Genomic DNA, 72,089 nt, shown 5'->3' on the forward strand with positions numbered 1-72,089 from the left:
ACCAAACTAGGCCTTAGTTTTTTTATTTTACTTACTCGTAGTTTTCCAATTCACTGATTTATCAGCCAATGTATTGCTTATCAGTGGGTGATCATGCTAAGATTACCTTATCTTTGCTACTTATCATTTGGGTCAATTTATTGTTGTGACAAGTGATTAATCGGGTCAGGCCCCTCTGATTCATTTTCGAAAAACAATAGTACTCCACCATGACCCAGTGAAAAGATCATCAGTAATTGGCCCCTGAAAATTAAATAAATAAGAATAACGTATGAGCAAGATTTTGCCATCTCTAGTTGGGATCATTCTAGATTTTCAAACTGCATGAGCAAGATTATACCATCAACAACTGAGTGAAGCTAAGGTTGGTCTTGTAACCTTCAGGCTCCTTGGCATTATCCCTATAAACTCTATCATTTGCAACTTCTGCACCACCACCACCTGCCACTCCCCCCGTCTCTTGTTTGTATACCTTTTCCTAACCTCAAAGCCTTTCTGCCCACCGTAGCTAAGCCAATATGACCAAGCCTCGTCTGAGCTTCTAAATTCCATGCCAACATAAGGTACCAAACTAGGCAATACAACTCTGCAAAGTAGAACGTGGTGCAGTTGTAAAAAACTTGGACTATATGTTAATAGAGAGAGAGATACGTTAGAGATATTATTTTTTGAGATAGAGATACGTGAGGGATGCGTAACTGACAAAAACGGATATGTGAGAGATTGAATTGGAAATATCTGGTATTTCCATAGTATAAAAATAACATAATATATATTGCAAACTTCATATTATATAGAGTAATCTACACCGTAAAGATATGGACATTCAGAGTTTTAGAAAAATGCATTTAAATGATAGAAGTTAGTATTAGTTAGCTTAATTACCGCGAGTGCGTATTTGTGTTGATTGAGTGCATTTAAATGTGCAGTAGCTTCTCCGCGAGGGATTGGTTTTCGACGACCTCCCCTGCATTCGAAAGTGAGCACATTTGTTAACTCCTCCTCCACCCCCTTTATTTTGCTCTGTTCCGGCCTTCGTGCTGATGACACTATCTAGCTAGGTATTTTTAGTATTAAAATGCAAAGGTGTTGCGTATCCAATATGCGTCTCCCGTTCGAAAGGGTTCCCGTCATAAATATGCATGCATTTGCATATTTATAACGGTGATTCTTTCGAATTGTCCAACGTTATCCATGGACAGCCCGGGTATGTGTAGATTGGGTCGTTTCCCACGCTTTGCTCCGGATCCCATGCAGAGTTTCGACAGCTCCTCCTTGTTGTTCTCCGGGTACACATCCTCTCGGTTAGTTGCCGAGATGTGTATCAGGAGAACAGCGGGGAGGTGCTGCCGAAATTTTGCGTTGGGTCGGGAGCAGAGTAGTGGGAAATGACCCAATCTACACATACTCGGGTGGGATTGGGACCCATTCATTCTTCATTAACTTACATTCATAGGTGCCCCCGAGATGGTTGGCCGATAAGATGGATTGTTGGGAGATGATAGCGGACAGGTGGTGCACAGAAGCTTGGTTGAGCACCCACACTATGGCCAAGGACCGTCATGCCCAACGGGTTGGTGTGCCACACCACCAAGGCAATGCCAACATCAAGCAATACGCCAAAAAATGGGTATGTGTGCCTTGTTTTGTTTCATCTATAATTCGTTCGTTCATGATTTTTGTTGTACTAGTTCTGTCTTTTCGTGTAGGCCAAACACAATAACCAGCCCGAGCTTGAGGGATACGCCGCGTTTAGCATGGCCCATAAGGGCTCGTACAAGACGGCGAAGGCATATTCTGAGGGGGACGGGCCGTCGGCGTACACAAGCCTGTCCGCCTACAGCAAGATGACGTCTTATTCTGAGGTGGTCAAACAGCTGCGCGGGACTGACTTTGACCCGAGCCAGAATCCTATCGATCCAGAGGCGTTAATGATCTCTGGTGGCGGTAAGAGTCATGGCACGCTGGCCATGTGTGATGGCTTTGTCCCTATCACTGAGACTCTATCTCAGATCAAGTCGAGGCAAACGAGCTCGGCTCCTGCAATACGGCAACGCGCGAGGCCAGTTGATCTTGCCATCGAGGTTAGTTTTCTTCATTAGTTCTTTCGTTCTTTTGTCCCTGGCTGGATGATGAAAATTCCTTTTGAGGAGTGGTTGCAGGCCGCACTTATGAAGGAGAGGGAGGCCACCAGGCTCTTGTTGGAGGAGAGGGACCGGAATACGCAGAGGTTGCTTGACGAGGAGAGGGCACGCAATAATGCCCATGCGAAGGCCATACACGACTTCGTTGCGGTAAGTCAGTTGTGTGAGAAGCAAGGCCATGTGTGAGACGCAACAAGGCTATTTCTTTGACTCCTCAAAAACTAATTTGCAGGCTATGTGTGAGAAGCAAGGTTTGCCGCCCCCTCCGCCGATGCCTTCTCCGGTGGGAACGGTGAGTTCCCTTTCAATGACCGACCTTGCACGGTCTTATACCATTGTCTGTTGCCGTGCTAACCACATATTTTAACTCTTGCCTTGTTGCAGCATCATTCAAGAGTTGAATCCCACGATCCTTTTGCTTCTCCTGGTGAGAGCCCTAGCAATCCAGCGACCAACGGAGATGCAGCTTCTCCTTCGTTTCCTGGCATTTGGTAAGTTATTCCTCTCCTTCTTATTCTTCTTATTGTTTATATCAACTTAGATTATGCCAGGCTTTAATTAGCTTAGTAAATTCTAGTTGATATTAGCCATGGTTTAGTTAGCTTAGTAAATTCTAGTTGATATTAGAGCTCAAAAATGACATAATTAGTTTAGAAAGTTTTAAAAGAAACCAGAAGAGAAGAACAAACAAGACATGAAGAAATAAGAGAAGAAGAAAGAGGAGAAAAAGATAACTTCTCTTCTTTCTTTTTCTCTATCTTCTTCTTCTTCTTCTTCCACTTCTTCCACTTCTTCTTCTTGTTCTTCTTCTTCTTCTTCCCCTTCTTCTTCTAATTGCTTAGCTTAATTTAGGTAACTTCTTTCTTATTGTATTCTTCTTCTAAATTCTTTCTCATTATGCAGATTTTGATAAAGCAGTATGGCATATGGATGGATGCTCGAGACTTTTTAATGCACTTGTGTAGTCCTAGATGAACTTTGTAATGCAATTGTATTTTTGGATGCACTTGTGATGCTTTGTAATACTTTGTGATCTTGTTTGCACTTTAATGACATATATTCGTGTTGTTTGCACTTGTGTTGTGCTGTCCGTACTTTGTGATGCACTTGTGGTGCTGTTTAGGGGCAGATTCAATATATATATGTTGTTGTTTGTATCTATGTTTTAGAAATGCAGGGAATTAACAGAAAACAAATAAGGAAAAAAAGCAAAGAGGGTCTTTGCCGACAGCTCACTGACGGCAACGCCTTTGCCATCGGTGGGCTGTCGGCAAAGAGGACACGTGGCGGCAGCCTGTGCATTCTGGCAACTCTGGGCATCACAATTTTTCGGCTTTGCCGTCAGCTGGGGCAAAGCTGTCGGCAAAGAGGCGGCCAAGGGGACTCAGGGGTAGGCTTTGCCGTCACCTTGGACAAAGCTGTCGGCAAAGAGGCGGCCAAGGGGACTCAGTGGTAGGCTTTGCCGTTAGCTGGGCTCTAGCTGTCGGCAAAGAGGCGGCCAAGGGGACCCAGGTGTTTGGGCTTTGCCGTCAGCTCTGCTGCGGCTGTGGGCAAAGAGGGGAGGCTTTGCCGTCAGCTTTGCTACGGCTGTGGGCAAATACTACCGTTAACCTTCTAACGGAGCTTGGCCTGCGCCGTTGCCGCCACTTCTCTTTGCCGTCAGCCCGTGCCACAAGGCTGATGGCAAAGTCTTTGCCGTCGGTGGAGCTCCGGCTGTCGGCAAAGAAGGTGATTGCCGATAAAATCTTGGCCGACACCTTTGCCGATAGCTCACTGACGGCAAAGCCTTTGCCATCAGTTAAACTGTCCTTTGCCGTCAGCTCTGGCTGTCGGCAAACCAGCAGATTCCAGTAGTGAAGGGATCGTCAAGAACGAGCGGCTGCTGCGCTGGCCTTGCTCCTGCTTTGGATCTGCTCTGCCCCGAGATTAAGGAGGCCCACGCCATCGATCCTACCCGCGTCCGACCATGTCATCGTGTCCAAGAGGGAATAGTTTGAGAATCACCTAAATCCCTGCCTTTTCCCCGTCGTTTAGCTCCATGTAGTCGTCGGCGTTGTCGTGTTGTAGCCGTTCCCTCCATGCTCGAGGACGTTTCACAAGCATAGTTTGCGACCGTAGCTCGCCGTAGGCCTTGCAGTGCGCTCATTTGTGCGCCCACCTTCCCGATTTGTCGTGTCGCGACATGGATCGATCCGAGCTTCTGCTCATGCTCAAGATCCACTCTGCTCGCTGCTTCGCCGCGTTCTAACCCCGGAAATGGAGATCTCCGCTCATTCTGCAATCCCGCTGCCGTTCGCATTCTCCGATGGTTGCCGGAGCGGCCGCCGGTGCCGTATAGGACTTCTTTACCTCAAGGTGGATGAAGTCACGCCTTGCATATTCATTAGCTATGAGCGCGTCTCCTGTCACATGTCGCAATGTAGCGCAGTGGTAGCGCGCCTGGTGCTCCACCAGGGACACCTGGGTTCGATCCGCCCGGGCACTGTTGGAGATATGCCCTAAAGGCAATCATGTATGATGATATTTCCTATGAAGATAGTCCTTAGACATTGTCAATGATGTGTATCAACAAGTACATGACTTGATTGTGAGACTATGGATTATATGATGATTGTCCTAAATGGTCACTCATCGAAAGGGTTGTGTGGACGTGCAACCATTCAGATTAGCGTATAACACGGTAGATGGTTCGAACTCACTAACCATGTAGCATTGGATGCTATTCAGATAATATGGACTCAGAAAGATCTAGTTGGATTCGACATAGTCAGATCTTAGTCGAGATAAGGTGTGAGTTGGACATACCCAACTATGAGACGCGGTGATAGATCATTTGTGAGTCTCTAGTACAACATACGTTCTATGTCCAAAGACCCGAGCTGGCGCATGTACTCGGGATGGTGACAGACTTGCTTTGGGCCAACCAAATGCTACTCCGTGACTGGGTAGTTATAGAGGTAGGTTTGAGGCTTGTTAAGACCCATGTTGCGAGACATGGTCGAGCAAGATGGGATTTGCCCCTCTGACCAGGAGAGATATACTCTGGCCCCCTTGGGTGATCTGACCTGGATAAGCATGGCCATGCAATGAGGATTATGATATAATCAGAATGTTGGTCGAATTCACCAGAACAAGAAAGAGGTCATGCTACAGCAAGGATGACATGTCGCCGTGTGCACGACAACATATATCTTGTGGCAAAGGGAACAAAAGTATGAAGTACAGGTTCGCCTAACCAGCCTCATCAATCACTTGGAGTCGGCATGCTTTGCTAGAGGCCGCTACCAACTAGCCGATTCGGATGTGATCTGACTCATGACCAAGTGAACGAGAACCAAAGGAGGCGCACGCTTAAGGGGAGGAACACCTGGGCTTTAGGATCCATGCATGGCCCAAGAATTGAGCCTGCGCCGGATGCCTATATATAGTGGAGGTGCGCCACACCTAATGAGTTGATCGCTTCGGTGCCGTCATTAGGGATTTGCATGTGTTGCATGTGATTGGACCTAGCAATCTGCCGGACGGTGTTACTCCTGGACGTGTACTTGCGCCGCTTTGGTGAACCTGTACGTGGGATCCGGCGACCGGCAGTTCGAGGGACAGGATTCGGAGACCGACTTTTCAAGGGAGATCGCACGAGGATGAGATGGAGCACGCGGACGCGCTACCCCAACTCTACTTCCGGTTCACAACACTACACGTCTAGTGGTAATGATTTCTGATCCATCCCTCTAGCATGTTCTTGGATGTTCTACGCATCGGAATTTGTTAATCGGCATGCGATGCACTTACAATACAACCCAACAATGGTATCAGAGCTTCTTCTATAGGTTTTGGTTTCAGATCGGATGCACATTTGATATGTGGAGGCGGCGGATGAGATTTATTGTCCTTCTTGAGATCGTCTATGTGCACCGTTGATGAGATCAACTACACATCAGGATCGTTGAGGCCATGTTCTCTGTCAATCGGAATCGATGAGGTGACACAACCTACCCCTATCAGTCTGTTTCCACGATCGGTGCTAGCAGGACCGCTGTGTGCGTAGTGTCGCGTATTTCATACATGATCACACAAACCGGTAGATTGCGATTCTATGCATAAGTTTGTTTTTCAGGTTTGATGTGAATAATATGGCTCATATGTATGTGATGCATGTGTGTAATTTAACATGACCTGCAAAAGCTAAAGTGCTATCATTATATTGTATAACCACATGCGCGTCGACTTGCGATTCTCTTTAAATTCATTACTAGTTGTAATAGTTGGAGAATAGAGGTCAATATCGAGGCTTTGGCATCCTAGCAAGACGACAAGATGGAGTTCCACCCTAGCCATCAGAGTTGGAGCCGACCTGGAAGGACGTCCATGAAGGAGCCATACTATTTCACATATTTATGTTTGTATGTGATTGATATTGCTTCTTGTTTCTATGCATGTGATAATGATAGAAAGATGCCTCGTTAATATCAAGCACATTGTCATTTCGGATGTTGCACCTTCGCACGTCAAGTACTTCTAGTAGTGGCCTCATAAAATTGAGTTGCTACTAGGTGTCCTTGAACTAGAGGATTCGTGTCGGACACGGACATGCACTGCATCAATTTAACTTAACAAGGCTATCAAAACGGTTTTGGGACTTGTGGTAAAAGAAGGTTGGGAGCAGGGGTATAAGATACCTACCCGACCAAAAGGAGTCGTATAGAGATACGACTAGCAAGGATTAGTTTACCTGTCAGGCGAGTTGACTAGGAGTGATGCTAAAGTTCACTAGTCGCTTGCGCTAGTCGGGTCTAGAATCACTGAGAGATTGTAGAGGGATGCCGACTTCAGTGGGACTAGTTCTATTTAAGGCTTGAATTACTCTACATAAACACATTGCTTAGTAATTGCATATTTTCTATTGTAGATCAATGGCACCACCTGCTCAAAACTTTGCACTGAAATCAATTCTGGAAAAAGGATAAACTGAATGGAACAAACTTTACCACCTCATATAGAAATTTAAGAATTGTTATGAAGCATGATAAAAAGGAACATGTTCCAGAGGATCTACTTCCAAAGGTACGTGCCGATAATGCTAATTCCACAACCAAAGATGCATACCACAAACTTGTTGATGAATCGAACGAGATCAGCTGCCCCATGTTGGCTTGTATGGAACCCGATTTGCAACCGTATTTTGAAGATATTGTGGCTTTCGGTATGATCGAGAGTCTCAAGAGCATGTTTCAGGTGTAGGCTAGGACTGAAAGGTTCAACGTCTGGCGATACTTGATGGATTGTAAGCTAAAGGAAGGTTATTCACTAAGCCCGCGTGTGATCAAGATGATCAGATACATGCAAGCTTTGGACCGGTTGGGCTTTTCGCTCTTGGATGAGTTGGATACTGATGCAATTTTGTGTTTTGTTCCACCTAGCTATGGAACATTCATCTCGAACTATCATATCCACGACATGGATAAGAAGCTCACTAAATTGCATGGGATGCTTAAGGTGGCACAGAAGGATATTAAGAAAGGAACGCGTCAAGTGTTTATGGTGCAGAACTCGGCAAAGTTCAAGAAGAGTTGGTCCAAGAAAATGGGTAAGGCAAAGGGCCTAGAGAAGGTTGTCCCCACCGCTGAGCCAAAGTCCGGACCGAACTCAAATACCATTTGTTTTCATTGCAAGTAAGCTGGTCACTCGAAGAGGAACAATATCAAGTGGCTTGTTGAACATGGCAAGAAGACCAGAGATGCTTCTTCAGGCAAAGGTACACTTGTAACATTTTTTATTGACATTTACCTTGCAGACATACCAAGTAGCTCTTGGGTATTTGATACCGGATTGGTTGTTCATATTTGCAACTCGATGTAGGGGTTAGTAAGAACTAGGCCTGTGGCACAAGGGGAGATTGACATCAAGGTCGACAACAAAGCGAGAGTTGCTACATTGTAGGTCAGCACGATGCAGCTCCAACTTCCTTCTAGATTTATTTTGGAATTGAATATTTGTTATTATATTCCCGCATTTAGTTGGCACATTATTTCCGCCTCATGCTTGATGAGTTAGGGTTATGAATTCAATTTAAAGGGAAATGGTTGTTCATGTTATTTGAATGGAATGTTCCACTTCTATGCACCCATTGTAGATGGGCTGTTTATTTTGAATCTAGAAACATAACCAGTCTATAACATGAATGTCAAGAGGCCTAATCCTAATGCGATAATTCTGACGTACTTCTCGCATTGCCAGCTTGGACACATCAGTCTAAAACACATGAAGAAGCACCATGATGATGGACTCCTAACTTCGCACGATTTCAGGTCTTTCGAGACATGTGAATCATGCTTGCTAGGCAAGATGACTAAGTCTCCTTTTGGAAAGAGTTGCTAGAGGGCGTCCGAGCTATTGGAGCTAATACAAAGTGATGTGTGTGGTCCAATGAGCACAACGGCCAGAGTTTCATGATATGGATATAACTATTTGATGAGGCACAAGTCGAAACCTTTGGAAAGTTCAAAGAGTTTCAAAATAAGGTTGGAAATCACTTGGCAAGACGATAAAGCTTCTGTGATTAGATCGTGGAGGTGAGTACATGAGCCATGAGTTTGATGATCATCTAAAAAGTCGAGGTATAGTACCTCAGCTCACACCTCCGGGTACGTCATAGAGAAGTAGTGTGTCAGAACGGAGAAATCGAACCTTGTTGGACATGGTATGATCGATGATGGGCAAATCGGATTTACCCTTGTCATTCTGGAAATACGCTCTTGAAACTGCAACTTTCACACTTAATAGGGTACCATCAAAATATGTAGACAAGACACCACATGAGATGTGGACTGGGAAGAGTCCTAGTTTGCCTTTTATACATATTTGGGGTTGTGAGGCATTTGTCTAGCGACTCATGTAGGACAAGCTTACACCAAAGTCGAATAAATGCATATTCGTGGGATATCCAAAGGAGTTATTGGGATACCGATTCTACAAATGAGAAGAAAACAAAGTATTTGTTGCTCGGAATGGGGTTTCCCTAGAGAAAGAGTTTCTCAGTCGTGAAGCCAGTGAATAATGGTGCGACTCAAAGAAATTCGAGAGCCACTCGGGGACGACTCGGCTAGTGATGAGATCATACCGGAGTCGGTCAGAGAACCCTTAGTGGAGACGACACTGGAGCCATGGAGGTCAGATAGATTGCGCAGAGTGCCTGATGTGTTGTTTCTTGAAAACGACGAGCCGACCATATATGCGGAAGCGATGGTGAGCCCATATGGCGAGGCATGGCTGGAGGCCATGAGATGCGAGTTAAAGTCCATCGATGAAAATCAAGTTTAGGACTTGGTTGATCCGCCCCTAGCGTTGGAGCCTTTGGTTGGAAATGGGTCTTCTAGAAGAAAACTGGTATGGATGGAAATGTTCAGATCCACAAAGCTTAGCTTGTTGCTAAAGGATATGGACAAGTTCAAGGAATTGACTACGACGAGACCTACTCGCCGGTAGCAATGCTAAAGTAGGTAATTATCATACTAGCTATAGCTGCATATTTCGATTATGAGATATGGCAGATGGATGTCAAAACGGCTTTCCTTCATGGAAATATAAAGGAGATGTATACATGATACAAGCCGAATGTTTTGTCGATCCAACTAACGCTGCTGAAATATGCAAGCTCAACAGATCCATTTATGGAATGAGGCAAGCCGCTCGGAGTTGGAATATTCATTTTGATTAAGTCATTGTTGACCTTGGTTTCATTAAGAACGAATAGGACTATCATTTATACAACAAGTCTAGTGGGAGCTCGGTAGTATTTTTGATCTTGTATGTGGATGACACACTGCTGATCGAAAATGACGTTTCGATGCTGAACTCAGTCAAGGAATCATTGAATGACAAGTTTTCGAGGAAAGACCACGGAGAGGAAGTGTACATTTTAGGCATCAAGATCGAGGAGGCTGCTTGGCTTAAGCGAGAGCACGTACATAGACAAAGTCTTGAAGCGGTTCAACATGAGTGAGGCCAAGAAAGGGTTCTTGCCCATCTCACATGGTATAAGTCTAAGCTAGACTCAAAGTCCTACGATTCCTCATGAGCAAAATCGGATGAGTAGGATTTCATATACCTCGGCAAAAGGATCCATCATGTATGCCATGCTATGTACATGGTGTGAAGTTTCCTATGCAATAATCTTGACAAGCAAATACTAGGATAACGCATGTGACAGTCACTTGAGAGCAGTGAAAGCTATCTTGAAGTATATGAAAAGGACTAAAGATATGTTCCTATTTATGGAGGTGAGGAGGATCTCTGCGTAAAGGGTTAAATTGATGCAAGTTTCCAAACCGACAGGGATGATTGTTGATCGCAAACTAGATTCGTGCATGTCATGAATGGAGGAGCAGTAAGCTCGACGAATTCCAAGCAAGATACGGTGACCGACTCCACGATAGAGGCAAAATACATTACGGCTTGTGAAGCCGCAAAGGAAGATGTTTGGATTTGAAAGTTCCTGGCGGAGTCAAGTGTGTTCCCAGGCTGATCAAAACCGTTGGACCTTTATTGCTATAATTGAGGTGCCATCGCAAAGGCTAAGGAGCTGAGACAACACCTAAAGACCAAGCACATAGAGAGAAAATATCACTTGATATGAAAGCGCATGAAGAATAGTGATACTAATTTATGCATTATTCACACGGATGCAAATGTTGTAGATCTCTTGACTAAGCCGCTTCCGAAACCGAAGAATGAGGGGCACATTAGAGCTATGGGCCTTCAGTGTCTATTTGATTAACTCTAGTGGAAGTGAGAGACTGTTGGAGATATGCCTAATAGTCAATCATGTATGGTCATATTTCCTATTTGTTTATGAGTAAAGATAGTCCTTGGACATTGTCAATGATGTGTATCAACAAGTATGTGACATGTTTGTGAGACTATGCATTGTATGATGACTTTCTAAATGGTCCCTAATCGAAAGGGCTGTGTGGACGCAAAACCATTCGGATTAGCATATGACACGCCAGATGGTTCGGTCTTACTAACCATGTAGCATTGGATGCTATCCAGATATTATGGACTCATAAAGATCTGGTCGGATGCGACGTAGTCGGATCCGAGTCGAGATAAGGTTTGAGTTGGACAGACCCAACTATGAGACGCACTAATCGGTCAGTTGTGAGTCTCTAGTATAACATACATTCTATATCCTAACACTTGAGCTTGCGCATGTACTCGGGATGCTGACATACTTGCTTTGGGCCGACCAAATACTACTCCATGACTCGGTAGTTACAAAGGTAGGTTTGAGGCTAGTTCAAACCCATGTTGTGAGACATGGACAAGCAAGTTGGGATTTCTCCCTCCGACTAGGAGATTTATACTCTCGGCCCCTCGGGTGATCTACCTTGGATAAGGATGGCCATGTGATGAGGATTATGAGATAATCCGAATGTTGGCCGGATTCACCAGAACGAGAACGAGGTCCTGCTGCAACAAGGATGACCATGTCGCCTTGTGCATGACAAAATATATCGTGTGGCAAAGGGAACAGAAGTATGAAGTACATGTTTGCATAACCAGCCTCATCGAAGACATGGAGTCGACACGCTTTGCCAGAGGACGCTACCAACTAGTCGATTTGGATGCGATCTGAGTCACGGCCAAGTGAACGAGAACCTAATGGGTCGTGCACTTAAGGGAAGGAATACATTGGCTTGAGGATCCGTGCGAGGCCCAAGAGTTCAGCCTGCACCGGATGCCTATATATAGTGGAGGTGCGGCACAGCTAATCAGTTGATCGCTTCGACACCGTCACTAGGGCTTTGCATGTGTTGCAACTAGCCAACTCCACCCACCGCCGACTGTGTGATTGGACCTAGCAGTCCGCCTCACGGTGTTCCTCCTGCACACGCGGATAATGTTAGAGGTGGTGCACTTGAGCTACTTTAGTTAACCTATACGTGGGATCTAGTGACCCGTTGTTCGAGTGAGATCGGACAAGGAGGAGACGGACCACGCGGATGTGCCACCCAAACTCTACTTCCGATGTACAGCACTGCACGTCTAGTGGTAACGATCTTTGATCCATCTCCGTATCATGTTCTTGGATGTTCTGCATGTAGAATTTTTTTAATTCGCATGCGATGCACCTATGGTAGAACCCAGCACACATCCTTTTGTTTCATTTGTCGCCTCAGCCTATGATAGTGGGCCTGAGGGACCTACTGCACATGCTCTCAGGGCCGTGGTGTGACTGCTAGTGGACCCATATTTGTTTTATTTCTCTGTTTGTTCTTATATTACCATCTGGGTAATTCCGAGTTTGGGTAATGTCCAGATCAGTCTATTTCCATAGAGGGATGGTTCAAATTCTGGACAATTCCATTTTGGAACATGCCATTTTTAGCAGCTCCGAGATTAGGCACGTTTTATCTTAAGTTGTTCTGTTTATATTTCTCATGGCAGTATATGCATATTATATATGTTTTTGGGGTAGACAAATCCATAGAATCCATCATTGCACTTAGTTTTGTCATTTGAGCAAGTTGATTTGCATGATATTTTAGCTATGGTACTCTTTTGTTATTTTTACATGATTTTATCCTTGCACCCTCGGGTAAACTTGTCAATATGAAAATTTCCCTTTGATATGTGTAACAACCCCTGGTAATTTCGCTTGCCATGTAGCACCATGTTTCGTTGTCGCTTTCTTGCTATCAACATGCTATGATGATCTTGCTGTTTAGTGGTCAAATTAATTCTAAGTCTGGAATCTATGTTACTTTGTTACTATGTTTCCATGTAAATTGCCATGATTCTACAACCCCTTTGGGGTTGGTACAATCGAAGGATTTGTAGACCATGTTATCCTTTCTTAGAATGTGCCAATAGGTTTCAAGTATTGGTTTTGCATCCTAGTTAGTTTTTCTGTAGAACATGTCAATCTCATAAAACTGCTCTACCTTGCACCTTATTAATTTTTCTAAGTTTGAAGATCTGCTTAGTTCAATATGCCATGTTGGGTGGATGCTAGCCACGAATATATACATATTTTGATATTGTTGTAATGGAGTTATTTGAAGTGCATCTTGTCCTCCATCATGCTCTTAAATTTCATGCCATGAAAGTTCCTGTAGCATATAGTTTCATTGTTGTCAATATGCCATCATGATAACTCTGGTTGTGGAAAACTGGTATTCTCACTAAGTCCTTAACTATTATAACAATATGTCATCCCGTGAGACCATTAGCTATTGATCCATGCTTCCATTCATATTGCTGTTGTGAGATGAGTTGTTGTGCATCATCTAGAATTCATCTTCATGTCCTTGTTGTGCATGATAGCTTGCTGTAGCTAATAGTTTTGATGTCTGCAATGTGACATGTTGTTGTTTTTGGACAGATGGCTTGCATAATTGTTTTTACTTTGTGGGAGTTGTACCAACTTGCTTTGCATGATATTTAGGTCCAATTCACCTAGAAATTCATGTCCAATCCAGTGGCATATTTGGTGTACCAAGAAATTGCCCATGGCCTATCTCAAATTCTGTTTTTTCCTTCGTTCCATTCGATACGTTGTCGTGAGTGCCCCGAGAGATCCGTAACTCCGTTTGCAACATTCTTCATATGCATTTGCATCATTTCTCGTGAAGCATTCATTTTTTCCATGTACATGAATTTCCAAATAATTAACCTTAAGGTTGTGTCCAGAATGATAATAACTAAATAATCGCATGAGAAAGATGACTACTGTAGTATTTCCATGTTCCATTCATACCATGATCATGCATCATATTTGCTGGAGCATTGTGCCTTGGCTGTGTATTCACTGGATGTTGTATTTTATTCTCAATAGTGTCGGGTGACGAGTATGAGTATGAGGATCCTGTACAGAACGTTCCTAAAGAGCAAGAGTTCTATCCCCGAGAAGAATTTCAAGGCAAGATAATCACCAACCTCGATATCATTTATAATTTTGTTATGCTTAGCTGTCTCGATTTTATCGCTATGGTATGCTCCCTACCACCTGAATGTCAAGCCTCGCACAATGCCATTATAAGCCACTAACCCCTCAACTTTCTAGCAAAACAATGATTAGCTAAGTTAGGACTTGCTCAACCCTTCTTATAGCGTTATTAGTTGCAGGTGCAGGGTGATTCATGTGTTGACATGGATATTTGGGATCTAATCTTATTATTGCTTTTTAATTTAGTGTACTTATATACCTGGTAAAAGGTGGAAGGCCTAGTATTTTGCTCAGTGTTTTGTTCTGCCTTTGTCGCCCTAGTTTCCATTTACCGATGTTATATTCCATATTGAGTGCTCCTAACATGCTTGGGGGTTGTTATGGGGACCCCTTGAATTTTTTTGGTTTAAAACTCTTCTAGCAAGACCCAACATCGATACCCCATTTGCTAAACCACTTAACAAAAGTGCATAGGGAATAGCTACCCCATGGATAGTTAATCAACCCCCGGGCCAGTGCTCCTCACGAGTGTTGGTCCAAACTAGAGCACTATGTGGGGACACCCCTGGGAATCGTATGCGTCGCTTATCCATCGTGTCCTAAGAATGAGATACATGGCTCTTATCGGGTGCGTCGACGCGTCAGGCGGTCTTGCTGGATTTGTTTTACCCTTAACGATATATCTTGTGCACCGGAATTCCGATGATACTTTGGGCTATCTCGACGTTGAGGTCTTCCACCGGGATTTTCTGGACACTACGGGTTTTTTTGTGTGTGAGTTTTCCCACTCATCCTGGGGTTAGTTTGCGATGGATGAGTTTGAGCACCCCTGCAGGGTTAAATCTTTCGGAAAGTTGTGCCCATGGTTATGTGGCAACTTGGAAATTGCTTAACATCCGGTTATAGCAAAGTTGAGGTAAACTTATTCAAAATACACCAGCTGTGTGGGTAACCGTGACCGTCTCTTTTTGAGGGAATTTAGAAGGAGAACACAGTGGGGTTATGTTTGATGTAAGCAGGTGTACAGGATCACTTCTTAATCATGTTTAGTATTCTACCATATTGAGTACATTCTACTCTTGTACTCCTAAGTTAGCCACCAAATAAACTCTTAGAGTCGCTGCAACCTCACCACTTAACCATGCCTCACCTAATAACTTGACTAGTAAGCTTGTACATGCAATGCATGTCTTGAATAATACATTTTTTGTTATATTTTCATAATAATATAACAATACATTAACCATTTGAAATATACATATTGGCACGTTTAATAATAACTACACCAAATATGCTCCTTCCTAAAATTTTGAGTTATATATACTCTAAGTCTCTTACCACATCAAATATGAACATGATACATTTCTAAACATCTGAAAAGTGCAACAACGCAAATATGTGTTATTGGGTGAAGTGTAACAATAACTTATTGAAAAGGAAACGAGTTAATTAGAGCATGAAAAGCATTTCTAGTTGTTCTTGTGTGAGTGCCACCAAATCTGCACATTCCATGTATAAATTATCTAGGTACCAGAGACCAAATGTCCGCCTCCCAAAGTCTAACCAAAGACCAATCAAATGCACACAGAGGATCCCGGAGTTAATAAAGTTCCAACATATAATCTTGTCCATCATTTTTTGCATTATATGTTAGTACAAAAGTTACAAAGTTATGCATTACGAAATTATTTTTTTATAAAAGTGATGATAATTTTTTACCTGACAAATTTTATATACTCTCTTTTCTGAGGAAAACAATCTGAAGCTCCTTTGTTTGTCATGAGGCAAATTTGGACTAAGCTATTAATATGCCATCTATTTAATAATGGGTGTAATAGTTCATAACCAATCAATGCGCAATACGTGATAACGTCACACTACAACATTGATGCATGCACGAGCATGGGAACGACAAGGACAGTGAAGAAAGAGATAGCAGTGCCAAGAATAGCCATGTTTGGAACTACCCTTATCCTAAAGATCCCCCAAATATACAACCTGTTAGCCGAATCGCCTCTTGATCCTCTAGTAGAGATTTCTTTCCCTTGTACATTTCCCCATCTCATCCCTGCATCACAAATAATTGCCTCCCTGAGAGGGCCGTTCCTCAAAAACTTGAAGGGTATCAAAACAAACGGGTCCTGAGGACGGTTTACTTATTGGGAAGATTTGGTAGTCAACGTCTTCTTTTGTCAATTATCTTAACATGAGCTTCAACAACATGACAGATGTTATCTCTAAATGTTCGAGAAAAAGGATTTATGTTCCGAAAATTTGGAAAACCAAGATAAACATAAATATCAATATGCAAGATAAAAACTAATTATTATAACGAAATAAATTTGTTACTTATTATGAATGGTTTCAGTGACATGATAGCAGATTGTACAACCATCTTTGTCCCTTGCCACAGTTACAAGAATCTCCTAAAAGAAAGAACGATAAATAACAGAAATGCATAAGCAAAACAACATAAATTTTAATCCCTTTATCCCACAATATAAGTTGTTTGCAAGCTATCTTAGCTTATAAAAAAGTCTTATATTGTGGGACAGAGGGAGTAATAATCAACTATTAACCATGATAGTATGATAGGTACTCAAGCAATCTGTCGTGTTATATTACTTCAATCCTGGTATTCTGTAATAAATTATACAGAAGACCAAAAAATATCTTGCTATAAACTTGCAGAACTTATTATATATTCATCCCGTGCTTGCACATATGACACTGCTAGATGCACAAGCCCAATGAAAAGATATGATAGGCTCCTAGAAAATGTAAGCATATCTCAACACCTCCTTCGACGCACATGTCCACACCCTCAATTTTAGCACGATATCCCACCCTTGTCACCGCTTATCCTTCTTCCCTTTCTAGGCCCCATTTATCATCCTTTCCGTTGTAAGCCATGCTGTGAGGCACCTAATCACAGTGACCTATGCATAGTCAATTACAAAGCAAGCTCGGTGTGAGGCAGGCAACGACCATCCATACACTCCTAGGCCTGGCTTCGACTGAAACAATCGTGTATCACAAGGCCGCTGCAAGGCCAATCTAGGTGCCCATGCGACAAGATTTCTTCGACTGACTATTAAGGAGTTTCCATGAACCACTTTCCATTAACGAGGTGACAATGCGGCAAACGAATCAAACATATGATTAAGTGATACACAGTATACATAGGTTAGGAATATGATATTTTTCATTCATGGTTTCTACAGGTTTAATTGCTTCCTGTCTTGAATAGTATGGCAAGCCATGATCTAATAGATGTTTTTCTCTCACTGTTTTATGAGATTTGGCTATCTTTTATACATGATCAAATAGATAGACCATATGATTATACATACCATATGTGCATGTTGTTGCATGTATATGCAGGTACAGATTAGTAATGCTCTCTTCTCTCCGTCCCCTGCATGTAATCTTGTGATCCTCATAAACAAACTTGTGGTTTCAGTACGTATCTTTATGAAAAAATTGAACTGCATACAAAGCCAATGGTGTTCCATAAAGTAGGATAACTCAAAACTTTCTTGATGCCCAAATAGACACGCTATCCATTCTAAACTTAAGATAACTCATATGGCTCGGTGTAAGGATTTAATATGAAGCGCTAAACAAGCCAAAAACAACTTTGTTTTAGTACTTCTTGGAACACAACATATATAACAGACATCGAATCTTTTAGCAAAAATCTAGATACCTTCATGCTAGTTGTAGAGATCAAGCTAGCTGAGTCTTCACCTCTAGCCTCCAAGGCCGCAACCCGTATTATACAGATGTTTGTCTCCGGGGCTGTAATTAAAAATAATAGAAAACAGTAATGCACTTCTACACCTATTATTCTTTTCTTTTTGCAACTATTATTCGTTGGAAATGCTTTCGAGACATACACTCTAAAATACGTCCATATACATATGTATGTAATCCCTATTGAACATGGAGGCTAAACGGGAAAACATTTGAACATCAAGGGACTATTTTTGTACAAACTGTTCGACATAAACTTATTACTATCACAATCAAATAATGTACACCGTATCACCTCAAATGCCAAATGCCAAGCGCAGGGCTAGCAAACTGAAACAAGAGTCCATGTCGCTGCACCAGTATAATTTTGGTCAAAAACATTGCAGGGGTCTTGCTTAAAAGTTTGTCTTTGACTTCAACATCAGGCACATGCGCCTGGCTAAGGTACGCATCATCACAAACTCCTCCACGGAAAAAGGGTGAATCTCAAGTTGCAAAGCCAGCCAACGTGGTACCTCTGGTAGAACCTGAAAAGGCACTGAGATTTGAAGATCTCGTTGTCGTGTGAAGGCAAATGTCTTTCGACTTACGGTGCCATAGAAAGTCATCTTGGTAGCTCCAGCCTTGAGTGCAACAACAATTCCCTACATTTTTGTTGTTTACAAGCTTAGGTAAAGAATACATCAAACATACAACCGAAAAAATATCATCTTAAAAGAGGAACACAAGAATTCCCCGAATGCTTATACCTGCATAAGTTCAGCTGCATCTCGTCCACACATGGTTGCACCGAGTACCTTATCAGTCTCAGCATCAACCGCCGGTTTCATGATAGACTCCTCTTGAAGTCTTTAACACAAAAACAAAAAAATCAGAAACCTTCCCCAGGATAACAAGCAACTCAATATGGAACAGAATGTTGATAGGGTGTAGTGGTTCACAAACCACTGGAAACACTGATCTATCTCTTAATGAGCACACAAGGTGAAAGGTGAAACTACTGCATCACAAAAAATCTCATGATACATAAGATACTTACTTCGATACACTCTTCTTCATTGGGTTGGAACATGATGTGTAAACAAAGCGTCTTCTTCGCTAAGACCCACGACAGATAGCGGTGAAATACTGATGTGACCAAAAATAATATCATATTATAACACTGAGGGGATGAAAATGCAATAAGGTAGCACATTTGAAAAAACACAGAAGCTAGTGGTAATTTAGCACCGAGTTTTTGGGGTAAATGACAACATGTTTCATTGACACAAAAGGAGCTATCCCGTCATTCTACTCCCTAACTATAGCAACACGAACAAAGTTGAGAACCTGTTTCTCAAAGAAAATCTTCAAACTAATTGCTAAATCTATGTAATTAAATAAGCAATTTTAAATAAATTATTACTTATCACAAAACATCACAAGGTATATCTTTATAATCAGGCTTAATTGTTTGGCCACCAAACACAGTTTTGGGCAACGAAAAGATAGGGAAGAATAAATAGTGCTGATTTTAAACACAAAGAAAGACAAAAAGAAGAACGACAAGAACCAGTTAATATGAAGGGATTACGAACAACAGCTATCACTTATAGAAAAGCAAGTAGCCTCCATTAGAGCAACAAGTATTAGGTTCATCCGATTCACTACATCACCAACAACCCATATATTTGGAACTGATGTACGGGAGTATTCATCAACCTAATCATACATGAAGCCAAAATTAACAACTGTATTATTCACAATGCCAAAAGTATACTATCCAGAAATTAATAGCAAATCGAGTGCACAATATGGACACGGATCCAATCAACCTAAATAGACATGAAGTCAAAATTAACAAATCGTATTATTCAGAATGCCTAAAGTACACAATGCATAAATTATACTTCCTGCTCTTTCGGTCATCTCCATACCAGATTTACCAAGGATTCTCTTGTACACTCTGTTTAATCTGACAATTTCTTGAGTCTGCAGGACAAAGAATTACCTAGGGCGTGATGTGGGAGGCCACCACTGGACGCATCCCTCGTGGCGCCATCCCCGTCGTGGATGTTCGTCGCATCCGACGCTCCTCGTTGGCACAGCCATGGGGCACCTCCCGTGGGATTCTCCAGAGTCGAGAAGATGCATGGGGAGGCGGGTGAGGGGTGCAAGCGCAGTTGAGGAGATGCGTCGACGACGTCCGGTGGCGGACTGCAACGGCGAACGATGGTGGCGGCATGGTACGGAGGCAGGGGGGTTGGCAGCCGGGCTGCGTTGGGTGGGGGGCGCAAGCGGTGCGGGGCGAGCGGGCCAAGCAGAGTGGCGACAGCTGTGCGGGGCGCGCACGGCATGCGGCGAGCGGAGTGAGCAGACGGGCAACGGCCATGCGGTGTTGTCGTTTTCTGATGACAGATGCCATGGGTAGTCTTATCGAGAGTACTCGGGACCGAAAGAACACCGATGGGCTGCGGGAACAGGATTGGTAACTAGCGATGCAAGACGCACGATGTACCCATGTTCGGGGCCCTCCGTCGGAGGTAACGCCCCTAGTCCTGTTGAAGTGGTTGATGAACCAATGGAACTACAATGTGATCCTTTAGCTGTTCAACAGAGGAGGGAGATGGAGAAGACGGCTCGCAGTCTACCTCTTCCGTGTGAGTGTATGTGTGCGTAAGAATGGCCGACCCTCTGCATGGAGGAGGGCCAGGGGTTTTATAGATGACCCCACCGGCCTACAACATGGATGTAAGGTACTATAATGGGACCGAACTGGCAGTCTCTCCGGCTAGTCAAAGGGCCCGACACTGATCAGTCTTGTCGCCGGCCTATGGGATTAGTCATGCTCCTCATGTGCGGCACGAGGGGTACGGTGGTCGTCGCCTTGCAGGATCCGGCGCCGGTTAGCGGTACAGCCGCCTCCACTATAGCAACACCGGGCCATGTAATGGAGTGGGTTGTGGCGTGCGGGCACTATACACGGTTGACAGGTCGCAGCCGGCACCGGCCAGCAGTACGGTCGCCACCACTATAGCCACACGTATTCCACTCCATCATACTCGAGCTAATGTACTTTCGCCTTTAATCGAAGGCCTGTGTCACATCATAGGAGCTGATGCGACAGGTGCTCCCCAGCCGGCTGCTGGCTAGCCATCCGGCCAGAGAGTAGACGACAACTCTCCTAGCCGGCGCAGGCTGCCAGGCGGCCGGGAGGAGCCGACATGTGAGGAGGATTTCATCCCACTCGATGCCGAAACAAGAAGGAGTAGGCTTAGTGAGCTTACCCTGGGGTTATCCCCTGGTTAGTAGTCCCCGAAGTAGGGGAGGCCCGCCGGCTTAGGGTGGAGGGCTTTGCTGGCTTGGAGGTCATGCCCGCGGGCTGTGGGAGCCCGTGGCGGGTAAACCGATGGATTGGAGAGGGCTAGGCGGTTAGCCGGCCATCTTCCGCGAGACGCCTCGGCTTCTGTGTTTAATGTGGCGCTGTGCCACGCGTCGGGCGTCTGGGGTTGCGCCCTGACAGACCACACGAGCGATAGGACCAGCCTGCATGATGGGCCCCGCCATGCTGTAGCCTCGGCCTGCGCGTAAGGATCTTCTGCAGATACGGGGCGATGGTTTGCGTCCCAGGGCGCATTCACGTATCCGCGTAGTGCGGTGGCAATGGGGATCGTGTGCACTGGATCCCCTTCCCCAATACCCTGTTCGGGGTTTTAATGGGGACGCGGTGAGGCCAAGAGGCGATTCGCCCCCATCTCCGTTTTGTTCCTACGCCCATGCCCTCCCGAAGCGAGAGAGAGGGAGAGGCGTCGGTCGCAATCTCGTCGCCGCTCGCCATCGGCACCCGATGCAGCCTCAACGCCTTGCACCGCGCCCCCGTCATGTCTCGAGCCACCACTAGAGCAGCAAGGACCCGAGGCACCTGGGAAGGCAGCAACATTGGTGAAGGGCACATCAAATACCTCCGCCACGGCCGCATGGGGAGAGGGCTCTCTGAGGCCGCATGCCAACGAGGTGGTGGTGTTTACTGAACACTTCGCTCACGGGTTCAGGCTACTAGCGAGCAACTTCTTCTCCGACTTCTTGGAGCATTTCGTCCTGCAGCCGCACCATTTTGCGGCGAATGCCATACTTCAGCTCACCGCCTATGTCACCCTCTGTGAGGGTTTCCTAAAGATCGAACCACCCGTGGATCTATGGTGTCGGCTGTTTTTCTTCAAGCAGCAGTCGGTGCCGGACGGAACCGTCGGCAGCAAGTGGATGACCGACTAAGGTGCGGCCCTCGTACATCATCGGACCACATCCGGCTTCCTGAAGCTTTCTCTACAGGACTAGGTATAGAAGTGGCAGAAGGGGTTCTTCTACGTGAAGAACATGGACCCCAAGAACGACTACATCAACCTGCTGCCCTTCGCCATCGCGTTGCCAACGACAAAGCTAAACTGGAAGAGCACCCTACCGAAGCTGGCTTGGGAGGTGAAGCTCATCTGTGCCCACCATGAGCTTCTCAAGGTGGAAGGCCTGACGGCCAAGGATCTTGTCGCCACCATGGTGGCGCATCGGATTCTGCCGTTGCAACACCGACCACATCTGATCTGTCAAATGAGCGGCTGGCGTGACCCATGCCTGCTCTTGGTAAAGGAGCTTCGTGCCGGCAAGGTGGCGGAGCGAGTGAATCTGATCTCCTCCGCCTCCATGGACGAGGGCGGCGCATGGGCATGGGGCAAGGTCCCCTATGATTGGGATCATTTGGCCCCGAAGGTAAGCCGCACCACGATAGCATTCTTTCCTTTTTCTTTGGGATGCAGCCCGGCTCGTGATGCCGGATGCCGTCTACTCTGCCAGTTATTCGACCGTCTGCAGGTCTACCGCCAGCTGGCCGCCGACCTAGATGCGCCGAACCCCGAAGAGATCGAGGATGTGGATGAGGTGGAGCCACGGCTGGCAGGATCCGAGGAAGTCGAGGATGTGGTGGAGTCGGAGCGGACCGAGTCGGCCGGTGAGTTTCTTGCATCTATATTGCTTGACTGGACCGATGATGACGGGGAGTCAACCCCATTGCACGGTGCAGTCACCACAGAAGATCTGGGGAGCTGGAGGATGTGTCGACCCCACCGGGGAGAAGGCCATGCTGAGCCGATCCCAAGCCAACTGAGGATGTTGAAGGAGCGCGAAGGAAGGGCAAGCAGGCATTGCCGCTAACCCAACTCCCAACCGCGCGGCGGGAGGACCCCGGATTGGGGGTCGCGGCGGCGTCTCGAAGAAGTAGCGGCTCGGCCCGGCCGGCCATAGCCCGTGGCCGGCTCCCATCGTCATTGGGTGAGAAGTTGCACCTTTCTTTTTCTCTACTTCTTATTATATCTCTTGTGGGGGGTCCTCATCCATCACAACACGAAGAGTTGGGTCACCCGGCCGGCGAGGGGGAGGAAGTCTCCGACAAGATCAAGACGCATGGGCCGAGGCAGCTGTGGAGCGGAAAGCGCTGATCGAGGAAGAGCACCGCTCGTGGGAGGAGGCGGCTCGGAAGGTGGCTGCGGGTGGGGACCGCACCGAGAAGCGAGCGACCAACTCTGATCGGAAGCCGTTGTATGAGGAGAGGCGGTCCAAGACGAAGCACGACCCCGCGCCACGGTGGGACGTGGATGCACAGGCTGATGAGCAGTAGCGCACCGGCACGAGTGCGACACAAGTCGCCAAGGATGGCGAGCCGGAGCTTGGCGCTATGCTGGGGGCACCTTAAGCACCGCCCGAAGTTCCCGAGATCGGGCTGGACGTCGCGCCCGAAGCATCGATGGACGCACCAGGGACCGAGAGCCCGTCACTGAAGATGGAGACCCCCGGTGACGGAGAGTAAGTCGCGGGCGTGTCAGCCCCCACAGCGAGAGATGGAGCCCTGGGGACCGAGGCTCCACCGCACAGGTTCCCTACTGGCTTGACGTGTTGAAGGAGCCGACCCGGAGCGCACCTCCAGGGGACGACACCTTGGTTGTGTCTGATCGCACCCCGTCCGCCTCCGGAACCGGCTCCATCTCCGGGAGCCGGCCCATGGAGTCTTGGAGCGCGGCCATGGCGAGCAGTATGAGTATACCTCCTAGCACCACGCTGAGCGGAGTTCCCGCGCTCATCGCGGCGTTTGCTCGAAGCCGCGAGAATGTGGTGCAGGAAGCCCAGGTGGCACGGTAGGATATGAGCCGCCTTGAGCGGTGGGTTGGGGTAAGTTTTCCATCTCCTCGTGCCTTCTTTGAGAATTTTCTTATTCCCTCTTTGTTTTTGTGGGGGCGCGCCAGCGCACCCACTAGTTATAGCCCCCGAGAGGTGGGCCGGCTGAAAGTTAGCCGTCTCGTGTCTCACTCATGGCTAGGTGTTTTCCTTTTTCTTTCAGTGGGGGCGCGCAAGCGCACCCACAGGATGTAGCCCCCAAGATTCGGGTCGGTTGGAGGTCCACCGGGTCGAGTCTTACTCGCGGCTCACCATTTAAATTTTTGTGTCGCACGAACACCACGACGACCTGCGCATGCTCATAATGTGCTGCTAAACCAGCTCCAAGAGGCACAAGGTCAACTGGTCTCCCTTCGGGGTCGGCTGGAACGAACCGGCCCGGAGCGAGACGTCTTGCGCGATGAGGGTACCCGGCTGTGCCACGAGGTAGAACTTCTCCAGGCGGAGAAGAAGGACCGTGAGGCGGCCCATCATACGGAGTTGGAGAAGCTACGCACCACCCATCGCGAAGCCCTAATGCAGATGGAAGTATCCCACCGCGATACTCTATCGCAAAAGGAGACGTCCCACGCCGCCGAGATGAAGCGGTGGGAGGAAGGGCCCCGCAACGAGAAGGCACAACAGGACGCGTCCCTGTAGCACAAGGTCGCCCAATTGACGAAGGAGGTCGAGGCGGCGCAGTCCGCATGGGACGAGCTTGCCTGCCAGACCCAAGAGTATGTGGCCTGAGACCACGAGCTTGAAGAAGAAGCGGGTGAAGTCGACATCCTTCTCACTAGTAAGTCATCTTGTCTTTTTGTCCTTGGTTCTGCCTCTTTTTTCATTTTCCTCACGTCGTGCACCCGCCATTGCCCCCATACCTCTTTCCAAGGACGCGGGCGACGACGGTTGCTGCCGTGGAGGCTCATTGTGAAGAACGACGAGCTGCAGGCGCCGAAGTGAGATCCGACGCCGGCTGGGTCATATATGAGGTGGCGATCGCCGCCAAGGCTCGCTTGCAGGAGTTGGCACAATCCATGACCCGGCTCCAGGAGGCCGGCTTTGCGATGGTTGACGCCCTCTGGTCGGATGCAGTGAAGCCGGTGTCGATGAGCCGGCTTTCTCGGTGGCTCGAAGCGGGGACGGCCTGGTTGGACGCGTGGCGCGCGTCGGCGGCACTGGCCGGAGCGTACATGGCGCTTCGGCTTGCCAAGTCATGATACTACGACCTTGACTTGGGCCTGCTCAGGGCGCAGCGCGCCAACACGAACGCGGAGTTGGCCGCTGTCGAGGACGAGCTGCAGGTGCGGGCTAGTGACATCGCATCATTCGCCGCGTGGAACGAGTACATCATTGAACGGAGGGCCGATGGAGGTCCCATCCCAGCAGATCGCTACCGGCTAGCCCTCAACAATCCCGATGGTAGATCTGGCGAGACACCTTTCGAGGAAGCCGACTCTAGTGATGAAGCCTACGCTGAGTCCACCGCGGGTGGTGGCTCGGCCGCGAAGGCCGGTACAGATGACACATGAGCGGATGACGGAGCGTCTACCTCAACTGCCACGAGTAATGCCACAGCTAAGGGTGGAGCCACCACCGGTTGAAGCTTTTCCTACTTCCTGCACTTCTTGTTAATTCTGTAGTTCCACCCACTGGGGGTGTAATGTAATGCACCTTGGCTATGGGCCTTTGCATGTTTTATGTAATATACGATTAGTTGTTAAAATTGTGCATGCGAAGGTTGTGCTTGTCGACTCGCTTTTCTGTCCTTCGTTACCCTTGGCTTCCATCTATCCAAAAGCCTGCCCCTTCAAGCTTCCACCCCGCGAGTCCGACACCCGGGAGCCGGTCTGCGAATAGGATGGGGCTTCTGCCTTTTGGTGTATAGGCAGAGGCCGGCTTAAAAAATGGGGATCGGGAACGATCAGACCAGCTCGAGCGGGTGACCCCTTCATAGTCGGACATTGTGTGCAGCTAGCCTTCGCTCCCAGAGACCCGCTAACCGGACAGCCGGAAGCTGGTCTGTAGCTTTTGTGGGGTGGTAAGAGTTTTGGCTTGACATCCCCATGTGTCCGACTAAGGCTAGGAGGTTAGCTCGGGCCGGTTAGCGGGCCCCCGAGTCCGAGCAGTTAGACCGAGGAGCTTGTTCTTAAAGCGGCATATCTTTAGGAAATCGAAAAGGTATGCCCCAAGTGCTGGCTTGAGGCACCCGCTGCATTCATATAAGCCCGAAAAGGGTAAAGGATACATACGTACACATTTTTTTTCTCTTGGTCTAGCAGTAGAACGGGCGAAGCAGTGTCGTGTTCCTAGGACGCTCCGTTTCTTTGCTGCACGCGCCTCTCTTGCGCTTCCGCGACTACTGGGCATCTATTATATAGTATGCGTTGTTTTGTAGCGCCTTGATGATGATGAGGGGTCCCTCCCATGTGGAAGAGAACTTGATCTGGCCGACCGTTCGCTGGATTCTTCTAAGTATCAGGTCCCCCTCGCGAAAAGAGAGGGGCCTATTCCTTTTGTTGTGGTAGCGCCGCAGCTTCTCTGGTAGATGGTCGATCGGCTCAGGGCCAGCTCCCTTGGCTCCTTGAGTAAATCGACGTCGTTTTCTCTTGCCTCTCTTGCATCTGCCTCCGTGTACAGGGTTACACGAGGCGAGTCGAACTCGACATCCGAAGGGATGACTTCCTCAGACCTGTAGATGAGGAAGAACGGCATAAAGCCAGTTGACCGATTTAGCATGCTGCGAAGGCTCCACGGCACAGCCGGCAACTCATCGATCCAGAAGTCAGTTGACCTGATGAGCGGTGCTAGGAGTCTTGGCTTTATGCAGCCCAAGATCAGACCATTTGCCCTCTCCGCCTGGCCGTTTTACTGCGGGTGCGCGACCAACGCTAGGTCGAGCCGGATGCCCTCCTTGGCACAGAAGAGTGCCATTGCACCTTTGGTGAAGTTGGTGTCGTTGTCGGTGATGATGCTTTGGGGGGCGCCATAGCGGACGGTGATGTCCTTGATGAACGTGACGGTTGTGGGGACGTCAAGCTTCTTGATAAGCCCGGCACTCGGTCCATTTGTTGAACTTGTAGACGGCTATGAGGAGATGCGTCATGCCGCCTCGGGTAGTCTTGAATGGCCCTATCATGTAGAGCCCCCATACAACGAAGGGGCATGAGATGGGGATGGCTTTAAGCACCATAGACGACATGTGGTTTTGTGTGCTGAAGCGTTGGCATGCATCGCACTTGTCGACCAAAGTTGTGGCCTCCTCCAAGGCCGTGGGCTAGTAGAATCCATGGCGGAACGCCTTGGCCACCAGGGTTATGGAGGCGGCATGATGCCCACACTCACCCTGATGTATGTCCTTCAGAATTTATTGCCCTTTCTGTGATTCAACGCAGCATTGAAATACGCAAGTTGCACTGTGTCGAACCAGCTCGCGGTTGATGATGACGTAAGCGGGAGACCGGCGTTGAATTTGTCATGCCTCTACCGCGTCGTGCATAAGCTTGCCGCAAAGGAGGAAAGCCAGGATAGGATGGGCCCATGTTGGCGCCGACACGGGAGCTGGTTCCGGCTCGACATGAAGGCTAGGGGCACCCGCAGCACCCGGGTCTGTCATTGTAGCCCCCGATACGAGACCACTTGTCTCTGGAACTGATGCAACAGCCAGCGTGCCATCAACCTCCATGACGGACACCGGCTCGGAGTTCGACAGACTTAGCTCGAGGTTCATCGTAGACGGCGGTGTTGGCAGGGCTCGCAAGGTGGCAAGATCCGGCAAAGCGGGCGGAGCCGGTGGAGTTGATGAAACCGGTAGAGCCTCCGGACCCAAAGTTGTTCGGCCGGATAGGTCCGTGGGTACGAAGATCAACGTCGACTCCGGAGACGGCTTGATGGGAGGCTCGTGCAGATGCTCGAGGGAAACGCCGGATGGGATTGCTTATTTGGTGGAGCCGATTTTTTCCAACGCATGTGCCGCCTCGTTGTCCGCTCGGGAGACATGGTGGAATTTGCAACACTCGAAAGGGCCGCTGAGCTGCTGGATGAATAAGCTGTAGATGGCCATGTTGGCATCCCTGGCTTCCATCCGCCAGAGACCAACTGCACCACGAGGTCGGAGTCGCCAAAGCAAAGAATCTTCCGAATGCCGGTATCTCTCGCGAGCCGGAGGCCGTGTGCAAGAGCCTCGTACTCGGCCACGTTGTTGGAGGCGGCGAAGTGGATTTGGAGAGCATATTTCAGCTAGTCCCCTTTCGGGGACGACACCACGATGATGGCTCCCAAACCGGTCCGCATCTGGGAGTCGTCGAAGTGCATCCGCCAGTGTGTGGAGTCAGGAGGCGGCCGGAGGAAATGGGTTTTGGCCCAGTCGACGAGGAAATTAACCACCACCTCAGACTTGATGGCGGTGCGCAGCTCGATATGGATGTTGTGGTCAGCCATGGCGATGGACCACTTGGCGATCCGGCCAGTGGCATCATGGTTGCCCATGATCTCTGAAAGTGGTGCCGTGCTCACCACCATAATGGTGTGCTCGTGGAAGTATTGCTTCAGCTTCTTAGCTGCAAAGTACATGCCATAGCCCATCTTCTTGTAATGGGGGTAGTTTTGCTTGGAGGCAGATTGGAGTTCGCTTAGATAATATACAGGGCGCTTAACCGGCAGCATCGTGCCCTACTCCTTTCGCTCCAGCAGCAAGACGACACTGACCACATGTGTGGTTGTCGTAATGTAGACGAGTATGGGTTACCTCTCAGTAGGTGCGGCCAAGACGGGTGTGCTGGACATCATACGCTTGAGGTCACAAAAGTCTTAGTCCGCCTGATCGTTCCACTCAAATTTGGTGGTCTTCTTCATTAGCTGGTAGAGTGGTAGCGCTTTCTTGCCCAGCCGGCTGACGAACCGGCTGAGGGAAGTTAGGCAGCCGGCAAAATTCTAGACGTCGAGGAGTCGAGCCGAGTTGCCCATGCGCTCGATGGTTCTAATCTTCTCAGGTTTGGCTTTGATGGCGTGCACCGACACAAAGTAACCCAAGAGCTTGCCGGCTGGGACTCCGAACATGCACTTCACCGGATTGAGCAAGATCTTGTACTCGTGCACGTTGGAGAAAGTCTCCCGTAGAACATCAAGGAGGATGAAGTGCTTCTTGGTCTTGACAACGATGTCGTCGATGTAAACGTCTATGTTCCTGTCGATTTTTGGAAGGAGGCACTGCTGCATGTAGCGCTGGAAGGTTGCGCCTGCATTCTTTAGGTTGAATGTCATCGTCGTGTAGCAGTAGGCTACAAAGGGTTCATGAAGGAGGTCTTGAGCTGATCTACCGGGTCCGGCTTGATCTGGTGGTAGCCGGAATAGGCGTCCAAAAAGGAGAGAAAATCATAGCCGGCCGTGGAGTCAATCACTTGATCTATCCATGGCAGGGTGAAAGGGTCCTTTGTACATGCCTTATTGAGGCTTGTGTAGTCGATGCACATGCGCCGTGTTTTGTTCTTGTTCAGTACCACGATTGGGTTGGCCAGCCAATTAGGGTGGAAATCGTCCATGATGAATCCGGCTACGAGCAGCCAGGCGATGTCTTCTATGATTGTGTGCCGCTTCTCCTCAGCGAAGCGGCACAAAGGTTGTTTGACCAGCTTTGCATCCGGCCGCACATGAAGTTTTTGCTCGGCGTACTTCCTCGGGACTCCCGACATGTCCTTGGGGGACCATACAAAGATATCTCGATTGTCATGGAGGAAGTCGATGAGCTCTCCTTCCTATTTGGGGCTGAGGTTGGCGCCGATGGTGACACACTACTTGGGGTTGGCTAGATCGAGTTGCACCAGCTTGGTTTCCTTACACGGCTCGAATGTGTCCTTGCTAGCCGGCTGGAACAGGGGTGTCAGCACGGCTGGCTACTCGGTGGCTTGAGCCATGAGCCGGTCGAGTTGCCTCTTCTCCTCTGCAATCACTAGCGCCTCGGCCAACCGGCTGTTGTCGCGTGCGCACTCGACTGACTTCTTGTAGTCACTGAAAATGGTGATAATACCCTTGGGCCTAGGCATCTTCATCTCGAGGTAGCCGCAATGAGGGACCGCCATGAACTTGGCAAGCGTCAAACTGCCCAGCAATGCGCGGTAGGGGATGTTGAGATTCACCACCTCGAACCAGATTGGCTCACGACAGAAATGAACCTTATCGCCAAAGAGGACGTCCATCTGGATCTTGTCGATGGGCGAACAAGACTTTCGCGGCACGATGCCGTGGAAGATAGTCCTGGTCGGTTGGAGGTCCATCTCCTTGAGCCCTAGTTTGAGCAAAGTGTCGCAGTAGAAGATGTTCATGCTTCTACCACCGTCGACCACCACCCGCGAAAACCTGCAGGTGACCCTCTTGCAGGCGATGGTGGGGTCGAGGACGAGCGCGTAGGTGCCGGGGTTTGGCATCACCATTGGATGGTCATCCCGGCTCCATGTAACTGGCTTTTCAGACTAGTGCATGTATTGTAGGGGAACGTCGCATGGGAAACAAAAATTTTCCTACGCGCACGAAGACCTGTCATGGTGATGTCCATCTACGAGAGGGGATGAATGATCTACGTACCCTTGTAGATCGTACAGCAGAAGCGTTAGAGAATGCGGTTGATGTAGTGGAACGTCCTCACGTCCCTCGATCCGCCCCGCGAACAATCCCGCGATCAGTCCCACGATCTAGTACCGAACGGACGGCACCTCCGCGTTCAGCACACGTACAGCTCGACGATGATCTCGGCCTTCTTGATCCAGCAAGAGGGACGGAGAGGTAGAAGAGTTCTCCGGCAGCGTGACGGCGCTCCGGAGGTTGGTGATGACCTTGTCTCAGCAGGGCTCCCCCCGAGCTCCGCAGAAACGCGATCTAGAGGAAAAACCGTGGAGGTATGTGGTCGGGCTGCCGTGGAAAAGTCGTCTCAAATCAGCCCTAAAACCTCCGTATATATAGGTGGGAGGGAGGGGGCCTTGCCTTGGGGTCCAAGGACCCTCAAGGGGGTCGGCCGAGCCAAGGGGGAGGACTCTCCCCCCCCCAAACCGAGTTGGACTAGGTTTGGTGGGAGGGAGTCCTCCTCCCTTCCCACCTCCTCCTTTTTTTTTCCTTTCCTCTTGATTTTTCTTCTCTTGGCGCATAGACCACTTGTGGGCTGTCCCACCAGCCCACTAAGGGCTGGTGTGTCTCCCCAAGGCCTATGGGCTTCCCCGGGGTGGGTTGCCCCCCCCGGTGAACTCCCGGAACCCATTCGTCATTCCCGGTACATTCCCGGTAACTCTGAAAACCTTTCGGTGATCAAATGAGGTCATCCTATATATCAATCTTTGTTTCTGAAACCCTCGTGATGTCCGTGGTCTCATCCGGGACTCCGAACAACATTCGGTAACCAACCATATAACTCAAATACGCATAAAACAACGTCGAACCTTAAGTGTGCAGACCCTGCGGGTTCGAGAACTATGTAGACATGACCCGAGAGACTCCTCGGTCAATATCCAATAGCGGGACCTGGATGCCCATATTGGATCCTACATATTCTACGAAGATCTTATCGTTTGAACCTCAGTGCCAAGGATTCGTATAATCCCGTATGTCATTCCCTTTGTCCTTCGGTATGTTACTTGCTCGAGATTCGATCGTCAGTATCCGCATACCTATTTCAATCTCGTTTACCGGCAAGTCTCTTTACTCGTTCCGTAATACAAGATCCCGCAACTTACACTAAGTTACATTGCTTGCAAGGCTTGTGTGTGATGTTGTATTACCGAGTGGGCCCCGAGATACCTCTCCGTCACACGGAGTGACAAATCCCAGTGTTGATCCATACTAACTCAACTAACACCTTCGGAGATCCCAGGCTTGTGTGTGATGTTGTATTACCGAATGTAGTCACCCAGTTACGTTGCGACGTTTGATACACACAAAGCATTCCTCCGGTGTCAGTGAGTTATATGATCTCATGGTCATAGGAATAAATACTTGACACGCAGAAAACAGTAGCAACAAAATGACACGATCAACATGCTACGTCTATTAGTTTGGGTCTAGTCCATCACGTGATTCTCCCAATGACGTGATCCAGTTATCAAGCAACAACACCTTGTTCATAATCAGAAGACACTGACTATCATCGATCAACTGGCTAGCCAACTAGAGGCATGCTAGGGACGGTGTTTTGTCTATGTATCCACACATGTAAATGAGTCTTCATTCAATACAATTATAGCATGGATAATAAACTATTATCTTGATACAGGAATTATAATAATAACTATATATTTATTATTGCCTCTAGGGCATAATTACAACAGTCTCCCACTTGCACTAGAGTCAATAATCTAGCCCTCACATCACCATGTGAATTACATTGTAATAAATCTAACACCCATACAGTTCTGGTGTCGATCATGTTTTGGCCGTGGAAGAGGTTCAGTCAGCGGGTCTGCAACATTCAGATCCGTGTGCACTTTGCATATATTTACGTCCTCTTCCTCGACGTAGTCGCGGATGAGGTTGAAGCGTCGTTTGATGTGTCTGGTCTTCTTGTGAAACCGTGGTTCCTTTGCTAAGGCAATGGCTCCCGTGTTGTCACAGAACAAGGTTATTGGATCCAGTGCACTTGGCACCACTCCAAGATCCGTCATGAACTGCTTCATCCAGACACCCTCCTTAGCCGCCTCCGAGGCAGCCATGTACTCCGCTTCACATGTAGAATCTGCTAGACACTTTGCTTGGAACTGCACTAGCTTACTGCACCCCCATTAAGAATAAATACGTATCCGGTTTGCGACTTAGAGTCGTCCGGATCTGTGTCAAAGCTTGCATCGACGTAACCTTTTACGGCGAGCTCTTCGTCACCTCCATATACGAGAAACATCTCCTTAGTCCTTTTCACGTACTTCAGGATATTCTTGACCGCTGTCCAGTGATCCACTCCTGGATTACTCTGGAACCTACCTGCCATACTTATGGCCAGGCTAACATCCGGTCTAGTGCACAGCATCGCATACATGATAGAACCTATGGCTGAAGCATAGGGGACGGAGCGCATATGCTCTCTATCTTCATTAGTTGCTGGGCACTGAGTCTTACTCAATCTTGTACCTTGTAAAACTGGCAAGAACCCTTTCTTGGACTGTTCCATTTTGAACCTCTTCAAAACTTTATCAAGGTATGTGCTTTGTGAAAGTCCTATCAGGCGTTTTGATCTATCCCTATAGATCTTAATGCCTAAAATGTAAGCAGCTTCTCCTAAGTCCTTCATAGAGAAACTTTTATTCAAGTAACCTTTTATGCTCTCCAAAAGCTCTACGTTGTTTCCAATCAGTAATATGTCATCCACATATAATATTAGAAACGCCACAGAGCTCCCACTCACTTTCTTGTAAATACAAGATTCTCCAACCACTTGTATAAACCCAAATGCTTTGATCACTCATCAAAGCGTTTGTTCCAACTCCGAGATGCTTGCACCAGTCCATAAATGGATCGCTGGAGCTTGCACACCTTGTCAGCATTTCTAGGATCGACAAAACCTTCGGGTTGTATCATATACAACTCTTCCTTAAGGAAACCGTTAAGGAACGCCGTTTTGACATCCATCTGCCAGATTTCATAATCGAAAAATGCAGCTATTGCTAACATGATTCTGACGGACTTAAGCATCGCTACGGGTGAGAAAGTCTCATCGTAGTCAACTCCTGGAACCTGTGAAAAACCCTTTGCCACAAGTCGAGCTTTATATACGGTCACATTACCGTCAGCGTCCGTCTTCTTCTTAAAGATCCATTTGTTCTGAATAGTCTTGCGGCCCTCAGGTAGTATCTCCAAAGTCCACACTTTGTTCTCATACATGGATCCTATCTCGGATTTCATGGCTTCTAGCCATTTGTTGGAATCTGGGCCCACCATTGCTTCTTCATAATTTGCAGTTTCATTGTTGTCTAACAACATGATTGATAAGACGGGATTACCGTACCACTCTGGAGCAGCGCGTGATCTCGTCGACCTGCGTGGTTCAACAGAAACTTGAACTGGAGTTTCATGATCATCATCATTAACTTCCTCCTCAACCGGTGTCGCAACGACAGAGGTTTCCCCTTGCCCTGCGCCACCATCTAGAGGGATGAGAGGTTCGACAACCTCGTCAAGTTCTATCTTCCTCCCACTCAATTCTCTCGAGAGAAACTCCTTCTCGAGAAAAGCTCCGTTTTTAGCAACAAACACATTGCCCTCGGATTTGAGATAGAAGGTGTACCCAACTGTCTCTTTTGGGTAACCTACAAAGACGCACTTTTCCGCTTTGGGTTCCAGCTTTTCAGGCTGATGCTTTTTGACATAAGCATCACATCCCCAAACTTTAAGAAACGACAACTTTGGCCTCTTGCCATACCACAGTTCGTATGGTGTCATCTCAACGGATTTTGATGCTGCCATATTTAAAGTGAATGCAGCTGTTTCTAATGCATAACCCCAAAATGATAACGGCAAATCAGAAAGAGACATCATAGATCGCACCATCTCTAACAAAGTACGATTACGACGTTCGGACACACCATTACGCTGTGGTGTTCCAGGCGGTGTTAACTGTGAAACAATTCCACATTGTCTTAAGTGAGCACCAAACTCGAAAATCAGATATTCACCCCCACGATCAGAACGTAGGAACTTGATCTTCTTGTTACGATGATTTTCCACTTCACTCTGAAATTGCTTGAACTTTTCAAATGTTTCAGACTTGTGCTTCATCAAGTAGACATAACCATATCTACTTAAATCGTCAATGAAGGTGAGAAAATAACGATATCCGCCGCGTGCCTCCACACTCATTGGACCACACACATCGGTATGTATGATTTCCAATAAGTCACTTGCACGCTCCATTGTTCCGGAGAACGGAGTCTTAGTCATCTTTCCCATGAGGCATGGTTCGCACGTGTCAAGTGAATCAAAGTCAAGTGACTCCAAAAGTCCATCAGCATGGAGTTTCTTCATGCGCTTTACACCAATATGACCCAAGCGGCAGTGCCACAAAAATATGGCGCTATCATTGTTTACTCAAACTCTTTTGGTCTCAGTGTTATGTATATGCGTATCGCTATCAAGATTCAATATGAACAATCCTCTCACATTCAGTGCATGACCATAAAAGATGTTACTCATAGAAATAGAACAACCATTATTCTCAGACTTAAAAGAGTAATCGTCTCGCAATAAACAAGATCCAGATATAATGTTCATGCTCAACGTAGGCACTAAATTACAATGATTTAAGTTCATCACTAATCCCGTTGGTAGCTGAAGTGACAATGTGCCGACGGCGATTGCATCAACCTGGGAACCATTTCCTACGCGCATCGTCACTTCGTCTTTCGCCAGCCTTCGTCTATTCCGCAGTTCCTGCTTCGAGTTGCAAATATGAGCGACAGAACCGGTATCGAATACCCAGGCACTACTACGAGAGCCAGTTAAGTACACATCAATAACATGTATATCAAATATACCTGATTTTTCTTTGCCCGCCTTCTTATCTGCCAGATACTTGGGGCAATTGCGCTTCCAGTGACCCATACCCTTGCAATAGAAGCACTCAGTTTCAGGCTTAGGTCCAGCCTTGGGTTTCTTCGGCGGATTGGCAACAGGCTTGCCGCTCTTCTTCGAATTGCCCTTCTTGCCTTTGCCGTTTCTCTTGAAACTAGTGGTCTTGCTCACCATCAACACTTGATGCTCTTTACGGAGTTCAGACTCTGCGACTTTCAGCATCGCAAACAACTCGCCGGGAGACTTGTTCATCCCTTGCATATTGTAGTTCAACACAAAGCCTTTATAGCTTGGCAGGAGTGATTGAAGGATTCTGTCAGTGATAGCTTCTTGCGGGAGTTCAATCCCCAGCTCAGCTAGACGGTTTGAGTACCCAGACATTTTGAGCACATGGTCACTGACAGACGAGTTTTCCTCCATCTTGCAAGCATAGAATTTATCGGAGGTCTCATACCTCTCGATCCGGGCGTTCTTCTGAAAGATAAACTCCAACTCCTAGAACATCTCAAATGCTCCATGACGCTCAAAGCGACGTTGAAGTCCCGGTTCTAAGCCATACAAGACTGCACATTGAACTATTGAGTAGTCCTCCTTACGTGCTAACCAAGCGTTCTTAACATCCTGATCAGCCGTAGCGGGTGGTTCATCTCCTAGCGCAGCATTAAGGACATAATCCTTCTTCCCAGCTTGTAAGATTAGCTTAAGATTACGAGCCCAGTTACAAAGTTGCTTCCATCATCTTTCAACTTAGCTTTCTCTAGGAACGTATTAAAATTCAGGATGACTGTCGCGTGAGCCATGATCTACAACACAAATATATTCAAAGTGGACTAAGACTATGTTCAAGATAATTAGAGTTCAACTTAATCAAATTATATGCTAAACTCCCACTCAAAAAGTACATCTCTCTAGTCATTTGAGTGGTTCATGATCCACTTACACTATCCCAAGTCCGATCATCACGTGAGTTGAGTATAGTTTCGGTGGTAAGCATCCCTATGCTAATCATATCAACTATATGATTCATGATCGACCTTTCGGTCTCATGTGTTCCGAGGCCATGTCTGCACATGCTAGGCTCGTCAAGCTTAACCCGAGTGTTCCGCGTGCGCAACTGTTTTGCACCCGTTGTATGTGAACGTTGAGTCTATCACACCCGATCATCACGTGGTGTCTCGAAAAGACGAACTGTAGCAACGGTGCACAGTCGGGGAGAACACAATTTCATCTTGAAATTTTAGTGAGAGATCACCTCATAATGCTACCGTCGTTCTAAGCAAAATAAGGTGCATAAAAGGATTAACATCACATGCAATTCATAAGTGACATGATATGGCCATCATCACGTGCTTCTTGATCTCCATCACCAAAGCACCGACACGATCTTCTTGTCACCGGCGCCACACCATGATCATCCATCAACGTGTTGCCATCGGGGTTGTCGTGCTACTTATGCTATTACTACTAAAGCTACATCCTAGCAAAATAGTAAACGCATTTGCAAGCACAAACGTTAGTATAAAGACAACCCTATGGCTCCTGCCGGTTGCCGTACCATCCACGTGCAAGTCGATATTTCTATTACAACATGATCATCTCATACATGCAATATATCACATCACATTGTTGGCCATATCACATCACAATCATACCCTGCTAAAACAAGTTAGACGTCCTCTAATTTTGTTGTTGCATGTTTTACGTGGTGACCAAGGGTATCTAGTAGGATCGCATCTTACTTACGCAAACACCACAACGGAGATATATGAGTTGCTATTTAACCTCATCCAAGGACCTCCTCGGTCAAATCCGATTCCACTAAAGTTGGAGAAACCGTCACTTGCCAGTCATCTTTGAGCAAAGGGGGTTACTCGTAACGATGAAACCAGTCTCTCGTAAGCGTACGAGTAATGTCGGTCCAAGCCGCTTCAATCCAACAATACCGCGGAATCAAGAAAAGACTAAGGAGGGCAGCAAAACGCACATCACCGCCCACAAAAAACTTTTGTGTTCTACTCGAGAAGACATCTACGCATGAACCTAGCTCTGATACCACTGTTGGGGAACGTCGCATGGGAAACAAAAATTTTCCTACGCGCACGAAGACCTATCATGGTGATGTCCATCTACGAGAGTGGATGAATGATCTACGTACCCTTGTAGATCGTACAGCAGAAGCGTTATAGAACGCGGTTGATGTAGTGGAACGTCCTCACGTCCCTCTATCCGCCCCGCGAACAATCCTGCGATCAGTCCCACGATCTAGTACCGAACGGACGGCACCTCCGCGTTCAGCACACGTACAGCTCGACGATGATCTCGGCCTTCTTCATCCAGCAAGAGGGAAGGAGAGGTAGAAGAGTTCTCCGGCAGCGTGACGGCGCTCCGGAGGTTGGTGATGACCTTGTCTCAGCAGGGCTCCGCCCGAGCTCCGCAGAAACGCGATCTAGAGGAAAAACCGTGGAGGTATGTGGTCGGGCTGCCGTGGAAAAGTCGTCTCAAATCAGCCCTAAAACCTCCGTATATATAGGTGGGAGGGAGGGGGCCTTGCCTTGGGGTCCATGGACCCTCAAGGGGGTCGGCCGAGCCAAGGGGGAGGACTCTCCCCCCCCCCCAAACCGAGATGGACTAGGTTTGGTGGGAGGGAGTCCTCCTCCCTTCCCACCTCCTCCTTTTTTTTTCCTCTTGATTTTTCTTCTCTTGGCGCATAGACCACTTGTGGGCTGTCCCTCCAGCCCACTAAGGGCTGGTGTGTCTCCCCCAAGGCCTATGGGCTTCCCCGGGGTGGGTTGCCCCCCCCCCCCCCGGTGAACTCCCGGAACCCATTCGTCATTCCCGGTACATTCCCGGTAACTCCGAAAACCTTCCGGTAATCAAATGAGGTCATCCTATATATCAATCTTCGTTTCCGGACCATTCCGGAAACCCTCGTGACATCCGTGATCTCATCCGGGACTCCGAACAAAATTCCGTAACCAACCATATAACTCAAATACGCATAAAACAATGTCGAATCTTAAGTGTGCAGACCCTTCGGGTTCGAGAACTATGTAGACATGACCCGAGAGACTCCTCGGTCAATATCCAATAGCGGGACCTGGATGCCCATATTGGATCCTACATATTCTACGAAGATCTTATCGTTTGAACCTCAGTGCCAAGGATTCGTATAATCCCGTATGTCATTCCCTTTGTCCTTCGGTATGTTACTTGCTCGAGATTCGATCGTCAGTATCCGCATACCTATTTCAATCTCGTTTACCGGCAAGTCTCTTTACTCGTTCTGTAATACAAGATCCCGCAACTTACACTAAGTTACATTACTTGCAAGGCTTGTGTGTGATGTTGTATTACCGAGTGGGCCCCGAGATACCTCTCCGTCATACGGAGTGACAAATCCCAGTCTTGATCCATACTAACTCAACTAACACCTTCGGAGATACCTGTAGAGAATCTTTATAGTCACCTAGTTACGTTGCGACGTTTGATACAAACAAAGCATTCCTCCGGTGTCTGTGAGTTATATGATCTCATGGTCATAGGAATAAATACTTGACACGCAGAAAACAGTAGCAACAAAATGACACGATCAACATGCTACGTCTATTAGTTTGGGTCTAGTCCATCACGTGATTCTCCCAATGACGTGATCCAGTTATCAAGAAACAACACCTTGTTCATAATCAGAAGACACTGACTATCATCGGTCAACTAGCTAGTCAACTAGAGGCATGCTAGGGACGGTGTTTTGTCTATGTATCCACACATGTAAATGAGTCTTCATTCAATACAATTATAGCATGGATAATAAACTATTATCTTGATACAGGAATTATAATAATAACTATATATTTATTATTGCCTCTAGGGCATAATTCCAACTTGTATTGGGGAACCGAGTGGACAGTGGCATTCACTTCAAGCCGGCGCTGGCATTGGTTGTGCTTGTCGTTGCCCCTGCTGGTGAAAACGACATGGGCCCCGTCCTGGTCGGGGTATTGATTATGGAGACAACGGTCATTAGGGGGAGGTGGAGAACCGGCCCAGTAGCCGAAGTTCGAGGAGCCGGCAGGCCCTCGCCCTGAGCCACACACTGCAGGAAGCTACACTGCCAGATCGTATGGGTAGCCCGCTTTGCACCGGTGTGCATTTTGCAGGGTGCGTCGAGCATCTACTCGAAGGTGAGCTTGGGCTGCCAGGCGGCCTTGCCGTCTCTCTGGCATGGAGCGTCGGCTTGTGCAACCGGTTGCTCCTCCTCGATGGTTGCAACCTGCTTCCTCCTAAGCCGCGGGTCTAGCTGATCAGCCTTGCGCTTGTTGTTCTACCCGCCACTGTTGTCACCATCCAGTCGCGTTGTAGCCGGTGGTAGGACGACCTTGTCTGTTGTGCTGACCTTGATCCGCATCGCAGAGTCGGCGGTGGCATACTTGTCCACCTTGGCCATGAGTGCTGCCGAAGAGGTGGGCTCGGGGAATATGAGCTTGTGCTTGAGTAGGGTGCCGTCTCGGTAGCCTTCGATGAAGTACTCGATGGCCTGCACCGTATGCACTCCTTTGCAGGAGTTGCGCAGCTCGGTCCAGCGCGTGACGTAGTCATGAAGGGGCTCATCGGGCTTCTGGACACACATGGCCAGCTCGCGGCGGCGGCCATGGTGTTCGTAGGCGCCGGTGAAGTTGCAAAGGAAAGCCTCTTCAAAGTCGACCCAGGTTTTGACGGTGCTGGCTGGCTGGTTGTTAAGCGAGGTGTGGGCCGGGCCGGTCAGCATGAGCGGCACATAGCGGACAACTATGTGTTTGTTGCCCTTGGCAATGCCGACTGCGATGGTGTAGTCAATCAGCCAGTCCTCCGCCTTGGCGGAGCCGTTGTACTTTTGAGTACCGCATGAGAAGGGTGAAGCCGGAAGGAAATGGCTCCACGCGAATCCCAGGGCCGAAGCACGCCAGACCGATGGGATCCTCCTCCTCGAGGAGGGTCGACTGCGCCAGCCGGTCGACGTGAGTGCAAGCGTCGTTCTCGCTGCGGGGGTCGCGTGGACCGAGCCAAGACGCGTATCAGCCTGGATGCGAGGCACATGCGTGTGAGCCTTCTCTTGTCGTGCAGGCGGGGGGACCTCACGGACCGACCCGCCATCATCTCTAGCCGGCTTGTGGAGGCGGCTGGAAACCGCCGGATGTTCGCTCTGGCACTGGAAGCGTCAACCGCGACTTCCCTCGGACCTCTGGCCGGAGCCATGAAGGGATGAAGAGTGTTGATCCTGCTGACGGCCGCTGGGCACCTGGTAACCCTCATAGTCGAAACCAGGGGATTCAAAGAAAGCATGGTCCGAGTCCACGTGATCTTGTTGTTCATTTGCGGCCGCGAGGAGTTCTTTAACGTTCTTTTCCAGCCACTCTCGCTCCTCGCCCTCCAAGGTGGCCATCTCCTAAACGGCCACTTGGGAAGCCCACATGTTGGCCGTAGGGGTGTCATAGATAGGCAGCTTGGCGCCTAGGATGTTGGCAACAAGCCGATCGTGACCGCAAACATCTCCTCATCGGCTGGGTCTGTCGGCAGCTGGAGTGAAGCCATAAGCGGAGTTGTACTCGTGCTGCAGGACCTCCATCCGGCGCTTGGCGGCTGCGAGGGCGGAGCCCTCTACCAAGAGCTGTTTGCGAGCCTCCCCCAGCTCGGCGCTAGTCGGTGCCGAATTGGTAGCCGACTCGATGGGTGTGCTCAGCCCCACGAGGGTAGTGTGAAGTGGGTCGGAAAGACCCGGACGGAACGAGGCCGCCTCCGCGCGACCTTGGCATGGCCCGAGTTAGTGCTGCAGCTAGCGACCGTCACCTCCATGAGGTCGGAGGAGACATCGGCGGCGCATGGGGCAGAAGACCCCACGAATGCTGGTGGGTCGCTGCAGTCAAGTACGTCGCTAGGGTACTCATTGGACGCATGCGTATCCTCGCGGCTGATCTTGCTTGAGAACGCGTAGAGGGAGTCGACGTCGACGTCCCCGCCAGGGTGGCTAGGTTCATCGCCAAGGCACATGTCGTCGAAGAGGACACAAAGGTGATCGACGTCAGGAACGACGTCCTCGCAGCGCGGCTCACCGATAGGGTCGGCAACGGAACCTGCGGGGCAGGTGGAGCTGACGATCAATATTGTAGAAGCCTCCGTGGGGGCAGGCTCGATAGGCGTGATGATCAGTCTTGACGCGAGGTGTCCGGTGGGGTTGGTGAGGGGTCCTGCCCGGAGCGTAAATCCGACCGGTGCCAAGGACGGCCTCATGGTGGGTGCCAACTTTCATTGTTTTCTCACGACAGATGCCATGGGTAGGCTTATCGGGAGTGGTTGGGACCGAAAGAACACCGGCAGCCTTCGGTAACGGGATTGGTAACTAGCGATGCAAGACGCACGATGTACTCACGTTCGGGGCCCTCTATGGGAGGTAACACCCCTAGTCCTGCCGGAGTGGTTGATGAACCAATGGAACTACAATGTGCTCCTTGAGATGTTTGACGGAGGAGGAAGATGGAGCAGCCGGCTCGCAGTCTACCTATCATATGTGAGTGTGCGTGTGCGTAAGAATAGCCGACCCTCTCCATGGAGGAGGGCAAGGGGGTTTTATAAATGAACCCCTCGGCCTACAATATGGATGTAAGGTACTACAAGGGGACCAGACTGACAGCCTCTCCAGCTAGTCAGAGGGCCCGCCACTAATCAGTCTTGTCGATGGCGGGGCCCGCCGGCTGTGTGGTCCCATCAGGCTTTGGAACCCGCCGGCTGGCCTATGGTATTGGTGCGTGCTCCTCACGTGGGGCACGAGGGCTATGGTGGCAGTCGCCTTACGGGATCTGGCGCCGGTCAGCGGTACGGCCGCCTCCACTTTAGCCACGCCGGGCCATATATTGGAGTGGGTGGTGGCACGCGAGAACTGTACACGGTTTACGGGTCACACAGCCGGCACCGGTTAGTGGTACGGCTGCCACAATTGTAGCCACGCGTATTCCACTCCATCGTACTCTAGCTGATGTACTTTCGTATTTGATCAAAGGCCTCTGTCACATCATACGGGTTGGTGCGACGGGTGCTCCCCAGCCGGCTGGTGCTAAGCCATCCGGCCAAAGAGTAGACGACAACGCTCCGAGCCGGCGCGGGCCGCGTAGTCGGCCAAGAGGAGCAGGCACGTGAGGAGACTTTCGCCTACTCTATGCTGAAACATGAAGGAGTAGGCTTGGTGAGCCCACTCCAGGGTTATCCCCCCATCACACGGGTCAATCTCGATGGAGCGTCGGGGAGCGGGGCAAGCCGAGCGGTGGTGGCTGTGCGCGGTGTAAGTGGGAAGAGTGGGGATGGGGCGAGCGGGGCAAGAGGGGCTTGCAGGAGCAGTTCGTGGCAATTTGTTTTTCGTTAGCAACGAGGGACCTTTCGTTAGCGACGAGGATTTTGTTAACAGGGAATTAGTCCGTTGATTAAGTGATTAGAGGGTTCAAATTTGTAGTTGGATCTTCCTCCTCTTCCTTTTTTAGTGGTAGTAAATTGATCTTGATATCTTGGTCAATGATATTGTTGAGTCCCCGTGGCTCACAAATTACTACAACACCGCAGGTCCAGGTATAGCAGATTTCATGAAGTTGATGCTCCACAGCTCTAGTGGGAGTATGATGAGGATAGCCGACGTATGTACGTCACCTATCCAGACGAGTAGAAGGATTCTTGGTCGTCTCTTGGGCTAGCTAGATACACTTCATTGTTTTATCGATTGATGTCATTCGTAGAAGGACCCTTTTCGCATGAATGTTTGAATGGATGAATGTATGGATTGTAATTTAGTATGTGGCGAGTGTAAGCCAACTCATATACTCATCTCTTCTTTTAAGTGTATTTGCAATGATGTCTACTTGTGAAACGCCTAGGTGCGTTGCTATCCCTATTAAGGCTTCGACCCCAAATTTGGACGCCTAATGGATAGTAATGCATCTTGGACGTTACAAGTTGGTAATCAGAGCCATATGACCATAGGAGGACTTTGGTTGATTGAACTTGGCCAAGTCGAGTCTAGTGAAAAACTATTTTGAGTCTAGTTATATCGGAAAGTGGAATTGTTTTACTCTTCTTCCCTACTCTGGTGAGGAATTACGACTTAGGAATTTTAATTCTAACCCTCTTCTCACTCAAAAAAATAGGATCAGTATTTTGGAATCTCTATGATGCTAATGTGACAGAGTTCTGTACTTGGTGCCTCTTGTTCCCAAGGAGTAGAGGTCCACGGGATTCTTCAAGCATCGTTATCATTCAGTTTCCATAGTATCTCACGACGGAGGATGTTCGAAATTGCTTCAATACTAATTGTGGCGAGAGGAGTTTGGTGTCACCCAGTACTAGCGAGAGCGTCTAGATGTAATGCCATACTTGGTATCATTGTGATTACGAGAGTTTGAGTCAGATGAGTTTCCGAGACTCTGGTTATGTGTTGACGGATGTGTTACGTTGGAGCGTAGTATCATGTTAGGAGTTGTCTGAATTTTTTCTCCTTGTATATCTGGACCCGACTGCATAACCAGAGTGTTTCGGGAGTTCTCTGGAGGGAATTAAAGTAGTCATCCAGAAACAATTCTTCCAACAGATGTATAATGGGATATACGTTTGTTCCGAGCAATTTTTAGGTCAAGACTTGTCAAATTGCAAGTAGCTTTTGAATCTCAGGATGTCGTCTCTAATCTTTGGAAGCATTCTTAATAATTCTAGTCCAAATGTAGATTTCTAAGACTAAGTGTTGCAATATATCAAGCCTCTGATTGAGCTTATGAGCTTGATCATTTCATGTGTGGTCTAATATTGATGTCCATCTCCAGGATAGCTCCAGCTACTCGCCAGAATTCGGGTCATGATGGGGAGTAGTTAGACCCTTCACCACCCCCTCCTCCACCTCCCCTTCGGAGGCATGGAAGGTGGCGATCGCCGCAACCAATGACAGTACTTTGATAATGCTCAACCTTTTGCAAGGATTTCAAAATCAGGGATTTCAAACTCATCAAGCAAATTTCAACAATCAGCCTCAGTTTGCTACTCTCAATCAATTCCGTTCCAATCAGCCCAAGTGCTTCACCTGTTGTAATCAGCCTCTTGATGTAGATGATTGGCTCCATGACATGAATAAGCATTTCAAGTGCAGCAATATCAGGCCTAAGGACTATGTCAAGATTTCAACCTCCGAGCTGAAGGGCCAAGGAGCAGAGTGGTGGCAGCAGCACAAAGATTCTGTAGGTGATCGTGTGATCAGCTGGGATGACTTCTGCCGTGAGTTCAAAGCTCATCATATTTCGACAAGTTTTGTCGAGAGTATGCATGAGAAGTTTAGAAACCTCAAGCAAATAAAGTTGTTTGTCTATGCGTATAACATCGAGTTCCAGAACCTTGCCCGCTATGCTAAGCAAGACATTCCTGATGATAAGAGCAAGATTTATCAGTTCAGAGATGGCCTTCGGGATGATCTGAAGCTTTCTCTCACTCTCTCATGGAGCCCAAAGATTTTCATCGGTTCTACAACATGGCTCTAAAGTTTGAAGAAATCAAGCTCAAGGTCGAGAATTCAAAGAAGTGGTTTAGAGACTCTCATCCTTCTTCGTCATCCTCTCAGGTTGTTCCTAAGTAGTAGAAGTATTGGGTCCCTCCTCCTCCTCCACCTCGTCCTCCTCGGCACCAGAAGCAGAACAGTGGTCGTGGATATTCCCACCCACCAAACCCAGATTACCAATAGATTCCTCAGGCGCCGAAATCAGGAGCTCCTCCAACTCATTTCCTCCCGCTCTTAGAGGTTACTTGTCACAAGTGTGGTGAGAAGGGTCACTACTCCAAGAAGTGTACCAACCAACAATGTCTTCCGCCTCCTCCTCCAGTCAGTCCCCCAGGCAAAGTTATGGTGAAGCACAATCCTAAGTCAGTAAGGGTGAACATGGTCAACTTACCTCAAGCAGAAGAATCTCCTGTAATGATTATGGGTAATCTCTTGGTTAATTCTCTTCCTTCAAAAGTTTTGTGCGATACTGGTGCATCACATTCTTTCATGTCAAGAACATTCTTCTCCACACATGATTTTCATTCTAAATATTTGGGCAAATGTCACATCCCTGACACCTTTAGCAAGTTAGCCTTGTGCTCATGTTTTCTTTGCATTGCATCTAGGAAATCTTCAACAAGAACAAGCAAGTGATGAAGGAAAATGCTAAAACCCTAGCCACTTCAAAAGAATAAAGGAAAATTCAAACTAGTTAAAATCAATGAACTCAAAGTGGCCTCAAGAAAAGTTCAATCTTTCTCATAAATCATCAAAGTAAATTAGCAATGAAAAAAACCATTTGCTTGACACTTTAAGCATTTTAATTAAATGCAAAAAGCTACTGGTTTCAAGTTTAAATTTTGAAATCAGAAACTTTAAACTTTCAAAAATGTTGAAAACTTTAGGAATGGTTGGAAATATTCCAACGAATATTCTGGTGTGTTTAAAATAGCTTTTACAAATTATTTGGGAGCTGAAATAAATAGCAAGTTAATGAAATAGCAAAACAGAAACAAATCAGAAAAAAAAGAGAAAGAAATTACCTGACGCTCACCTGGCCCGTCCCATATTCTCCTGTCGTCTTCCTCCTCGTGAGTAGGAGCAGAAGGTGGCTGCCGCGTCGCCGCGCGCCTCCACGCAGCTCCCTGGCTGCCTGGCCGCCGCCTCGCGCTGGCAAGCACGGGGATATCCACCCCGAGGCCGTCCCTATCCGTTCCCCAGCTCCAGTTCCCCCTCCTCTCGGGATCTCTCCTCCCTCCTTCTGCCGCCATTGCCACGAGCTCGAGCTCGAGCCGCTGCGCCTCTAGCCACAGGAACCCCCTTCCGAGTAGTCCAGTAGCTTCGCCTCGTCGAGCTGGTTCTCTCTGCAACGGTTGAAGTATCCCCGAGCTCCGCAACGTCCCAAACGCCATCGTCTTCAACCTTCGGACACCGGCAAACCGACGGTGAAACTCCGGCAACAGCCCTTCCCCGAGCCGTCTAAGCCCTTCTCTCCACTCCCCGTGAGCCTGCGATCATTTCCCCTCTCTTTCCCCTCGGATCCGGGCCCCTAGCCACTGGACCATCGAACCCGTACTCCGGCAGCCGCCCCGGCTCGTCGTCGGCCTACTCCGGCCACCTATAGCTCTCCTTGAGGCCAGCGCTAGATGTGGTCTAGCCTGGAGATCACTCCAGTGCTCTCAGCCTCCTTTTCCGAGCACCACAACACGTTTTAGCGTGTATCCGGCGAGGTTGTGCAGCGGATCTGGTCGCCGCCGGCCAGGCTCCAGCAAGGGCCGACGTGGCCAACCTAATCCAGTAGTTAAAATGCCTAAACACTCACTGACAGTGGGCCCAAGTCCAAGTCAAACCCACTTAGGGGCTGGTCAGCGCGGGATTAGCCCCTGAGAGGCGGACCAGTGGGTCCCCCTTGTCAGGTTTGACCGGAACAGGTCAGCTGACCTGCTGATGTCAGGCTGACACAATAAAGGGATTTTCCAGTATAAGAATAATTCCAGAAATGTTTTAAACTTCAAAAATTCATGAAAATTAATCTGTAACTCCAATGAAAATAATTTATATATGAAAAAGTGTCAAAAAATCAAGGAATCTGAATATGTCATTTTCAAACATGTTTGAAAATGTTGCAGAACCCAAACATGTAGATTAATGAATAAGTCAATTCTTATAAATACTTTATAAATGGATTATGGAAAATATTTAAATTTCACTATGATTGACATGATCAAATACTGTCCTAATTACAAACGAGCAGCCTAACATGTCATCCCATGCATGTTAACATCAAGTTGATCTGAGCATCAGGTCGAATCAATTAAAACGGTATCCGAGAATACCTCGTTTGAAGTGATATTTGAATGTGATTCAAATCAACTTCAAACCTAATACATGTTAGATACAATAGTATATCACCTTGCATTCTCATGCCATGCTCATGCATCATCTTGATTGCATATGCTTGATATTGATTGTTGTCATTCCTTTCGGTAGGCTCCGCTCCCCCGGATTCCACCGAATATTCGTCTGACGGATATTGTCACTCCTCTGAGAAACAAGGAAAGCAACCATTTTGATCATCCCGATAAATCCCATGTTCTTGCTCCTGCACTTACTTATTGCATTAGGATCAAATGCTTCAACTGCTTTTGCCACGTTAGTTGAACCCACTTCCTTTGCATGATCTATCCTTGTCACAGTAAATAGTCAAACCTTGCAACCTAGCATACCTGGTAGTTGCTTGAGCCATGATGTGCCTTATCCTGCTATGCATGCTATGCTTAGAGTTGTGTATGCTCTGTCATCTGGGAGATGAACAGAATTGTGAGAATGTGTTCGGTAAGCAAAGGTTGTGTGTTGAACCTGATTTGGTAAAGGTACCGGTGAATGGCTTTGTCGGAGTACATGGCGGGTTGTTTCATTGGAACCGTCCTTAGGAACTGAGTTCCGTGTATGTAATCCAAGACGAGATACTACCACATGTTGGGCCCTGAAATATGACCCCGCTCACTTATTAATCGCTTAGTACTCGGTCCAGGAGTTGCAAGTAGTTTCTGGTGTTTATAGTCATGCTGGAGGCCGTGCATAGCACTGACCTGAGAGGTGGGCTGTGATGCCGTAGGCAGTGGCACGGTGTACCAAGTGGCACCCGGATGGTGGGCTTGGGAACCCTGCGCACATCATTTGGGGCCGTGGCGGAAACCTCGGCCGGACTTCCGTGCGGGTTACCCTCAGATAGGCGATAAACCTGGACTAGGTACTAGTGTGGTTAACGGTCGTGGCCGACTCCCTCGCTAGGCTTCCGTTTGAAGGTTGCCGAGGTGCATGACGTGCACATGGCGATAAGTGGCGAGAGCGTGTGTGACGAAGTACACCCCTGCAGGGTTATGATCTATTCGAATAGCCGCGTCCGTGGATATGGACTACTTGGAGACATATGTTGTTCATAGATAACTTCAATGGCTACTCATAAAATTGACAAGATAAGCGTGAGTGTCGTGGATGGCACTTCCGTATGGATACGGAATGATTCCTCGATGGTGGATTGTTGTGGTGTTAGTGGACTCGTGTGCGAGAAATCAAGTTGTCAAAATTATTTAAAAATGCAAGTTGTCTAGCCACGTGTCAAATGCTGGATTTCCACACGAAACCCCACCATACCTTATTGATACATTGCATGAGTAGATAGCTATCCTAAAGTCTTGCTGAGTACCTCCGTACTCATGTTTGCTTAATAAATGTTGCAGAGGATGCTAATGACCCTAATGGAGGGTTCTTCATAGACATCGAAAACGACGAGTAGCTGGTGTCCCAGCTACGATCTGGCCCTAGGTTGGGTCTGTAGTATAGTCAAGCCATGTGCCTTCTAGTTGCACCTGTCTGTACTCAAACAGTTTTAAACACTTCCGCTAGCATGTAACTGAATGACTGCTATGATGGGTCGTGAGACCCTTACTGTGTAATATTATATGTGTGGCTCTTCCGAGCCTCTTAATAAAGCTTGTATGTTTATGGTTATGTTGTGATGCCATCGATGTATCTATACATATTGGTATGCCATGCGTATATGTGTCGTACTTGATATGTATGGGGTTCGATTACCTAGCCGTGAACTTTAGTAGCACTCCATACAGGGAAATGCCCCTTTGTGATCCAACGAGCCATGGTAGCTCGCTACTGCTCTGGACACATAAGTTGACCGGCATGTGTCCTTCTTAGCTGTTGTGTCTGTCCCCTTTGGGGAAATGTCACGCGATGTAATGGAGTCCTTGTAGCTTGCTACGACTCGTCTACACTCGCTGGTGACCGACACCTGCTTTGTTGGGTCATGTATGCCTGTCCTTGTGCGGTACTGCCACTTTGGTTTATGACTAGACTTGTCGATCCGGGTTCTTTGACATTGGAATGCTAGCGACACAATTGCATACGTGAGTCAAAAGGCGCAAACGGTTCCAGCTAAGGTAAGGTTGCAGCCATGGAGTTAACCGTGCGTGAGACCGCAAAGGGATGCGATGTGTTACAGGTGGATTCCTATGACTTAGGATCGGGGTCCCGACAGCAAAGCGTTGCATGTTGTTTCACCTGACACTCATATGAGCTCTAACAAGGTGGTTCCGGATGTACCAATCAGGATGGGCAATTATTCTTTTCTAGACTCTCCAATTGTGCTCGGAAGTTCAGATATAGATCTAATTCTTGGCATGGATTTTCTTGAGATAAACAAGGCAAACATCGATTGTGCAGCAAAAGAAATCAAATTGACTCATCCGTCTGAAGACCTGATCATCTTCGCTACTCGTGATGACACGATTCGTCTCTTAACTCTCAATGACCAGGGCAAAATCTCAGCCAAATCTCAACTTCGTGTCATTTCTGAGTATGAAGATGACTTTCTAGAATAATTTCCAGGAATGCCTCCTCACCGGCCAGTGGAGTTTGTGATGGAACTCGAGCATGGTAATAAACCGGTTTGCAAGCGTCCTTATAAACCTGGCCCTGAAGAGCTGAAGAAGTTGAAGAAGCAGCTAGATGAACAAAACATCTAGGTTTGATCAGACCATATTCTTCACCTTGGGGTTCTGGTGTTTTTCCTGTCAAGAATAAAGATGGCACAGATCGACTTTGCGTCGATTACCATCCATTGAATAAGAAGACAATCAGCAACAAGTGTCCACTACCAAACATCAAGGAATTGTTTGAGCAATTGAAAAGTGGCAAGGTTTTGTCTAAGCTCGATCTTTGAATGGACTATCATCAAATTTGTATTCGTGAAGAAGATATTCTCGAGACTTACTTCAGAACAAGCTTTGCTATTATGAGTACACGGTGATATCCTTTAGTCTCACAAATTCTCCTCCAATTTTCTATCGCTTGATGAACTTCGTCTTCTCTCCGTTCAAGAATGAGTTCTTCTTGGTGTATCTTGATGACATTTTAGTCTTCTCCGAGATGTGAAAGAACATGCATAACATATCCTACTTGTTCTTCACAAGCTAAGAGAGCATCGGTTCTACACAAAGTTATCCAAGTGTGAATTATGGCTCAATGAAGTGGTGTACCTTGGTCATATCATCTCTGTCGAGGGCATCAAGGTGGATCCTGGAAAGGTTCAAGCCATTGACAATTGAGATCTTCCTCAGAATGTCAAGCAGCTTCGAGGCTTGCTCAGGATTGCAAGCTATTGCAGAAGATTCATGGAGAACTTCTCCAAGATTGTTAAGCCTTTGTCCAAAATTTTCCAGAAGAGTGTAAAATATGTGTGGACTTGTCGTGATTTTGTCGCGGCAGATATCATTGTGAAAGGACTTAGACGTGAGGCCATCACAACTATGTCGTGACTTGAATGGGGTTGATCCGAATCGATAGACGTGAGTTTACCTAGGTCCGGCCCCACCAATGGAGGTAAAACCCTATGTCCTGCTTTCGGTCTTTATTGATGATGAACTCGATTACAAGGGTGTGGAATGGCTAACCTAGCTCTCGAGTATTTTCTAACTTGTCCCCTCTACCCAAGGGGATCTCCTTTATATATAGGTGGAGGTCTTCAGATTACAACATAGTCCGGGTCGTATCACAACCGTGTCTTATTATACTTCTTACTAACTTGGGCAAGGGAGAATCTTCATGTCTTCCCTCATAAGTCGGCCCACCGGTCCATGGCCCATGAGTCGTCCTCCTGGTGAGCTTGCCTCCTGGGACTTTGTGACTAAGGCAAGTTATCTCCTCGACAGGTTAACCCGCGGGGTGTATCCCCAACATCAGCCCCCTGTAATTTGGATTTTTCCAGGTTACACTTCATCCTAGAAGAAAAATAAAAGAAGACACTTCAGGGATCCATAGAAGATGTGTCAAGAGGGGGGTGAATAGTCTACTTGTCAAGTTAAAAATCTAGCCTATCCTAATTTCTAGGAGGGGCAAAATCTAGCAGTTGTAACAAGTCTAAGTCACCCTACACATGCAGTTCTAAGAGTATAGCAGAGGAAAGTAAAACATGCAAGTGTAAAGTAGAGGAATAAGGTAGGGAGATCAAACGGATGATGTTGACACGACAATTTTTGGCATGGCTCCAATAGGTGGTGCTATCGTACGTCCATGTTATTTGAGACTTCAACCTACAGAGGGTAACGGCTGCGAGAGTCCACACAGGGCTCCACCCAGAAGGGGTCCACAAAAAAGCGGCCTTGTCTATTCCACCAGAGCTTACGTCCACACAAGACTAGCCTCACTCACGGTAGATCTTCATGAAGTAGGCGATCTCCTTGCCCTTACAAACATCTTGGTTCAACTCCACAACACACAGTAGGAGGCTCCCAAGTAGCACCTAACCAATCTAGGAGGCACTACCCCCCCAAAAGGTAATAGATGTGGTAGATCAATGAACTCCTTGCTCTAGTGCTTCTAAACATAGTCTCTTCAACACAAATCACTCTCTCACAGAATATGCATGGGTAGGAGAGGTTGATTATGTGGAAAGTAGTTTGGGGAGGCTAGAGATGAAGTTTCAAAGGATTGGATTGGAATATCTTGGTAGATTTTCTGAGTAGGTGGTTTCTCTCAAAAATGGATCTGGAAATGAAGTGTGTGTTCTGAGTGCTTCTCCCACAAATGAGAGGTGGGTGAAGAGGTATATATAGGCAGCAACCAAAATCTAACTCTTACACACAAAAGTGCAAACTCGGTGACACCGAAGTGGACAACTCGGTGGTACCGACAAGTACTAAAGGTGTGAACTTTGAATCTCGGTGAGACCAATATATAGAACTCGGTGATACCGAAAAGGTGACTAACGGTGAGATGAACAAACTCGGAGGCACCGATACTCAAACTCGAAAATTCAAATTTTATGTATCTTGGAAATAGAATGTTGGTCACACTGAACTTGGTAGCACCAATATGGTGGTAATGGCTAGGGTTATGTGTGAGGATGAAACTCGGTGGGTTCGAAGTGGCAATGTTGGTTACACCGAATTTGTGTATGTGGAACTGGACATAGTGGATATGTGGGAAAAATGACTTAGTGTTTTGGTGGCTAGCTTCGAGCATTTGAGAAGTCAGTTCATTTTACTACCTCACCCCTTTTAATAGTATTGTATTTCCTATGGACTCAAAAGTGATTTCTCACAAATATAAAATGAAGACTCTTCTATCTTGAAGCTTGAGCCAATATTATTCCTTTCTTGCATCGAGGGGTGTCTCCACATAAACCTTTAGCCAATGATCTTTATGGACTTTTCCTGAAATATCTAGGTAGAACTGTTAGTCCAAGAGGCAATGTATGTTGTCATGAATTATCAAAATCACCAAGGGAGCATATGTTCTTTGAATCTCCCCCTTTTTGGTAATTGATGACAACATACAATCAAAGCTTCAAATAAAGATACTCATAAGGATATGACGGCTTTGAAGGAAGTATCACAAGTACAAGCTCCCCCTAATTGTGTGCAATCCCTTTAAAGGATATTTTCATTGGAATGCATGGGCACACACAATGTAGAAGGACAAGACAAGTCATATGGATCTTGGCTATATGCATCAAACATATATGAGTGGACTTCCATGTTTATGACTCCCTCTTGTAAACACTATGTGCAAGAGATAAGAGGTCATCATAAACCAGGTTATGATACATATACTTACCTTGAGGATCTTGAGAGTCTTGACATAGGAGTACACTTGGGAAAACAAATGTTAGATGACACAAGAGTACCCTGCTGTAAAGATGCAAAATAAATTCAAATGTAGCAAGTAATTGAAGACATAGTTAAGATAGTATTTGATAAAAGAATATGTCTTCAAGGAACAAGAACTTTTTCTCCCTTAAAAATGAGTATGTAATGTTTCCTCTCCCCATGAATCATGGCATGTAGATATTGGGAGTAGGTACGTAAAATAAGTTCAACGAATAAAGGCTAATTGAAATGGTATTTATCTATCTCCCCCTTAATGTATAGGGTATGATACAAGTATCTCTCTTTAGTGTTGTTGCTCCCTCTTTTGCATAAGCTTGTTGATAGTATATGATAGTATTTCTCCCCTATAATGGTTCACTGAACGGAAGCTTTGGTTATATTTATCCCTCTTTGGCATTGATTACCAAAAAGTAAGTCACAGGGTAAGGGCTCATTGAGAGAATATAAAGGATTCTCGATACTTCTCTCTTTTGTAAGGGTTCCTGGAATTTGTCTTTTCTCCCCTTATATATTTTGTAGGGTTCATTGAATGTTCTCCCCCTTAGGTATGGATAAGAGTTCCTTGAATGATCTCCCCCTTAGGTATTGCAAGATCATAAGCAAACCACAAAATCAAATGACATCTAGGTCTCACGGTAAACTCTTATCAATGGCATAATCAACTAGCTAGCAAATAATACTAATTCTGAAATGTCAACACTTCAATGAAAACAATCATGAAGCAATACGAATAGATGGTCTCTCACTAGATCTTTCTGAGACTGCAAAACATAAATGCAGAGCACCATCAAAGACCAAGGGCTGACTAAACATTGTAATTCATGTCAAAGAAGATCCAGTCACAGTCATACTCAACACAGGTAAAAGCAAAGCATAAAAATGACAGAGGTGCTCTCTAATTGGTGCTTTTATAAGAGGAGGATGACTCAACAAGAAAATAAATAGACAGGCCCTCCGTAGAGGGAAGCATTGATTTGCAGAGGTGCCAGAGCTCAAGCTTTGAAAATAGAGATAATAATTTTGGGTGGCATGCTTTCATTGTCAACGCAATGACTAAGAGTTCTCACCATCTTCCACGCTACACATCCTATAGGCGGTTCCCAAACAGAAAAGTAAAGTGTTGACTCCCCCACCACCAATCAATCACACTCCATAACTAGTCGAATACTCGGGTGCCGTCCATACCAACATCAATACAGGGGGAGTTTTGTTTGCAATTATCTTTTCGATTTGAGCATGGAACTGGGCATTCCAATTACCGGCCCCTTTCCCGTGAATGATAGTGAATAAACACATATCGAGGATAACACGCCTAGCATGGAAGATACTGATAGCCCCTATCACCACATGAGCGGTTCGGGCATGCAAAACAGATTATTTCTTGAAGATTTAGAGAGTGGCACATGCAAATTTACTTGGAACGGCATGTAGATACCACATATAGGTAGGTATGGTGGACTCATATGGAACAACTTTGGGTTTAGGGAAGTGGATGCACAAGCAGTATTCCCGCTTATTACAAGTGAAGGCTAGGAAAGGACTGGGAAGCGACCAACTAGAGAGCGACAACAGTCATCAAAATGCAATGACATTAACCAACATTGAGTGCAAGCATGAGTAGGACATAAATCACCATGAACCTAAATATCATAGATGCTATGTTGATTTTGTTTCAACTACATGCATGAACATGCGCCAAGTCAAGCCACTTGAATCATTCAAAGGAGGATACCATCCTATCATACTACAACATAGTCATCTCAACATTCATGTGGACATCCAAGATGAACCATTATAAGCTCCTAGCTAATTAAGCATGGCATCAGCAACTATGATCTTTATGTTGTCATTGCAAACATGTTTCTGTCACAACAAAGCTGAATCAGGAACGATGAGCTAGTCATATTTACAAAAACAAAATAGATCGAGTCCATACCAGCTTTTCCAGGCTCAGTCACTTCATCATATATCGTCATTATTGCCTTTCACTTGCACGAATGAATGATGTGAACAAATATAAGAGTGCTCATGCATTGGACTACGCTGGAATCTGCAGGCAAACACAAAAGGAGAAGACAAAATAATAGGGCTCTTTGGCAGATAAACAGATATGCATGCGAGAGCCACTAAACATTGTAACCGTGGTCTTCTACCTTGACCCAAAGCAAAAGAAAACTATTTACACGGGAAAGCTCCCAACAAGCAAAAGAAGAACAAGAAAATCTTTTTGGGTTTTCTCAAACTAGACAGACACACGAAAAGAAAACGAGAAAAAGAAAATAAACTAGCATGGATGATACAGTGGCGAAGTGTGAACACCGACGAACAAAGTGAAAGTATAAGCAAGAATGTAAAGCCGGTGAGAAACACGTACTCCCCCAAGCCTAGGCTTTTGTCCTAAGTTGGTCTACTCCCATGGAGGGAAATAACCAGCTTCGGGGTACTCCGGAGTGGATTGAGGATGCCACTGCTGTGTGAGCTCCTTTGGCTCCCACTGATAAACCGGCATCTGGTACTCGACTGGTGGCTCGGGCACGGGCACCTGTGGTTGGGCTAAACCCCAATATGCATAGATGTCTGAGGGCATAATACTGTACCTGCCTGCATGAAGATTGAACAAAGAAGGAGCAGGCAAAGTAATAGTCTCAAGAGTACCCTGACTAAATACCAGGTTATAAATCATCCTTCTATTTATATCTCTATCAAGAAAGTCATGGCGAACCATGCTATCATAATCTATATATTTATTAGGAAGAAGAATCTCTTCTTCCTCGTCCAGTCTAATAGGTATCTCAAAATGTCTAGCAAGACGAGTAGCATAGATACCTCCATAGACAACGCCTTTAGAACGGTTCGTGTTCAACCGTTGAGCTACTACAGCGCCCAATCTATAAGTTTTATCATTATAAAGGGCTTCGCTCAAGACCGCAAGAACTGGGGAGCTAAGTGATCCAGCTTTCCCACGGCCAATCAAACATTTTCCCACAAATAGTGAGAAGTACCAAATCACGGGAAAATGTATGCTAGGAGCTCTAGCGCAAGACACTCCTCTCTCCTCTCCTACAACAATAGTGTCGATGAAAGCTTCCAAGTACCGTGGATGAGGTTCATGAATATCCCCAACGTAAGGTAATTTGCAAACATTGCAAAAATCCTGGAGTGACATGCACTGGGGGATATCATAAAGTTTGAACTCAACCATAGGAGGATTCTTCCTCGGATAGAAGTTAAAGCTTTGTACGAAGATATTAGTGAGGAGGAGGTATTGCGGACCCTTATCTTCAACGAAGGCGGTAAGGCCTGCGTTCTCCACCAAGTAGTAAAAGTCCTCATAAAGTCCGGGGGCGCGTAAGACCACATCGCTTGGCCACTCGCACGCTCGAACTTCTACAACTCGAGGGACCGGATACTTGTGTTTCTTCTCACTTCCATCTTCCTTGGGTTCACGGCTTGAAGAGCCTCTTAAGAACCTCATCATCTCTTCCATTTTCTATCTGTGAAAATTTCTGAAATTTTTAGTGATTCTAAGGAAAAGTGAATAAGGCTCAACTAAACTTGTAGCAACTACTCCCACAAGTGCCTAGAGGCCATACTACGCATCAAAACTACTTGGGACCAGCTAAAATTAGCATGCAAAGATCAAGAACATGGTCACCAAGGCAGAAAAAATACGCGAAGTATAGGGTACTAGAGCAAAAACTAATTGGATCAATGGAGGAGTCACTTACCAAGGAGTAATTTCCCCAAAACAATTCGGAGAATGGTGCTTTGAGCAAGGAGATCGAAAATCCCAGCAAGAGGAGCAAGAACACGGGTTTGAGCTGCGAAAAGATTTTTCTGGACGTAGGAGAAGTGGATGAGACCTAGAATGAGTGGAGGGGCTGCATGTGGGCCCCACAAGCCTACCAGGCCCGGCCAGGGGGGTGGCCGGGCATCTTGGGCTTGTTACCACTGGCGCATCCCCCAGACTAGATCTTCGTATCAGTATTTTTCAAAAATTCCAGAAAAAATCATACTTTATTATCATGACGTTCGGAGAACTTTTATTTTCGGGGTACTTTTCTACGGGACGCTAAAACAGAAAACAGGGAAAACTAAACTAAATCTATCATTTTTCTTCTAAGCAACCAAAGGTGAAAGCTTGGAATAGAGGTATGTGACTCCTCGATTCATCCATCTCATTGTCATCGAAAGAAATCCGTCAATGAGGTTGATCAAGTCTCCCTGACAAACTTTTTCGAATCGAAAACGAGAACGGAGAATTTTCAAATAGTCACTAGGTTAGCTCAATAGGGATGTGTATCTCCCCAACAAGCAAATCATACTTCATCTTAACAGGAGGTATAGGGCATTGGAAGTTCCCAATAAGAATCGATGAAGTTTTTTCGATAGCATTGATGCAATGTACTCGATATTGTTTCTTTGTAAAGTGCACCGTATGTTCATTACCATTGACATGGAAAGTGACATTGCCTTTGTTGCAATCTATAACAGCCCCTGCAGTGTTTAGAAAGGGTCTTCCAAGGATGACCGCCATGGCATCATCCTCGGGAATATCCAAGATAACAAAGTCTGTTAAGATAGTAACGTTGGCAACCACAACAGGCACATCCTCGCAAATGCCGATAGGGAAAGAAGTTTATTTGTCGGCCATTTGCAGAGAGATTTCAGTGGGTGTCAACTTATCCAGTTCAAGCCTACGATAAAGAGAAAGAGGCATAACACTAACACTGGCTCCAAGGTCGCATAAAGCAGTTCTAACGTAGTTACCTTTAAAGGAGCAAGGTATAGTGGGCACTCCGAGATCACCTAGTTTCTTAGGAGTTCCACCCTTGAAGGTATAGTTAGCAAGCATGGTGGAAATCTCAACCTCAGGTATCCTCCTCTTATTAGTCACAATTTCCTTCATGTACTTAGCATACGGGGACATTTTGAGCATATATGTCAAACACATTTGCAGAAAGACATGTCTAATCATTTCAACAAAGCGCTCAAAATCCTCATCATCATTTTTCTTGGATGGTTTGGGAGGAAAGGGCATGGGTTTCTGAACCCATGGTTCCCTTTCTTTACCATGCTTCCTAGAAGTGAAGTCATTCTTATCGTATCTTCTATTCTTAGGCTGTGGGTTATAAAGATCAACATGTTCAATCTCCACATCCTTATCATTGCTAGGTTGAGCATCAACATGGACATCACTATTCATATCACCATTAGGCTCATGTTCATCACCAGATTGTGTCTCAACATTAGAAACAGAGACATCGTTTGGATTCTTAGGTGTATCAGCATCTCGGTTGCTAGCGTGCAGGTTCCTATCATCTTTCTTCTTCTTTCTAGGATGACTAGGTGCATCAGTGCTAACTCCTTGAGAATCTTGTTCAATTCTCTTTGGATGACCCTCAGGATACAAAGGTTCCCGGGTCATTCTACCGCCTCTAGTAACCACTCTGACAGAATTGTCATTCAACTCATTGAGCAAGTCATTTTGAGCTTTAAGTACTTATTTTACTTGAGTAGTAACCATAGAGGCATGTTTACTCAGAAGCTTAAGAGCATTGACATTTCTGTCCACACAAGCACTTAAATGACTAAGCATACGAGCATTCTGTTACAATTGTCTGCTAACATAATCATTGAAACTCTATTGTTTGGCAACAAATTATCGAATTCATCCAGGCATAGACTAGGCGGTTTATCAAAAGGAATATCACTCTCATCAAACCTACGCAGAGAATTTACTTCTACTACCTGTATCGGGTTATCGAGACCATGGATCTCTTCGATAGGTGGCGAATTTTTGACATCTTCAGATCTAATGCCTTTCTCTCGCATAGATTTCTTAGCTTCTTGCATATCTTGAGGACTGAGGAATAGAAAACCTCTTTTCTTCAGAGTTGGCTTAGGAGGTGGTTCAGGAATAGTCCAAGCATTCTCATTGCACAAGATACTATTCAATAGGATCTCAGCTTGTTCTATGGTTCGTTCCCTAAAAACACAACCAACACAACTATCTAGGTGGTATCTAGTAGCATCGGTAAGTCCATTATAGAAGATATCAGGTATTTCATTCTTCTCAAGAGGGTGATCAGGCAAAGCATTCAGTAGCCGGATGAGCCTCCCCCAAGCATGTGGGAGACTCTCTTCTCGAGCTTGAGAAAGTTGTATATTTCCTGCAAGGCAGCTTGCTTCTTATGGGCAGGGAAATATTTTTCAGAGAATTAGTAGACCAAATCCTGGGGGCTACGCACACAAGCATGAGCAAGAGAAGTGAACCAAGTCTTAGCATCATCCTTTAGCGAGAAAGGAAACAGCTTGAGGATATAGTAGTGGCGGATCTTATCCTCACTAGTGAATAGGGTGGCTATATCATGCAATTTGGTAAGATGGGCTACAACCGTTTCAGACTCATAACTGTGAAAAGGATCAGATTCGACCAGAGTGATTAACTCAGGGTCGACAGAGAATTCATAATCCTTATCGGTCACAAAGATAGGCAAAGTAGAAAACTTCGTGTCATATTTTATCCTAGCGTTCAAAGATTTGTCTTTCCACTTGAGCAGTAGTTTCTCAACATCATAGCTATCCTTACATGCAAGAAAATCCTCAGCTGTCTCTCCCCCCATAACATAACACTCAGGCGTATCAGGAAATTCACATCTAGGAGAGGTAGTTCTAGGAGGCAAAATAGCAGGTTCTACTTCAATAGTATCAACAATTTCAGAAGTATCATCACATCTAGTAGCAACTATAGCAATTTGTGCATCAAGGAATGCACCTAGTGGCAAAGCAGTATCAAGCAAAGCATCATCACGCAAAGCATCATGGGCAGCAGAAAGTAGCATCATCAAGCACAGGCGACATATCAAGATTTCTAGCACGAGGTGATGTCGCAAACTTACTCATAACTGAAGGTGAATCAAGTGCAGAGCTAGATGGGAGTTCCTTACCTGTCCTTGTAGTGGAGGGTAAGACTTTAGTTCTTGGATCTATCGGATTCCTCATAGTGACTAGCAGATGTAAATCCCAAGTAACTCAGAGAATATAGTTGTGCCTCCCCGGCAACGGAGCCAGAAAAAGGTCTTGATAACCCACAAGTATAGGGATCGCAACACTTTTCGAGGGTAGAGTATTCAACCCAAATTTATTGTTTCCACTCAAGGGGAAGCGAAAGAACATTCTCAAGTATTAGCAGTTGAGTTGTCAATTCAACCACACCTGAAAGATTTAGTGTGTGCAGCAAACTATCAGTAGCAAAGTAGTATGATAGCAGCAGTAGCAACAGTAACGAGTAGCACCAAAGTGACAGCAGTAGCGGCAAAGTAACGTAGCAAGGACCAGTAGGAAAAGACTCGTAGACACTGGATCAGTGATGGATGATTATGCAAGTTGCTATTCATCATGTAATAGTTATAACACGGAGAGATAAGTAACTAGCTCCAGTTCGTCAATCTAATGTAGGCATGTATTCCGTATGTAGTCATACGTGCTTAGGGAAAAGAACTTGCATAACATCTATTGTCCATCGCTCCCGTGGCAGCGGGGTCCTAATGGAAACTACGGGATATTAAGGTTCTCCTTTTAATAAAGAACCGGACCAATGCATTAACACTGGGTGAATACATTAACTCCTCATACTATGGTCATCTCCGGGAGTGGTTCCGGCTATTGTCACTCCGGGGTTGCCGGGTCATAACACTTAGTAGGTGACTACAACTTGCAAGATAGGATCTAAAACACACATATATTGACGACAACATAGTAGGTTCAGATCTGAAATCATGGCACTCGGGCACTAGTGACAATCATTAAGCATGGCAAAGTAGTAGCAACATCAATCTCAGAACATAGTGGATACTAGGGATCAATCCCCGTCAAAACTAACTCGATTACATGATAGATCTCATCCAACCCATCACCGTCCAGCTAGCCTACGATGAGATTACTCACGAACGGTGAAGAGCATCATGAGATTGGCGATGAAGGAAGGTTGATGATGACAATGGCGACGATCTCCCCTCTCCGGAGCCCAAAACGCGATGAACTCTTCTCCTTGATTTTTTTCCGGACGAAAGAGGATATATAGAACTGGAATTGGGGGCGGCGGAGCTCCGAGGCGCTCACAAGCCTGCCAGGCCCGGCCAGGGGGGGGGGTCGGGCCTAGTGGGCTTGTGAGCTCCTCGCTCTGTCCCTCCAGTTGATTCTTTCGCCAGTATTTTTTTTATATTCCACCAAAAATCCTTGTAGATTTCCAGGTCATTCCGAGAACTTCTATTTTTGCACAAAAACAACACCATGGCAATTTTGCTGAAAACAGCATCATTCTGGGTTAGTTCCATTGAAATCATGCAAATTAGAGACCAAAACAAGGGCAAAAGAGTTTGGAAAAGTAGATACGACGGAGACGTATCACCTCCCTGCCGAGAGGAACAAGAAGAGCCCCCGGCAAGGTAACCCTGCCGGGGAGGGAAAGAAGGCCCAAAGAGAGGCGCAGGCCCAGGGCGCCTTCGCGTGTTGTGATCGCCTCCAGCGACGAACACGCCACCGCCGATGCATGGACCACGCATCCGCCCACACGCCAGGGCAAGGCCCCGAAGTTGTCGCGTGTGGGTACGTGTCCAACTCCCCCTGACAAGGTCAGGAAACCTGTTGAAGCATTTAATGCACCGCAGTAACACTATCGCGGGCGGTCGCCGCTGTTCCACTCATGAACCCACCGTTCACCCTCTGAGCCACTGTGGTGACCCCATCGCCTATAAAAGGAGGCCCGAGGCTCAGTAGAAAGGACTTTTGGCTTTTTGACCAATCGAAACGCCGTAAGAGGGACATATCTACAGTAAACTAAAACAAATAACTAAACACATGCACGAGTGGGGTTTTACAGACAACGCGGCTCGAACCTGGGTAAACACGACCTTGCCGGGCCCTGACTGTTGGTTCTGCTCTTGCGACGACCCCTCTCCCCGCCAAACCAGCAAAAGGGGACCGTTGAGGCCCACATAGGTGTCGATCCTTTCACCGAGAATAGTCATATCAATGGCATCAAGGAATAGTCCGTCAAGCTCATGCCCTTGCATGCATCCGATTGAATCTAGCTCAAGTTTGAAGCATCAATGATGTTCAACTCACTCCTCAAATGAAAGAACACTTTCTCATCAAGTGGTTTGGTGAAAATATTAGCCAGCTGTCTGTCAGAACGAACATGCCTGAGATCGATATCTCCTTTGGCAACACGATCACGGATGAAATGATGTCATACTTGGATGTGTTTGATTCTAGAATGTTGCACAAGATTATATGCAATATTAATGGCACTCCTTATCACACAACTATGGAACTTTTCTAACATGAATACCATAATCCTTAAGCGTTTGAGATATCCATAGTAAATGAGCACGACATGATGCAGCGGCAATCTATTCCGCTTCGGTAGTTGATAAGGATACCAAGTTTTGTTTCTTGGGTGTCCAAGAGACAAGAGATCTCCCAAGAAATTGACATGTACCCGAGGTGGATTTTCTATCAACCTTGTCTCCAGCATAGTCCGAGTCGTAATAGCCAACAAGATCAAAAGAAGGTCCCTTGGAATACCATATGCCAAAGTTTGGTGTATGTATGAGGTATCTCACTATCCTTTTCACAGCCAAAAGATGACACTCTTTAGGTGTTGCTTGATAGCGGGCACACATGCAAACAGTTAGCATGATATTAGGACAAGAGGCACATAGATATAACAATGATCCAATCATTGATCGATAAACCTTTTGATTAACAGGTGCATCATCCTTAGTGAGGTCAAGATGTCCACTAGTAGGCATGGGGGTTCTCATACCTTTGCATTCTTGCATGTTGCACTTCCTGATCAAGTCCTTGGGTACTTGGTTTAAGATATGAATGCACCTTCTCACGATTGTTTGATTTGCAATCCAAGGAAGAACTTCAGTTCACTCATCAAGGACATCTCGTACTTCTCTGACATCAGCTTTCCAAACTATTCACCAAAATGTGGGTTAGTATAACAAAAAATAATATCATCTACATATATTTTACATACAAACAGTTTGCCATTTTCTCTTCTAGTGAATAAGGTTGAATCAATTTTTCCAATCTCAAAACCCTTTTCAATGAGAAACTTCGTCACGCATTTGTACCAAGCTCTAGGTGCTTGTTTAGGACCATATAAAGCTTTACGAAGTTTGTAAACATGATCAGGTTTCTTAGAGTTCAAAAAAAACTAGAGGTTGTTTAACATAAACTTCCTCTTCAATTACTCCATTTATAAAGAACTTTTAATATCCATTTGGTAGAGAGTTATATCATGTTGATTGGCATAAGCTAAAAGAATACAAATGGCTTCAAATCTAGCAACAGGAGCATAAGTATCACCATAGTCCATACCTTCGACTTGTGTGTATCCTTGGGCTACTAGACATGCTTTGTTGCGTACAACTTGTCCGTCTTCATCTTGCTTATTCCAAAACACCCATCTTGTACCAATGATATTCTGCTCGCCTTCTGGTTTTTCAACAAGTGTCCATACTTGGTTCCTCTCGAAGTTGTGTAGCTCTTCATGCATGGCATTCACCAAATCTGGATCTTGGAGACCTTCTTCTACCTTCAAGGGTTCAATGCTAGATATGAAAAATATTGCTCACAATAGTTAGCTAAATGATATTTCGAGCGAGTTATTCTCCCGTTGTTTATGTCGTTCTAGATTTGTTTCAGCGGATGATCTCTGACCACTCTTGCTCTAACTCTTGATAGCTTCTTCTTGTTCGATGCAGAAGTTTCTTCTTCACCATCTTCATCATCTTGAGCATTGTCGTTGGCGTCACCTACTTCTTGAGGTGGTGGCGAGGAAGGTTGAGGTGGAACATCAAGATGTTTCTCTTCCTCTTCTACATCATGTCGTGTACCGCTTGTGGATGCTTCCATGTCATTTTTCGGTTCACCTTGATGCAAAGTAGGAGCTTCCACTTGAGTTGATGAAGTGATTTCCTTCACCTCCATGGGACGAATCTTGCTAATGGAAAAACTTTGATAGCTTCCGAAGGTTCCTTATCTCCTATATCAATCGGTAATTGTTTGACTTGTGAACCGTTAGTCTCATCAAACTTCACATCTACCATCTCTTCAACTTTTTGAGTGAAGTTGTTGTAGACATGGTAAGCGTGAGAGTTTGATCCATAACCAAGAAGGAAACCTTCATATTTAGGTGCAAATTAAGTCGACGATGCTTATCAAGAATATAGCATTTAGAGCCGAATACTCGAAAGTATCCAACTTGGGGTTTGTTACCGCTGAGTAGCTGATATGAAGTTTTACCGAGAAGCTTGTGCAAGTAGAGTCGGTTTATGCCATGGCAAGCTGTTTCCAGGGCTTCTACCCAAAAGTGTAATGGGGTCCTGTATTCGTCAAGCATTGTTCTCGCCATCTCTATGAGCGTTCGGTTCTTCCTCTCAACAACTTCATTTTGATGAGGTGTGTACGTCGTCGAGAACTCATGTAAGATACCTTCTTCGTCGAGAAAAGTATCCACATTAGTGTTCTTTAACTCCGTTCCTTTGACTCTCTTAACCTTCTGGATCTTCACTTCAAACTGGTTTTGAGCTTTTCGAGCAAAGTTCTTGAAGATCATTTGTACCGGTGACTTATCGTTGAGAAAGAACACCCACGTAAATCTCGAAAAATCATAAACAATAACTAGACTATAGGAATTTCCACCGAGGCTCTTATAAGCGTTGGGACCAAAGAGATCCATGTGAAGCAGCTCGAGGGGTCTTCTTGTGGTCATGATGTTCTTCACGGGATGACTTCCTCCAACTTGTTTTCCTGCTTGACAAGCACTACAAAGTCTATCTTTGTGAAAGATAACATCTTTGACACAAATAATATGATCACCTTTGATGAGTTTGCCAATATTACGCATACCAACATGTCCAAGCCTTTTATGCCATAACCAACCTTTAGAAGATTTTGCAATAAGACATGTACGGGGTTTGGATATCTTAGAGAAATGAACAATGTATAGATCACCTCTATGGAAACCAGTAAAGATGATGTTATGATTGTCGCTATGAAATACTCGGCATTCAAAGTTTGTAAATAGCACATCGAAACCAAAGTCTACTGGTCTAGATACGGAAAGAAGATTGTAGCCAAGAGATTCCAAAAGCATGACATTCTGAATGGAACTGTCATGAGATACGGCCTCGTTACCAAGACCAAGTACCTTACCTTTGGAGTTGTCTCCAAAAGTCACATACTTTCGAGGTCCACGGTTTGGTGTAATCTCATGGAACATGTCCTTAGCTCCGCTCATGTGATTGGTGCATCCACTGTCGAGAACCCACTACTTTCCACCGCCATGTAGTCTTTATGTTTAGCCATAAGACTAAGGTTCTTCATGGTCTTCTCATACTCGGTGTTGAATTCCTCATCATCATCGTAGTAGCCACGTTCCGGATAGTCATCATCGGATGAAGTTTCCTCGTAAGAGACAAAAGTTTCATCAGAATTTTGACTATTGCAATATTCAAGTTTATGCATTCGAATGGCTTCGTGAAAGATGATGTTGATGGTAATGACATTTCCTTTAGTACTCATGAGGTAACGAAGCTCAAATAGGCATTTATCGAAGTTAGGATCGGTTGGCTTCATCTTATGGAAAGCAATGTACTTGTGAACAATGATATCAACATTTTTAAAGGAATAATTTGGATATGTTTTCCCTAAGTCCTTCCACAAGGTATGAGCACACTCAATGTTTTGCAACTGATTAAGCACATTTCTTGGTAAACCTCTAATGATAAGATTGACAGTGTTGAGTTAACCAATCATGTTAACTTCATCATCATGAGAAGGATGTATGGGGTCAATGGGAGGCGCATAGGGATATTAAATATACTTGTGCAAATGGAACTCATCAAATATGTCAAGCATTTCTTCTTTCCGTTGTCTAAAGTATTCCCCAATCAAGAATAGGCACTCTACAACCAAAAATATGGGAACTAGTCACATTCATCTTCCTCCAATGGTGGTTAAACCAAGGTTTTGGAGACCTTGCTTTCATACCAATTGAGGGATCGATAGAAGATGTGTCTAGAGGGGGGGGTGAATAGACTACTTGTCAAGTTAAAAATATAGCCTATCCTAATTTCTAGGAGGGACATAAATCTAGCAGTTGTAACAAGTCTAAGTCACCCTACACATGCAGTTCTAAGAGTATAGCAGCGGAAAGTAAAACATGCAAGTGTAAAGTAGAGGAGTAAGGTAGGGAGATCAAAAGCATGAGGTTGACACGGCAATTTTTGGCATTGTTCCGATAGGTGCTGCTATCGTACGTCCATTTTAGTGGAGACTTCAACCCATGGAGGGTAACGGCTGCGAGAGTCCACCCAGGGCTCCACCCACAAGGGGTCCACAAAGAAGCGGCCTTGTCTATTCCACCATTGCTTACGTCCACACAAGACTAGCCTCACTCACGGCAGATCTTCATGAAGTAGGAGATCTCCTTGCCCTTACAAACATCTTGGTTCAACTCCATAACATACAGTAGGAGGCTCCCAAGCGACACGTGACCAATCTAGGAGGCACCGCCCCCCAAAATCTAATAGATGTGGTAGGTCAATGAACTCCTTGATCTTGTGCTTCTAAATATAGCCTCCTCAACACAAATCACTCTCTCACAAAATATGCATGGGTAGGAGAGGTTGATTTCGTGGAAAGCATTTTCGGGAGGCTAGAGATCAAGTTTCAAAGGATTGGATTGGAATATCTTGGTCTCAACACATGAGTAGGTGGTTCTCTCTGTTAGCGAAAACAGTAGGATTGGATTGGAGATGAAGTGTGTGGTCTGAGTGCTTCTCCCACGAATGAGAGGTGGGTGAAGGGGTATATATAGGGAGCAGCCAAATCCAACTGTTACACACAAAAGTGCAAACTCGGTGATACCGAAGGGGACAACTCGGTGGTACCGACTAGTACAAAAAGTGTGAACTTTGAATCTCGGTGAGACCGATATATAGAACTCAGTGGTACCGAAAAGGTGACTAATGGTGAGATGACCAAACTCGGTGGCAGCGATAATTAAACTCTAAAATTCTGATTTTATGTGTCTTGGCAACAAAATGTTGGTCACACTGAACTCGGTAGCACCGATGCAGTTTCGGTTGCACCGATATGGTGGGAATGGCTAGGGTCCTGTCTGAGGCTCAAACTCACTGGGTACAAAGTGGCAATGTTGCTTGCACCGAATTTGTGTATGTGGAATTTGTAAATTCTTCTTCCTCTCGCCTCCAGTGTCATCCTCAAGCTCCACCGGCGTCTCCCTTTTCTCACGTGATTCCCCCTCGTGCTGCTGCCGTCGGAGGTCATCTTCATCATCAGCGGAATTTTCTCAGAACACGAACACCATCAGCCCTCCTCTACTTTGAGCTGTAGTAAGTCCCCATTAGAACCTCATATTTTTCTTTGTTGTTCGCAGTTCGTCGGAAATCCATCTCCGGTTGTATAGATTGTGAAAATGAAGCTGTCATTTTTTAAATTATTTTATGAATAATGTGTACTTTCTCCAACGTTCTCGACTAGTAGAGTTTGTAGATCCGTAGCAGTCCTATATCAAATCTTTGTAGCTGCCTTGTTTCGGTAGCTATGCCGGTCTAGCAGTATTTTCTTCCCTTTTTATGTATTATTTAGATCTGTTTGTTCAATCACTTCGGTAGAAAGTTGTTTGTTAGCAAATCTCACTAAGTCCCTGTGGCCTCTCGCCTTCACCCTCCTAGCCCGCTCTAGCTAATAGCTCCTCATATCACTGATTATACTTCCCTTATATGTCTATGGATGGCTTACCTTGTAAATACTTTGCCATTTTATCTTTACTCCAGCTTCTTTTTCTTTGCAGTGATGTTGTTAACCACAATGGACTCTAAGATGTGTAAAGACGTCGGCTGGGTCAAATCCAGAATTACCACACTCACCTTAAAAAACTTGTAAACCAAGGGTATTTGCCGGCGAAAGATGAAATTTAATGGAGGGTGCCTGAAGAGGAGGTTATTCCATAACCCGCCTAGAAAGAAATTGTTATTTTTGGCAATCATGTGCTTGGAGATTTTCGTCCACATGGGTCGAAATTTTGTAGAGACTCGCTCCACTTTTACGAGCTTACGCCCAAGACCTTGGTCCCAATTCTATTACCCACCTTTGTCAATTCCCAGTGCTTTGAGAAGTTTATCTTCATATGGAGAAAACCCTTGCCTTATTCAAACATTTTTCCTACCTTAATCATCAAACTAAGGTAAAAATGGCCCAAGTGTGGAACTCGGTGGAGTTACCATCCAGAAGAGGAAGAACAACCCTTTTCCCTGAATCCAAAGTTGTGAGTCATCCGAAGGGTTGGTTCTCCACTTCGTTTTACTGCAAGAATACTTCTCCAAGAGGTGAACATCCTTTTTCGGGTTATAGAGCTAACTGGCTCAATGCCACAGCTGAATTTCTGGGTTGGCCAAGTGAGGATGAACAAAAACCATTTGCACCTGTAATCTCAAGGCTGAAACTTTTAATCGCTCACGACCTCACGTGAATTGATCTAGTCCAGTGCTGGTTAACTTGGAGGATTCTACCCCTTATCTTGAGGGGTGGTTTAATGTATAACTATACCGACCAGTCAAAGGACGTACAACGCTTCAGTGAAGAAGATTTGACCAAGAAAGAGATTAACAATACCACCAAGCACATATTCGGCGACTCAAAAGAAAAGTGCAGTGTTACCAGCTTAGCTCCATTCTATGCTGGTAACCCGGTTCCTCTAGTAAGTGTTTTTGCAAGCTTGTCTACTTGCTTTATTTTAACCTTTCTTAGTATTCGCACTTACTAATCTAGCTTATACTTTTTGTTTATGAGCAAACTTTGATTTCTAGAATATTAGATCGAGAACCGTTGTTCCTCCTCCTTCTGGTAAAGTGGATGACCCGACATATGAAGCCACCTCGGCTGGAGAATTTGAGGTAGAAGTTGACTCCCTAGGCCGCCTCTTTATCGAGCTTGCTAATTCCTCTTTCCTTGAGGATGAAACTAATAACCGACAAGCCGGTGATATTGAGGTAATTGTCTTGTCCTCCAATTCTTCAAAACAATTTGTTGTGAAGAAGAGTCGGGCCTTAAAAAATGGTTAAGTTTTCACACCAATCTACTCACTTAGATCCAAACTTTGTTTTAAAGCAAGATCAACACGCCGCTAAGCCAAAAATGCAAGACCCTTAGTTGGCCGGTGATTTATTTGTCGGCTTACAACCACCTCCACGTAGGCGACGTCATGAGGTGCCACACAACCCATCCGCTTCTCATCCTCAAGCTGGTCTCTTTAAGCAACATCTTGCTCCATCTAATTCACTTTATCACCAAGAATCATTGCCCTCATCTCATGACTCCACCACAACTCAGCTTCCAGATTTCACCATCAACCGTGGATAGGCTTTTTTATTTAAGCCTTCTTTTGTTAACCATGCCAAACTCTATCGTTCCAAACTTGTTTTTCTTTATGACTTGCAGAGCCAAAGGCTTTATTAGGAAAAAGGCGGGTGAATCTTCTTCTGTTGCTGGGAAAGATGTTGTTCAAAGTTCTTCTTCACCTAAAGAGGCGATTCACACTGAGCCGTATGTTCAAGTTGAGTCGGACTTGGTCGATGAGCCTGCTCGGGACATTGAATTGACTCATGCTGAGCCTGCTGTTACAGAAATAGCTAGTGATAATCAAGGCACACGTGATGAGCCGGCCTATCAGCCTCCAAGACCTACTATTCCTTCCAGCCGTGTACCTTGTACACACAATGTTACTCCATCTACTCACATGGATGATGCGTAAGTGGTTTTTGTTGGTGAGTCTTATCAAGCTCCTGGTCCTTCAACTGTTTTAACCAACATTATATCCAAAGATGAGCTGGCACATGTGGATAAAGGAAAAGCCAAATTAGAGCTCCCAATACTTGAAGATCTTGATATCCAAGGGTTGTATCAGCAATACGTAACCCGGCTGTCATTTATCCAAGAGAGCCGGGATTTTGAAGTAACCAAATATGAGGTAAAAACATTTACTCCTTAATTATTGTATTTACCTGAGTAGCTCTCAAGATCTAATTTAGTACGAATAAATAGTGAATTGGGTCTAGAAATAACTAAAGAACCATGTGTAGCCCCCAAGGAGTAGGTCATTATGAAAATAATGAGGTGGTAATTCCTTGATTCCTTGAGGTGTAAAATTTTCTGACCATGGCCCCCGAAGGCCAGCATATGTTTTTGAGATAGGCGGGTCGTTTACATGAAAAACCGCCAAATGTAGCCCCTATGGCCGACTCTTCTCTTTGAGATGGTCGGTACTTGTTTACAAAACCGCCAAGTGTACCCCCAAGGGATGGCTCTTCTCTTCGAGATGGCCTCGTCTTCTTGTTGTAGAGTGAAGAAAGTGTTACATTAGCCCCCAAGTGCAATGTGGATTTCTTGCAACTTCATGGGGATTTATCTATTTGATCCAATTTTTTAGAATCATGTACCCCAAGTGTCGGGTCATTTTATTTAGGTGACTCAAGACTTGTAGCCCCCAACTCATTTTATTTAATGTAGCCCCCAACTGCTTGTGCAGGAATCATTGGAACATTCTGAGTCTGCTATAATCAATCTTCAAAGGTAGCTTGCATATCAGAAGAAGCTCAGAACTGATGCAGGGCAGAAAATGCCCCATCTTGAAGATGAAAACAAACAAGCATATAATCTCCTTGATCAAACCAAGGGTGATTTCAACAAGGAGAAATCCGCCCTTCTAATACCGGCCGAAGATGCAGGGAAAATGTTTGAGAATGTCACATTGGAGCCGCATACTCTTAAAAAGAAAATCAATCATATGATTCATGCAATCTTTGGTATGAATTTTGAACTTGTTGTCATTTGAATTCTATGTAAGATGATGTGTCGGCTCATTTTCTTGCTTATTGTGTGTTCACAGGTAAAAAATTGACAGTCTTGTCCAACCGCCAATTATGAAGCTGAAGGACATCTTTACTTATATAGAGCACCTATTCACATGATCTGTTTTTCTACAAAGGTGGCAAAAATTCTGCAAGATCCTCCATGAAATATTAAGGATATTCTAAAATAGTTGTCAACGGTTCCTCAATTGATTGAGGAATTCAAAATATCGGCGGCTCATATGGGAGAAAATATGGCTCTTTCTCGTACCAAAGCCTATGTACCAAAACTTCACCTTGAGGCCAGAACTAGTGGATTTCCATAACTAAAAGATGCTGGTTTTGTATTTTCAAAGCAGGATTTCGCCAAGGTTGTGAAGGAAACCCACCCGCTCACAACTCTTCTTTGTGACAAGTTGGATTCAAATAAGTACCAATGTTCTTACTCCATGGCAAACCAGTGCATACTTTTTTTAGAGTGTGAAGGGGACCTTCCTAAGATGGTTGGGTCTTCTTGTTGTAGAGTGAAGAAAGTGTTACATTAGCCCCCAAGTGCCATGTGGATTGCTTGCAACTGCATGTGGCTTTATCTATTTGATCCAATATTTTAGAATCATGTAGCCCCCAAGTGTCGGTTCATTTTATTTAGGCGAATCGAGACTTGTATCACGCAAGTGGCAGGTCATTTTATGCAGCCCAAAATTGCTTGTGCAGGAATCATTGGAACATTCTGAGTCTGCTACAAAAACCTTCGAAGGAGGCTTGCAGATGAGAAGAAGCTCAAAACTTATGCAAGGCAGAAAATGCCTTGGATTGAAGATGAAAAGAAACAAGTATATAATCTCC

General features: G+C 46.1%; 1 long non-coding RNA gene across 1 annotated transcript; it reads right to left on the reverse strand.

Moving 5' to 3' along the window:
• Positions 1 to 16,845: 16,845 nt before the first annotated feature.
• LOC123430065 lies at positions 16,846 to 20,183 on the reverse strand. Its single transcript, XR_006622844.1, has 4 exons — positions 19,841 to 20,183; positions 18,890 to 18,978; positions 18,600 to 18,699; positions 16,846 to 18,494 (listed from the first exon to the last, which is right to left on the reverse strand). It is a non-coding gene; the product is annotated as an uncharacterized LOC123430065 (long non-coding RNA).
• Between the last annotated feature and the right edge of the window lie 51,906 nt (positions 20,184 to 72,089).

The sequence above is a fragment of the Hordeum vulgare genome, chromosome 2H (genome assembly GCF_904849725.1).
Source record: "Hordeum vulgare subsp. vulgare chromosome 2H, MorexV3_pseudomolecules_assembly, whole genome shotgun sequence".
Classification (NCBI taxonomy): domain Eukaryota; kingdom Viridiplantae; phylum Streptophyta; class Magnoliopsida; order Poales; family Poaceae; genus Hordeum; species Hordeum vulgare.